Raw genomic sequence first — 72,089 nt, 5'->3', positions numbered from 1 at the left:
CATTTAATATTTGCTTAGAAAAGTTTAGCATCCTAGAAACGCAGGATCTCATGTCAGTTCTTCCACACTGGCCAAGAAAATTAAAAAGTTGTTCTTTAAAAATTCAAATGAGGCGCTGGGTTTGTAGCTCAGTAGCAGAGCATTTACCTAGCATGTGTGACACACTGGGTTCGATTCTCAGCACCACATATAAATAAATGAAATAAAGGTCAATTGACAAACATTTAAATAAATAAATAAAGATTCAGATAAATCCTTAAAAATTAACATTAAACTTAATGTTAAACAATACATGCAGAAGATCTTCTACTTTGTTTCCACTAAACATTATACACTGTGCATTTGCCAATTGTAAAAAACAAGTTGGAGGTATTACAATACCTGATTTCAAAACCACTTACAAAGCTGTTGTAATAAAAACACTCTGGAACAGAGTTGAGAACCCAGAAATTAACCCATATACATATAGCCTAATGTTTTTTGACAAAGCATTGAAAGAGTATAATGGAGAAAGAATAATGTCTTCAATAAATGGTAGTGGTAAAAGTGTATGTGCATATGCAGAAGAATGAACCTATGTCCCTTTCTCTCATTGTATACAAAAATCAACTCAAAATGAATCAAATATATAAATGTAAAATCAGAAACTACTAAATTACTACAAGAAAATACCATTCCTTAGAGAATAGGCCTGGAAGCTACATTTTCCCTCTCCATTACTACAGTAGAAAACTCATTTGAATGGTAAGCAAGTCTCTGTAACTAGTGTCCCATAAACTTATTCATCTTTCTCTATGGTTCCTCTCAGTCTTTCTTGATTGCCACATACTACTTTTTCTCATTTCTGTGTCCTTCTACACTTTGTTCCTTAAGCCTAGAATGTGTTTCTATTATCTCACTGGAATCATCTCAAAAACTGCTCCTCGTAAAAATCTTCTTTAATACCTTGGTACCTGTAATCCTTAGAAGTGATTATTCTTTCCTATCACACCCTCCAAAAACAAATGATTATCTCGTGTTTTTGCCACTAACATTCCATATACATATTTTATTATACTACTTGTAAAGCCAAAACACAAATATGTATCAACGGTTTTGTCCCTTTGCAAAACCATGGATCACTGCAAGAAGTAAAGCAGAGTTTGTGCTGACATATAGCCCTATGCATGAAGAGAGTGTGACAATTCATACATGAGAATAAACATTCAGCAGGAGAATTCTGCTCAGATTTATGCCATGATTCTTACACTTTTTAAATTTTTGTTTCAATTTGTGACAGTCTTTATTTTTTCTTAATCTTCTTGAATAAAAAATAGATTAATTTGATTTCAAATAAACTCTGTAAAATTACTTTGGCAATTAGACTACAGATTTTTATAGTACTGTCACACTTTCAGAGCTAGAAGATGAAATTCAGGGACTTTTAACCATAAACAATTGAGTGTGCCTCAAATTCCAGAATATACCACAAACATAAAGAGACCTGAACTTTTGCTTTATGTACTTAGAAATCTTATAGCTCTCACAAATGTGATAATTCATAAGCATACTAAATTGATTATTCACAATGGATTTTTGAGGTCAAAAACAGATTGCTCCTTTGTGTTGATGTGTTACCAAGTTTATAGATAAACCTGATACCACAGCAATCATGTGAAATTGTGTGAGACTTTTTTTTTTAAATCTTTCTCTTGAATTTTACACATTCTGTGTTTGGAAAACAGTCACAACTTTCTGTTAGTTAATCAGTTAGCAAGAAACTTTCAGAGAGCATTACAAAAATACAAAAAAATTAAATCATCCACTAATAAACATAAGGTATATATATTTTGAATAAAAACAAACTCCACAAAGATTGTTTATTATAGATGATAATGTTGCAATTTGCCTCTACATGGCACATAAATTTTCATTTATCAATATAAATTATATTTAAAAATAAAATTTGTTGTTATTTAGCATTTTGTTAATCATGTTTTTCCATAAAAATCAACATTATTATAAAAATAATACAATACAACTAGTGGGTACATTCTTTTACAATATAATTTTCAAACCCCCCGTAGATACTCATGGAAAATCGTTTTTTTCATATTTTAATTAGGTCACAAACTACAGTGTTATAGGCAGTAAATTAAATTAACCTCAAGTAAAGGAAACAATGCATTTTTAGTGGCAAATCTATTTTCAACTATGAATTATGCCTTTTGAATGTAGTTAAATTTCAAAGAATCACTTCATTTTATCTTATTAATTTAGATGGGATTATAAGGAATAAAGTAATAAATATGCTTATATGGTTTAGACTATTGGATTTGGAGAGTTGGATAGTCTCTCAGTTGTCAATAAACAATAAAGACAAAACTAAGGTTATTAATACCCATTAATAATTTTGAAAAAATTGGGCTGGGGATGTGGCTCAAGCAGTATCGCGCTCGCCTGGCATGCGTGTGGCCGGGGTTCGATCCTCAGCACCACATACAAACAAAGATGTTGTGTCCACGAAAACTAAAAAATAAATATTAAAAATTCTCTCTCTCTCTCTCTCTCTCTCTCTCTCTCTTTAAAACAATTTGAAAAAATTAAAACAAAGACTGTCTTTAAAACCATGGTAAAAAAACAATCAAGAAATACAGTTCATAAAAACATACTTAAACAATGTCATTATCCAAAACTAATATTATTTCAAGTAGGTGATTAATTCTTCTTTGCTAAAAAAATAATTATAAGAATTATTTTTCAATAGAACTACATTGCATTCACGTAAAATGAGGACAGTTTATTGAAGAATTCTTGCTTACTCTGAATTTAAATATTTTGTTTTCGATAATTATTCTTTAAATATGATACCTGGATTATTGGCAGGAAAAGCAAAAATAAACAAGTGTGACTGCGTCAAAGTAACTGGGGCTGCTACTACACAGCAAAGAAAAATTACCAACAAAATAAAAAGATGACCTATTTAAAAGGAGAATATATTTGTGATCTATATGTTTGATAAGGGGTTAATATCTAAAATACATAAGGGGCTCATACAGCTCAATTATAAATTTAATAAAGAAAGAAAATTACACATCTAAAAAATAGACAAAGAACCCAAAGAGTCATTTTTTCAAAGATGATACACAAATGGCCAGCAGGTATATGAGAAGGTACTCAACTTCAATAATCATTAGGGAAATGCAAACCAAAACCACAATGAAATAACATCTCATCTCATAAGAATGACTATTATAAAATGACTAGTGTGCCATCAAGGATGTATATAAAAAGGAACTTTTGCACACAGTTGGTGAAAATGTAAATTAGTGCAGTCTTTACAGAAAGCGGTATACAGTTTCTTCCAAAAATCCAAAGTAGAAGTACCATACGATCCCACCATCCTGCTTTGGGGTATATATCCAAAGGGCATGAAATCAGTATGTAAAAGAGATATTTGCATCTTCATGTTCACTGTAGTACTATTTTAATAGTCAAAATATGAAACCAAAAAGTGCCCATCAATGAAAATTTAGACTATAAAATGAATGAATAAATATATAGATTCCATATCATTTAGTCATTAAAAAAGAAGAAAACTAGGCTGGGGGTTGTGGCTCAGTGGTAGAGCGCTCACATAGCACATGTGAGGCCCTTTGTTCAATCCTCAGCACCACATAAAAATAAATAAATAAAGGTATTATGTCCATTTACAACTAAAAAATAAATATTTTTTTAAAAAAGAAGGAAACCATGCCATTTCTGATAATGTGGATGGATCTAGGGGGCATTTTGCTAAGTGAAATAAGCCAGACATAAGATAAATACTTTACAATTTTACTTATTTGTGGAATTAGAAAAACTTAAAGAAAAAAGCAAATGTAGAATGATGATTGGCAGAAGCTGAGATTAAGATGTGGGAAGAAATAGGAGATTCAGAACACAGGGTACACATTTTCAGTTATATAATCAGCAAATTGTGGTGATATAAAGTTTACGTGGGGTGGTGATAGATATGGTATTAAGTTAGATTGTGAAAGTCATTACACAGTGTACATATATATAAATAATCATGCCCTACACCTTGAATATATTGTGTGTTTACATGTTGATTAAATATTTTAAAATTTAAAATTAACAAAGAATAATGAGTAAATAAATAAGAGACCAGTGTATGAAGAACTCTTCCTTGGTTTATATTAAAAAACAATCACATTTTTAAGATTCATTAAGCACTACCTTAATGACAACAAAACATCATAAACAGATATCAATTTGGGGGTTTTAATGTATCAGTTAAAATAAAATTTAAACTAAACTGAAAAATAAAGTGCTACTTATACTGCAACTTCTAAACAAAAATTACATACTTTGTGTTTTGTTTATTGTATAACAGATTGAATATCTTTTCTGAACACAACATAATGACACTAGAAATCAGTAACAAACACTTGAAACTTATATAAATACGTGGAAATTAAACAATCTACTTTTGAACAGCCAATGTATAAACAAGAAATCAAGAGAGAAATTAATTTTTTTCCCCTTGAGACAAATAAAAATGAAGGCAAAACATTCCGAAACTTATGTGATACAGCAAGAGCAATACAAACAGGAAAATGCATAGCACTCAATACATGCATCAAATAAGTAGAAATGTCTCAAAATACTTACTTGTATCTCAAGTAACTAGAAAAACAAGAACAAATCAAAACCTGAATTAATGGGGAAAAAGGAAATAATAAAGATCAGAACAGAAAATAAAGAATTGGATAATTAAAAAGTACAAAAGGATATTGTGAATGGGGTGTTTTTCCTCATTTCCATTTCAGAAGTTTTGTCACTGATATACAGAAATGCCTTTGATTTATGCATGTTGATTTTATATCCTGCCACTTTGCTGAATTCATTTATTAGTTCTAGTAGTTTCTTTGTAGACCCTTTTGGGTCTTCTAGGTATAGAATCATGTCTTCTGTAAATAGTGATAATTTAAGTTCTTCTTTTCCTATTTTTATGCCTTTAATTTCTTTCGTCTGTCTAATTGCTCTGGCCAGTGTTTCAAGAACTATATTGAATAGAAGTGGTGATAGCGGGCATCCCTGTCTTGTTCCAGATTTTAGAGGGAATGCCTTCAATTTTTCTCCATTCAGAATGATGCTAGCCTGAGGCTTAGCATAGATTGCTTTTACAATATTGAGGTATGTTCCTGTTATCCCTAGTTTTTCTAGAGTTTTGAACATAAAGGGATGCTGTACTTTGTCGAATGCTTTTTCCACATCTATCGAGATGATCATATGGTTCTTATCTTTAAGTCTATTGATGTGGTGAATAACATTTGTTGATTTCCATATATTGAACCATCCTTGCATCCCAGGGATGAATCCTACTTGATCATGGTGCACAATTTTTTTTTAAATTTTTTATTGTTGGTTGTTCAAAACATTACATAGTTCTTGACATATCATATTTCACACTTTGATTCAAGTGGGTTATGAACTCCCATTTTTACCCCGTATACAGATTGCAGAATCATATCAGTTACACATCCATTGATTTACATGTTGCCATACTAGTGTCTGTTGTATTCTGCTGCCTTTCCTATCCTCTACTATCCCCCCTCCCCTCCCCTCCCCTCCCATCTTCTCTCTCTACCCCCTCTACTGTCATTCATTTCTCCCCCTTGTATTATTTTTTCTTTCCCCTCATTTCCTCTTGTATGTAATTTTGTATAACTCTGAGGGTCTCCTTCCATTTCCATGCAATTTCCCTTCTCTCTCCCTTTCCCTCCCACCTCTCATCCCTGTTTAATGTTAATCTTCTTCTCATGCTCTTTGTCCCTACTCTGTTCCCAGTTACTCTCCTTATATCAAAGAAGACATTTGGCATTTGTTTTTTAGGGATTGGCTAGCTTCACGTAGCATAATCTGCTCTAATGCCATCCATTTCCCTGTAAATTCTATGATTTTGTCATTTTTTAATGCAGAGTAATACTCCATTGTGTATAAATGCCACATTTTTTTAAATCCATTCTTCTATTGAAGGGCATCTAGGTTGGTTCCACAGTCTTGCAATTGTGAATTGAGCTGCTATGAACATCGATGTAGCAGTATCCCTGTAGCATGCTCTTTTTAGGTCTTTAGGGAATAGACCGAGAAGGGGAATAGCTGGGTCAAATGGTGGTTCCATTCCAAGAAATCTCCATACTGCTTTCAAATTGGCTGCACCAATTTGCAGTCCCACCAGCAATGTACAAGTGTACCCTTTTCCCCACATCCTCGCCAGCACTTGTTGTTGTTTGACTTCATAATGGCTGCCAATCTTACTGGAGTGAGATGGTAACTTAGGGTGGTTTTGATTTGCATTTCTCTGACTGCTAGAGGTGGTGAGCATTTTTTCATGTACTTGTTGATTGACTGTGTGTCCTCCTCTGAGAAGTGTCTGTTCAGGTCCTTGGCCCATTTGTTGATTGGGTTGTTTGTTCTCTTATTGTCTAATTTTTTGAGTTCTTTGTATACTCTGGATATTAGGGCTCTATCTGAAGTGTGAGGAGTAAAGATTTGTTCCCAGGATGTAGGCTCCCTATTTAACTCTCTTATTGTTTCTTTTGCTGAGAAAAAACTTTTTAGTTTGAGTAAGTCCCATTTGTTGATTCTAGTTATTAACTTTTGTGCTATGGGTGTCCTATTGAGGAATTTGGAGCCCGACCCCACAGTATGTAGATCGTAGCCAACTTTTTCTTCTATCAGACGGCGTGTCTCTGATTTGATATCAAGCTCCTTGATCCATTTTGAATTCACTTTTGTGCATGGCAAGAGGAGGGGATTCAGTTTCATTTTGTTGCATATGGATTTCCAGTTTTCCCAGCACCATTTGTTGAAGATGCTATCCTTCCTCCATTGCATGCTTTTAGCCCCTTTATCAAATATAAGATAGTTGTAGTTTTGTGGATTGGTTTCTGTGTCCTCTATTCTGTACCATTGGTCCACCCGCCTATTTTGGTACCAGTACCATGCTGTTTTTGTTACTATTGCTCTGTAGTATAGTTTGAAGTCTGGTATCGCTATACCGCCTGATTCACACTTCCTGCTTAGCATTGTTTTTGGTATTCTGGGTCTTTTATTTTTCCATATGAATTTCATGATTGCTTTCTCTATTTCTACAAGAAATGCCGTTGGGATTTTGATTGGCATTGCATTAAACCTATAGAGAACTTTTGGTAATATCGCCATTTTGATGATGTTAATTCTGCCTATCCATGAACAGGGTATATTTTTCCATCTTCTAAGATCTTCTTCTATTTCTCTCTTTAGGGTTCTGTAGTTTTCATTGTATAAGTCTTTCACCTCTTTTGTTAGGTTGATTCCCAAGTATTTTATTTTTTTTGAAGATATTGTGAATGGAGTGGTTGTCCTCATTTCCATTTCAGAGGATTTGTCGCTGATATACAGGAATGCCTTTGATTTATGCGTGTTGATTTTATATTCTGCCACATTGCTGAATTCATTTATTAGTTCTAGTAGTTTTTTTGTAGACCCTTTTGGGTCTGCTAGGTATAGAATCATGTCACCTGCAAATAGTGATATTTTAAGTTCTTCTTTTCCTATTTTTATGCCTTTAATTTCTTTCGTCTGTCTAATTGCTCTGGCCAGTGTTTCGAGAACTATGTTGAACAGAAATGGTGAGAGAGGGCATCCCTGTCTTTTCCAGATTTTAGAGGGAATGCCTTCAATTTATCTCCATTCAGAATCATGCTAGCCTGAGGCTTAGCATAGATTGCTTTTACAATATTGAGGTATGTTCCTGTTATCCCTAGATTTTCTAGAGTTTTGAACATAAAGGGATGCTGTACTTTGTCGAATGCTTTTTCCACATCTATCGAGATGATCATATGGTTCTTATGTTTAAGTCTATTGATGTGGTGAATAACATTTATTGATTTCCGTATATTGAACCAGCCTTGCATCCCAGGGATGAATCCTACTTGATCATGGTGCACAATTTTTTTTCATATGTTTTTGTATCCGATTCACCAGAATTTTATTGAGGATTTTTGCATCTAGGTTCATTAGAGATATTGGTCTGTAGTTTTCTTTCTTTGAAGTGTCTTTGTCTGGTTTAGGTATCAGGGTGATGTTGGCCTCGTAGAATGAATTTGGAAGTTCTCCCTCTTTTTCTATTTCCTGAAATAGCTTGAAAAGTATTGGTATTAGACCCTCTTTAAAGGTTTTGTAAAACTCTGCTGTATACCCATCCGGTCCTGGGCTTTTCTTAGTTGGTAGTCTTTTGATGGTTTCTTCTATTTCCTCAATTGATATTGGTCTGTTTAGGTTGTCTATATCCTCCTGAGTCAATCTGGGCAGCTCATATGACTTAAGAAATTTATCTATGCCTTCACTCTCTTCTAATTTATTGGAGTATAAGGATTCAAAATAATTTTTGATTATCTTCTGTATTTCTGAAGTGTCTGTTGTGATATTGCCTTTTTCATCCCGTATGCTAGTAATTTGAGTTCTCTCTCTTCTTCTCTTCGCTAGCATGGCTAAGGGTCTGTGGATTTTGTTTATTTTTTCAAAGAACCAACTTTTAGTTTTGTCAATTTTTTCAATTGTTTCTTTTGTTTCAATTTCATTAATTTCAGCTCTGATTTTAATTATTTCTTGCCTTCTACTTCTTTTGCTGTTGTTTTGCTCTTCTTTTTCTAGGATTTTGAGATGAAGTATGAGATCATTTATTTGTTTTTTTTTTTTTTTTTTTTAATTTTTTTTATTGGTTGTTCAAAACATTATAAAGCTCTTCACATATCATATTTCATACATTAGATTCAAGTTGGTTATGAACTCCCAATTTTTCCCCAAATACAGATTGCAGAATCACATCAGTTACACATCCACATTTTTACATAATGCCCTATTAGTAACTGTTGTATTCTGCTACCTTTCCTATCCTCTACCATCCCCCCTCCCTCCCCTCCCATCTTCTCTCTCTACCCCATCCACTGTAATTCATATCTCTCCTTGTTTATTTTCCCATTCCCCTCACAACCTCTTATATGTAATTTTGTATAACAATGAGGGTCTCCCTCCATTACCATGCAATTTCCCTTTTCTCTCCCTTTCCATCCCACCTCATGTATCTGTTTAATGTTAATCTTTTCTTCCTGCTCTTCCTCCCTGCTCTGTTCTTAGTTGCTCTCATTATATCAAAGAAGACATTTGGTATTTGTTTTTTAGGGATTGGCTAGCTTCACTAAGCATAATCTGCTCTAGTGCCATCCATTTCCCTGCAAATTCTATGATTTTGTCATTTTTTAGTGCTGCGTAATACTCCATGGTGTATAAATGCCACATTTTTTTTATCCATTCATCTATTGAAGGGCATCTGGGTTGGTTCCACAGTCTAGCAATTGTGAATTGTGCTGCTATGAACATCGATGTAGCAGTATCCCTGTAGTACGCTCTTTTAAGGTCTTCAGGGAAAAGTCCAAGAAGGGCAATAGCTGGGTCAAATGGTGGTTCCATTCCCAGCTTTCCCAGGAGTCTCCATACTATTTTCCAGATTGGCCGCACCAGTTTGCAGTCCCACCAGCAATGTACAAGAGTACCCTTTTCCCCACATCCTCTCCAGCACTTGTTGTTGTTTGACTTCATAATGGCTGCCAATCTTACTGGAGTGAGATGGTATCTTAGGGTGGTTTTGATTTGCATTTCTCTGACTGCTAGAGATGGTGAGCATTTTTTCATGTACTTGTTGATTGATTGTATGTCCTCCTCTGAGAAGTGTCTGTTCAGGTCTTTGGCCCATTTGTTGATTGGGTTATTTGTTTTCTTATTGTTTAATTTTTTGAGTTCTTTGTATACTCTGGATATTAGGGCTCTATCTGAAGTGTGAGGAGTAAAAATTTGTTCCCATGATGTAGGCTCCCTATTTACCTCTTTTATTGTTTCTCTTGCTGAGAGAAAACTTTTCAGTTTAAGTAAGTCCCATTTGTTGATTTTTGTTATCAACTTTTGTGCTATGGGTGTCCTATTAAGGAATTTGGAGCCCGACCCTACAATATGTAGATCGGAGCCAACTTTTTCTTCTATCAGACGCAGAGTCTCTGATTTGATATCTAGCTCCTTGATCCACTTTGAGTTAACTTTTGTGCATGGCGAGAGGAGGGGATTCAGTTTCATTTTGTTGCATATGGATTTCCAGTTTTCCCAGCACCATTTGTTGAAGATGCTATCCTCCCTCCATTGCATGCTTTTAGCTCCTTTATCAAATATAAGATAGTTGTAGCTTTGTGGATTAGTCTCTGTGTCCTCTATTCTGTACCATTGGTCCACCCTCCTGTTTTGGTACCAGTACCATGCTGTTTTTGTTACTATTGCTCTGTAATATTGTTTTAAGTCTGGTATCGCTATACCGCCTGATTCACACTTCCTGCTTAGAATTGCTTTTGCTATTCTGGGTCTTTTATTTTTCCATATGAATTTCATGATTGCTTTATCCATTTCTACAAGAAATGCCGTTGGGATTTTGATTGGCATTGCATTAAACCTATAGAGAACTTTTGGTAATATCGCCATTTTGATGATGTTAGTTCTGCCTATCCATGAACAGGGTATATTTTTCCATCTTCTAAGATCTTCTTCTACTTCTCTTTTTAGGGTTTTGTAGTTTTCATTATATGAGGCCAACATCACCCTGATTCCGAAACCAGACAAAGACACCTCAAAGAAAGAAAACTACAGACCAATATCTCTGATGAACATAGATGCAAAAATCCTCAATAAAATTCTGGCGAACCGGATACAAAGGCACATCAAAAAAATTGTGCACCAAGATCAAGTAGGATTCATCCCTGGGATGCAAGGATGGTTCAATATACGGAAATCAATAAATGTTATTCACCACATCAATAGACTTAAAAATAAGAACCATATGATCATCTCAATAGACGCAGAAAAAGCATTCGACAAAGTACAGCATCCCTTTATGTTCAAAACATTAGAAAAACTAGGGATAACAGGAACTTACCTCGACATTGTAAAAGCTATCTATGCTAAGCCTCAGGCTAGCATCATTCTCAATGGAGAAAAATTGAAGGCATTCCCTCTAAAATCTGGAACAAGACAGGGATGCCCTCTATCACCACTTCTATTCAATATAGTTCTCGAAACACTGGCCAGAGCAATTAGACAGACGAAAGAAATTAAAGGCATAAAAATAGGAAAGGAAGAACTTAAATTATCACTATTTGCAGATGACATGATTCTATACCTAGAAGACCCAAAAGGGTCTACAAAAAAACTACTAGAACTAATAAATGAATTCAGCAATGTGGCAGGATATAAAATCAACACGCATAAATCAAAGGCATTTCTGTATATCAGCGACAAAACTTCTGAAACGGAAATGAGGAAAAACACTCCATTCACAATATCCTCAAAAAAAATAAAATACTTGGGAATCAACCTAACAAGAGAGATCATTTATTTGTTGTTTTTTTTTTCTTTTTTTAAGGAATGAACTCCAAGCAATGAATTTTCCTCTTAGAACTGCTTTCAATGTGTCCCATAGATTCCGATATGTTGTGTCTGTGTTTTCATTTATCTCTAAGAATTTTTTAATTTCCTCCTTGATGTCTTCTATAACCCATTGATCATTCAGTAACCTATTGTTCATTCTCCAAGTGATGCATACTTTTTCCTTCCTTCTTTTATCGTTGATTTTCAGTTTCATTCCATTATGATCATATAAGATGCATGGTATTATCTCTACTCCTTTATATTGTCTAAGAGTTGCCCTGTGACATAATATATGATCTATTTTTGAGAAGGTTCCATGTGCTGCTGAGAAAAACCTGTAACTGCTTGATGTTGGGTGGTATATTCTATATATGTCAATTAAGTCTAGGTTATTAATTGTGCTATTGAGTTCTATAGTTTCCTTTTCAACTTTTGTTTGGAAGATCTGTTCAATGGCGAGAGAGGTGTGTTGAAGTCTCCCATGATTATTGTATGGTGGTCTATTAGACTCTTGAACTTGAGAAGAGTTTGTTTGATGAACATAGCTGCACCATTGTTTGGGGCATATATATTTATGATTGTTATGTCTTGTTGGTGTATGGTTCCCTTGAGCAGTATGTAGTGTCCTTCTTTGTCCCTTTTGATTAACTTTGGCTTGAAATCTATTTTATTTGATATGAGTATGGACACTCCTGCTTGTTTCCGAAGTCCATATGAGTGATATGATTTTTCCCAACCTTTCACCTTCAGCCTATGTATGTCTTTTCCTATCAAATGCGTCTCCTGTAGGCAGCATATTGTTGGGTCTTGTTTTGTGATCCATTCTACTAGCCTGTGTCTCTTAATTGGTGAGTTTAAGCCATTAACATTTAGGGTTATTATTGAGATATGGGTTGTTCTTTAGGCCATTATGTTACTAAACATGGTTTGTTTTCCTCTTTGATTATTTTCCCCCCTTTACTGTCCTACCTCTCACTGTTGGTTTTCATTGTTATTTTCCATTTCCTCTTCCTGTAATGTTTTGCCGAGGATGTTTTGAAGAGATGGTTTTCTAGCTGCAAATTCTTTTAACTTTTGTTTATCGTGGAAGGTTTTAATTTCATCTTCCATCCTGAAGCTTAATTTCGCTGGATACACAATTCTTGGTTGGAACCCATTTTCTTTCAGTGTTTGAAATATGTTATTCCAGGATCTTCTAGCTTTCAGAGTCTGTGTTGAAAGATCAGCTGTTATCCTGATTGGCTTACCCCTAAATGTAATCTGCTTCCTTTCTCTTGTAGCTTTTAAAATTCTCTCCTTATTCTGTATGTTGGGCATCTTCATTATAATGTGTCTAGGTGTGGATCTCTTATGATTTTGCACATTCAGAGTCCTGTAGGCTTTCAGGATTTGGGATTCTGTCTCATTCTTCAAGTCTGGGAAGTTTTCTCGTATTATTTCATTGAATAGATTGCTCATTCCTTTGGTTTGGAGCTCTGTACCTTCCTGTATCCCAATGACTCTTAAGTTTGGTCTCTTAATGTTATCCCATATTTCTTGGATGTTCTGCTCATGGTTTCTTAACAGTCTTGCTGAGCTGTCTATGTTCTTTTCAAGTTGAAATACTTTGTCTTCATTGTCTGATGTTCTATCTTCTAAGTGTTCTACTCTGCTGGTAGTATTCTCAATTGAGTTTTTAAGTTGGTTTATTGCTTCCTGCATTTCTAGGATTTTTGTTTGTTTGTTTTTTATAACCTCTATCTCCCTGTATAGTTGATCTTTTGCTGCCTGGATTTGTTTGTGTAATTCATTGTCGAAGTGATCTTTCATTGTCTGATTTTGCTGTCTAATGTCTTCCTTGAGACTCCAGATCATGTGAAGCATGTATATCCTGAATTCTTTATCTGACATTCCATCTGCTGCAGCTGTTACCTCTTCTAAAGTTGAGTTGACCTGAATTGCTTGTGGTCCTTTCTTTCCTTGTCTTTTCATATTGCTTGCGTTTCTTTCTGCTTGGTGAAACTGTTGTGTTTTTGAAAATTTTTTCCCCCTATATATTTATATTGCTCTTGTATAGTTGAAAAGTCTCCCTTGCAGGGTTGGGCGGCAGTCTGCCTACCTTGCAGGCGCGGGCGGCGGCTCTGCTCTGCCCCTCCTCCAATTGGTGTGACTTTTCAACCACACCCGCGGACCCCTGGGCCTGTTCCGGATGCGGGCGAAGGCTCTTCTCTGCTCCTACTCCAATTGGGGTGATGTGCCTACCACCCCGTCCGGCCGCTGGGCATGTTCCACCGGTCGGTCGTAGGTCTGCCTTCCTTACGGGAACGGCCGGTGGCTCTGCTCTGCCCCTACTCCAAATGGGGTTACGTGTCTGTCGCGCCGGCAGGCCACTGGGCCTGTTCCGCTGTTCGGTCGCAGATCTGCCTACCTTTCGGGCACGGGTGGCGGCTCTGCTCTGCCCCTACTCCAATTGGGGTGACGTGTGTACCACACTGGCAGACCGCTGGGCCTGATCCGCTGGTCTATCGCAGGTCTGCCTACCTTGCGGGCGTGGGTGGCGGCTCTGCTCTGCCCCTACTCCAATTGGGGTTACGTGACTACCACATGGGCGGGCCGCTGGGCCTGATCCGGGCGCAGGCGAAGGCTCTGCTCTACCCGTACTCCAGTTGGGGTGACATGTGTACCACACTGGCAGGCTGCTCGGCCTGATCCGTCGGTCTGTCGCAGGCATTCCTACCTTGCAAGCGCGGGCAGCGGCTCTGACCTGCCCCTCCTAGCACGCCCGCGGACCACTGGTCCTGTGCTGCTGGTCGGTCGCAGGTCTGCCTACCTTGTGGGCGCGGGTGGCAGCTCTGCTCTGCCCCTACTCCAATTAGGGTCATGCTGGCGTGCCGCTGGTCCTGTTCCGGGCACGGGCGGCGGCTCTGCTCTGCCCCTCTGGCTTGATGATAAAGTGAGAGAGACTCAGGTATTTGTGACTCAATTTCTTTACCAGGAGACCAACTGTTTCTGTCGCCGCTGGTATCGATGAAGTTCTCTCCTCCGCCGCTTTCTGATGACATCAGATCTCTGCCATGTTGGTATCCCATGCGAATGGCAGCATTTCGTTCCCTTTGCCGGGTGACCAAAGCAACGAGTGAGTCCTGACCGGCCCTCACAAGCCCCGTCTCAGTCCTGTTGCCACTGCCTATGAAGGCTCAGTTGGTATTTACCTCCACAGTATTCAGCAGGACCCAGACTGAGAAGCAGTTTCCGCAGATTCTTTAGCCCTGGGCCAGAGCAGTTCCGGGAGCCGGAATTTGGCCGCTCCATGCTCGGTGTATGTTCTGATAGGACCAGGCTCCAAGAAGCAGTTTCCGCGGGTTAATTAGCACTGAGCCTGAGTAAGTTGTCTGCGAGCCGCAGGCGAATGGCAGCCTGAAATTACCTGTTATATGGCTGAATGAGCTGCGATCAGTCGAAAACAGGGATGGTGACGTCAGCTCTCCAAGATGGTGGCCGCTGGCTTCCTCTGTTGTCTGACCGGTGTGGAGAACTGAATTGGACCGCTTCCTTCCCCCATCTCAAACCCAGAATTCAGCAATGAGTACGGTGATTGCACAGCTGGCAGAAGCTCGTGGAAACTGCAGCACTGTATCTTTGCGTTGCTATCTCCTCATTTCCCAGCGCGCGCCGCAGACTCTAGCCGCGGGGCGATTTGCTGAATAAGCAGAGTGACCCTCCGTGCGGACAAATCTCTCGCGTTTGAGGCCCCATAGCTGATCCTCGAGCGATGGAAATCCTTCCTCTAGGTTTTGGAGCACCCCAATTTTGCTGGAAATTCCTAACAAGATAGCTTTTAGCCTTTCTAACTCGTTATTCTCCCACACAGTGGTGCGGTACACGGGGGTAATGCACTCCCTTCGCCGTCATCTTCCTGTTTGCACAATTTTTTTGATGTGTTTTTGTATCCGATTAGCCAGAATTTTCTGATAGAGCCCTAATATCCAGAGTATACAAAGAACTCAAAAAAATTAAACAATAAGATAACAAATAACCCAATCAACAAATGGGCCAAGGACCTGAACAGACACTTCTCAGAAGAGGACATACAATCAATCAACAAGTACATGAAAAAATGCTCACCATCTCTAGCAGTCAGAGAAATGCAAATCAAAACCACCCTAAGATACCATCTCACTCCAGTTAGATTGGCAGCCATTATGAAGTCAAACAACAACAAGTGCTGGCGAGGATGTGGGGAAAAGGGTACACTTGTACATTGCTGGTGGGACTGCAAATTGGTGCAGCCAATTTGGAAAGCAGTATGGAGATTTCTTGGAAAGCTGGGAATGGAGCCACCATTTGACCCAGCTATTCCCCTTCTCGGTCTATTCCCTAAAGACCTTAAAGAGCATGCTATAGGGATACTGCTACAATGATGTTCATAGCAGCACAATTCACAATAGCTAGACTGTGGAACCAACCTAGATGCCCTTCAATAGATGAATGGATAAAAAAAATGTGGCATTTATACACAATGGCATATTACTCTGCACAAAAAAATGACAAAATCATGGAATTTGCAGGGAAATGGATGGCACTAGAGCAGATTATGCTAAGTGAAGCTAGCCAATCCCTAAAAAACAAATGCCAAATGTCATCTTTGATATAATGAGAGCAACTAAGAACAGAATAGGGAGGAAGAGCATGAGAAGAAAATCACCATTAAAGAGGGACAAGAGAGGGGAGGGAAAGAGAGAGAGAAGGGAAATTGCATGGTAAAGGAAGGAGACCCTCATTGTTATACAAAATTACATATAAGAGGAAGTGTGGGGAAAGGGGGAAAAAAGAGAGAGAAATGAATTACAGTAGAGGGGGTAGAGAGAGAAGATGGGAGGGGAGGGGAGGGAGGGGGGATAGTAGGGGATAGGAAAGGTAGCAGAATACAACAGTTACTAATATGGCATTATGTAAAAATGTGGATGTGTAACCGATGTGATTCTGCAATCTGTATTTGGGGTAAAAATGGGAGTTCATAACCCACTTGAATCAAATGTATGAAATATGATATGTCAAGAGCTTTGTAATGTTTTGAACAACTAATAATAATAAAAAAGTTAATTGCAGACATTATAAAAAAATAAAAAATAAAAAGTACAAAAGACCAATGAAACAAAGAGCTGTCTTTGGAAGGAAATTCTTAGCAAGAGTGACTCAGAAAGCGAGAAGATGAAAATAAAGAAATTCTGAAATGAAAAGCAAGACATTTAAACTAAAATAACAGAAATATAAATGATCATATGATATTAGTATGAACAATTTTATTCATGCAAATTTGATAACTAAGAAAAAAATGACAGGCCTGGGGCTGTAGCTCAGTGGCAAAGTGCTTGCCAAGCATGAATGAGGCACTGGGTTCAATCCTCGGCACCACATAAAAATTGACAAAATAAAGGCATTCTGTCCATCTATAACTATAAAAGAAATTTAAAAAGAACATATGACAAACACCTGGAAACATATCTTACTAAGATTGAATCATGAAGAAACAGCAAACCTCAACTGATTAATAATAAAAAGTGAGACTGCATCATTAACGCATACTTTCCCATTAAAGAAAATTAGAACTCAAATGACTTCACTGCTGAATCCTTTGAAAAACTTAAAACAAATGAATACAAATTTGCCTTAAATTATTTCAAAACATAGGAGGAAAGAATCTACCAGATGTATTTAATTAGGCCAGGATTACCCTATTCCTCAAAACAGATAAGGGTACAATTGATAAAGAAAAAATATAGCCAAATATTTTTAATGAGCATAAACTCAAAATTTTTCAAAAAAGTACCAGTAAAATGAAGGCAAGATCACATTAAAAATATTATTCACAATGGTGGAGTGGAATCTTCTCAGTGGTATAAAGATGGCTCAATATGTGAAAATCAATAAACATGGTACACCGCATCATGAAAAATAACATAGTCTTTCGAATAGCTGCAGAAAAGTCATCTGATAAAATTTAAGATCCCTCCATGATAAAAGTGCTGAACAAATAATCCATAGATAGAACATACCTCAATATACATAAAGACCATTTATAATAAACCAATAGCTATCGTCAAACGGAATTGAGAAGAGCTGAAAGCTTTCTAAGGTCTGAAATAAGCAATCAGGCAGGAAAAAGAAATAAAGAATATTCAAATTGGAAAATGTGTCAAATTTTTACTGTTTAGAAATTATATCATTTTATATAGAGAAACCAAAAAATTCTACCAAAAATATTAGTAATAATAAATAAATTCAGAAAATTGGCAGTATATACAATTAACATATAAGACTTATCTGAAAAATAAATTAAAATAGCCTTCTCTTTCATGATATCTACAAAAATGAAGTACATAAGAATAAATTGAACTGAAGAGGTAAAATACCTTTATAATAAAAATTATAAGACACTGATGAAAGAAATTGAAAAAGACCACCAAAACTGGAAAGATATCCTGGGTATGTGGATTGGAAGAATCAATATTAAAATGTTTATACTACCCAAAGCATTTTGGAGATTCAATGCATTCCCTATCAAAATGCCAATGATATTCTTCCCAGAACTAGAAAATACATTTCTAAAATTTATATGGAAAACAGAAAAAAATAGCCACAGCAATTTTGAGCAAAAATAACAAAGCAAGAAGAATTATACTACTTGACTTCAAAATATACTACAAAGCTTTAGTAATCAAAACAACAGGAGCCAGGTATGGTGGTTGGTGCATGCTTGCAATTCCAAGGACTCGAGGTTAGGAGAATTGCATGTTCAAAGCCAGCCTCAGTAAGGTAGAAAGACCTTTGTAACTTGGTGAAACCCTATTTCAAAATAAAAAGTACTGGAGATATAGCTCAGTGATAAAATACCTCTGGGTTCAATCTCCACTATTGCTAAATAAATAAATAAAAACTAATAATGATAGGGCATAAAAATAAACACATAGACCAATGTAACAGAACATAGTCTAGAATTACTCACCTCTACAGACAAATGATTTTTGAAGAAGGTGCAAAGATCACATATTGATGAAAAATATTCTTTTCACTAAGTAGTTCTGGAGATATTGAATATCCACATACCAAAGAATGAAAATAGATAGTGATTTTTCACTAATTACAAAATCAACTCAAAAGATCTAATAATAGTTAAATAGCAAACATGAAACTAGAAATCTAGTAGAAGAAACCATAGGAGAAATTCTTTAGAATATTGGAATGGGCAGAAATTTTTTGGATAAGACTTCAAAAGCATAGAAACAAAAGCAAAATTAGCCAAATGGGATTAATAAAGTTAAAAACCTTCTGAAAAGCAAAGGAAACACTCAACAGAGTGAAAAGAAAACCTACAGATGGGAGAAAATATTCATAAAGCATATAATTGTCAATATATTCATTTACTGAATACATGGGAAACTAAAAGTTCAATAGGTAAAAAAAAATAATCCAATTAAAACTGGCAAAACAGATCTAAGTAGATATTTCTAAAAGGAAGATGGCAAACAAATACATGAAAAAATGCTCAATATCACTAATCATTAATAAAATGCAAATCAACAGCACAATGAGATATCATCTTACCCCAGTAAGAATGGCTAATATCAAATATTAAAGATAACAAGTGTTGCCAAAGATGTAGAAAAAATGGAACACATGCACACTTTGGGTGGGAATATAAATTAGTATATCCATTAGAGAAAACATAACATTATAGAGATTCCTCAAAATTAAAAGCAGAATTACTATATGATCTAGGAATCACACCACTGGGTTTATAGCCAAAGGGAATGAATACAGTATGTCAAAGAAATATCTATACTTCTATGTTCATTGAAGCACTAGTCACAATTGTCAAGAAATGGAAACAACTTGCATGTCTACCAATAGAGAAATAGACAAAGAAAGTGTTGCACGAGGGCTGGAGGTGTAGCTCAGTAGTAGAGCACTTCACTGGGATGTGTGAGGCCCTGAGTTCAATCTCCAGTACCACATACACAAAAAAGTGTGAAACATTTTCACAGTGAAATACTATTTATCCATAAAAACTAATGAAACCATGCCATTTTTAGCATCATGGATGGAACTGGAGATCTTTATGTTAAGTATTATAAATTAGGCACAGAAAGACAAGTACCACATAATCTCATTCATATGTAAAACCCTAAAATTTTTTGACCTCATATGTGCTCAGAGTGGAATGGCAGTTACCAGAGGTTAAGGAAAGCATGGGGGAAGGATGGGAAAATGTTGAACAATGACTAATAATTACAGTTAGAAGCAAGATGTTGCGAGAATAGATAATAATATACTATATAATTCCAAAAACTGGAAGAAATGATTTTCAAAGTTCTTATTACATATGAATGTTAAATTTTAAGGAAATAAATATGTTTAATCCGATTTAAACATTATGCTGCATATATATATATATATATATATATATATATATATATATATATATTTAGCATTGTTTGGTACTTCATTAATATTTTCATCTTTTATGTTTTATGTATCAGTTAAAATTTTAAAAAAGAATGTGTTCATAGATTTTCAGGTGAGTCATTCTGAATTAGATAGAATTATAGCCTAAATGTACAGTGAATAGCTACTAGATTATAAGTAAATTAATAAGTGGAATATCTGAGTGCAAAATCAACCATAATCAAGATTTGTTTAAATTGATATTCTCTTATTTTATTATGGTCATTACTACCTGCTAGTATGTTAATGTATATATGCATTTATATTAAGTGTGCAGACACGTTTTCATAAATTGTAATATCCTTTGTAAGTTTTTTCATAGCATGAATGTTCTCACCAATGTGTAATGTTGAGAAATGAGAAAACATCTTGATGAAACTATAAACTATATCTCAACAGATGAATAATAACTAGTTCTTTCCCTTTGATACCTCATGTTCTGTCTATAGACATGCACTTCTGAGCTATGCACAAAATTACAGATCTTAGAAATATTACTATACTGTGGCTTAATTTGATAAAATCAAATGTATTAACTTTAGTGTTAATTGGTATGCAACAATAACAACAACAACAAAAATCTCAAAAACTACAGTGGTGGTTTAGTTACAGTAATCTACTTCAGATTATCTGATTGTACATCAAAACAGCATCAGTTTTTTTTTTATTGCAACTAAAATGGCATATCACTTATTACTCCAGATAACCAAATGTATGTTTGAATTTGTTGTTATTTTCTAAATAAACATTTAATGTGTTTGAAAGGTAATCATTTTGGTTTGAATCATTTGGTTTGAACCAGAGTGATCTAATTTTTAATATAAAAATGCTCTGATCTTAATATGCTTAGAAACTTAAGAATATTGAAGAGAACTTCTGATCTTCTCTTGAACACTTCATTGTATTTATATCATTTCCTATCTCACAATTTCCCCACAGTTTGAAAATAAGACATGGTTTTCATTTTCTTTTTTTTTTTCAAATATTTATTTTCTAGTTGTAGTTGGACACAACACCTTTATTTCACTTATTTATCTTTATGTGGTGCTGAGGATCAAACCCAGTGTCTCGGACATGCAAGGCGAACACTCCACTGCTGAGCCACAACCCCAGCCACAAGACATGGTGTCCTAAGATTAAAATCATCACTGACTTTCTATGAACTACATTGAAAATTATCATAGCTAATTGATAGCCAGGAGCAACTCAATATTGATATTATTTGGATATGGAATGTACCCCAAAAGGCTCAAGTGTTGAAAGCTTGATCCCAAATGCATGAATATTCAGAAGTGTGGTTTTTGGGATATTTCAAGATTATGAGGACAATGACCTCATTAGTGGATTAATTCATCCACAACTGAATGGACTATTGGTAGGTTGTGAAAACCGTAGTCAGTAGGGCATAGTTGTAGGAAGTAGGCCACTGGAAGTGTGCCATGGAAGGCATTTCTTGTCCCTGGACCATTGGACCATTGTCTCACCCTTTATATTTCCTGGCTGTTATGGCCTGAGTATTTTTCCACTGCCATGCCTTTCTACCGTGGTATTCTGCATCACCAACACAATGAAACCAGACTACCATATACTGAAACCTACAAAACCATGAGTCAAAGTAAATCTTCCTTTCTTAGAATTGTTTTTCTAAGGCATTTGTTACAATAACAAAGAAACTGACAATCATAATTGATTTCTTTTCTCTCATTTCTGAGATCAGTTGTAAATAAACTATACCCTAGGTAGGGGCTTGCAGATCATTACACAAGGATGCCAGTCACTAGAGATGATTTGTAATTCATGTAAGACAAGTTTAGTCTGTAACCATTCTGAAGCATGGTAAATTGTTTCAAATGATTTCAGGTCATATGATTAAAGCCCTGATATCTCTTCACTTTAATATGTAGCCAGTTACCACTACCTACTCACAACACTCCTATGGAGACAACTTCTGTAAAATTAAATGATAATTATATCCATTTAGCCTCAGGGACCAATTTCAGTACTTGCAATGTGCACAAAATTCTTCCACTTAAGAGACAAGACATTATTTTCATTACTATGTTTGAACGAATACTAATCCAATGTGTTTCTATGTAAAGAGGAAGAAAGAGAGTTCTCCCTAGTGCAATGTTTCAGAAATGCTATTTATCATACTCACTTCTAAGAATCTCAATGCACACACCATAATTTGAGAATCCCTGAAAGAAAGGATAGAATTGGTGCTGTGGTGTTGGTTAACCTGGTCTTAAAGAAATTTGTCCACAGAAAATCATTTCTCATGGAGTCCATATTAACATCCAAAGTGAACATGATGAAAATTAAGAACTACTTGGATAGGAATTCTCAGAAGAAAATATTAAATACTGATAGATTAAAACTTATGAATATTAAAATGCACATATAAGGTAAAAACTATGTATTAGGAAACCTAAATTACATAACAATCCATTATGTATTTAAAATTTTAAAAAGATTTTAGATGGCTGAAATCCATATATGAATATTAAATATGATCTAATGATTTATCTCATGCTTGCTCACAACAAAAATTAAAAATCAAATTAATAGATTTCAACAAATACCTTTTGATAGAATTAAAAGATACTATGATTTATAAAAATTTAGAACCATCAAAACTTAAATTCACTAAAAATCAAAATCAAAGCAGGTTTTTATTGAATATGTATTGCTTTTGTATCACTTGAATGCCAAAAATTATAAATGGAACCACTGTAAATCAGGTATTGTCTGTATTTACCATCATCATTTCTATTCAACATTGTATGGGAGGTACTAGCCAATGCTATTAATCTACAAAAATAAATGAGATTTATTGAGATAGTGAAAAATTAATGAATCTTGTCATTAATCTCAGAAGAAGTGATTGGATACATAACTAATCCACAAGCTCCCACTAGGAAACATATCTCACATGAGAAGTGTGTAAAGCAATTTTACTGTATGCAAGACTAGGGCACAATTTGCATTCCAAGAAACTATTAAGAAATAGAGCATAAAATTAAAAAAATCATTTATAATATTATTTAAAATTCAGGCATTTAGGAAGAAATATAAAGTTGTGCAAGGAGTTTATACTAAAAATGACACATGGTAATAAGTATTAAAGAAATATAAGGAGATAGTATATTCACAGAATAAAAAATGTAATGTTATATGTGAAATCTTCCCAAATTAATTCACAGATTTGATAAAATTCAAATCAAACCCTTGATTCGTTTTAAACTGATAAATCTGTTTTGCAAATATATATGAAAATTCAGTGTTTGAGAATATCCAAGATGATACTGCAGAAAATAATAAGCCTAGAAAAATTACATTATCAAATTTCAGAATTTATGGTGAATAAATACAATTTTTTTGCTGGTGCAATGGAAAAAAGTGAATTAATAAACTGTGGAGTCTACAAATTAAATCATATGATGTGGTTTAGATAAGTTATTCTCCAACAGCTCTTATGTGAGACAATGCAGGAGAGTTTAGAGGTAAAATGATGAGATTATAAGAGTTTTAACCTAATTTGTGTATTCATTCCCTCATAGAGATTAACTGTATGGTAACTTTAGTCAGATAGGGTGTGGCTAGAGGAAGAAAGTCACTGAAGATGTGCCTTTGGGGTTGATATTTTGTCCTTAGTATGCAGTAGGCAGAGTTCTCTATCTCCCCCATCCCCTCGTCTTCTCTAAAATTGTTCTTGTCAAGTTTTTTGGTCCTAGCAATGAAAAAGCTGACTAAAACATCATACACACTTGTTCACATGATTTTCATCAAAGGCTTAATCACAATTAACTGAGAGAAAAATAAATATCCCATGGTAAATTATATATCCATATAGAAGAAGTTAAATATCCTATTAATTGAAAGTTAATCGTAATATTTTATTTGTAAATATAGTTTCTTCTTATATTTAAGATTTTCTATCAGCTAATAACATTTTGGAGTTTTTAGTATTGAGTCCTAAAGAAAAAAGCTACAGGACAAGAGCGTCAATTAAGAATATCTTTTTTTTTAAAGAGAGAGAGAGAAATTTTTAATATTTATTTATTTATTTATTTTTAGTTTTCGGTGGACACACATCATTGCTGTATGTGGTGCTGAGGATCGAACCAGGGCCGCATGCATGCTAGGCGAGCGCGCTACCGCTTGAGCCACATCCCCAGCCCAAGAATATCTTGATATACTTAGAATAAAGAAAGAATTCTTAATTAATATATCAAAATTACTAATTACAAAAGGTAGAAATTCCTAATCATAAGACATTGTTGAAAAAATAAGAAGTGGTCACCGATGAAATAGCTCATACTGTTAAACGAAAAGGTGATGTTTTGAAAGGATTCTAGAAAAGAAAATGGAATAAAATATATACCCCATATTGAAAATAATTTTTATATTTTCAAATTTCCCTGCTCTAGACTTTGAAACATTTTAGAAAGAACATGAAGTACCACTTGCTGGAACATACTTTTACTCCACTGTTAAGTATAAGGAGTTGAGAGTTTTTCTATACCATTTTTCACAGAAGTTCAAATGCTTTTCCATTTGTAAAGAACCTATTATGTTTCTGCAAATACACACTTGAAATATAAAGTTGATATTAAAATGAGTCATCATTATTTTAACAAATTCAGATAAGAACAAAGGAAATATTTTTTAAAAAATAATTTAAATATACATTATGGCAGATTATTTTATAAAGCAATTCTGATACATATAAAGAGAAAACAAAACTTGAGATACTAATATTTAACATTACTGAGGAAAAGTAATATTTATTAGACAAAATAACATTTGTCAGTTAAGTTAAATATTCAGTGTAATGAGCCATACTACATTATTTACACTTTAGGAGAATGCAATTCATTATATTAATTATAAGGTTTTTGTTATTTCAGTGAAATGAATTGAACATAGGATATGTTGTACGTGCTTTTTTTGGGTGCTAAAGATGCATAGGCAAATTAGCAGAGATAAATGCCTCAAGTAACATATGTCAGTATTTCTTAAAGAAATTTTGTTCCTAACAAGTAGGAATAAAAACATCACAGTCAAAGCCTGAGTCTGAAATGACGTCAGGCATCTAAAATCTTACTTGGATTTATTCCATTCAATTTAATCAAGTTAACAGCAATGAACAAGATGAATTGTGAATATGCCAATTTCAAAGAGACAAGTATCACATGTTTTCCCGCATATGTTGAATATAGAAAAAATATAAATTAAAAATTTTAAAAAGATTACATGAAAGCAAAAGGGAGCGTCTTATGGAAAGGGAAAATGACCAGAGGGAGGGGGAGGGTGGGTAAGAAAGAGTAGTAGGGATGGTGGATACAAATGAAGAATGTTATATGCATGTGAGGAAATGCCATAATGAAATGTATTAATTTGTATATTTATGTGGTATTAACCAATAAAAACAAATAAATAAAATATGTTATGAAACCACCTCCCTTCAAGAGGACTTTATGATTCAACCTCTTTTAATTATTAATGTAAATCCTCAGCTTTTTTTACAATAAATTTGTATGGTATTAAAAAAAACAAGATAAACATGGAGACTGATATTAGACCCCATCACTAGTGTAGTTGTTCTCAAATTATTTTAAAAGACTTCAAAATCCCTTAGGTTCACTGCTTAAATTAGTATTTCTGGACCCATCCAGGAGTCTGAATTTTGTTTGCATTTGGGGGGGGGGGCATACTGGGGATTGAACTCAGAAGCACTTGACCACTGAGCCACATCCCCAGCCCTATTTTGCATTTTATTTAGAGACAGGATCTCACTGAGTTGCTTAGTGCCTCATTTTTGCTGAAGCTGGCCTACAACCCAAGATCCTTCTGCCTCAGCCTCCTGAGCTGCTGGGGTTACAGGTGTGTGCCACTGCACTTATTTTAAGATTACATGTGACTCTCATACAGACAGATCCAGGATCATTCTTTAAGAAATACTGACATATGTGAAGGAAACAAATGTTCAAAGACTGACCAAAAGTTGTGTTATTTTTTCCTTTATCCATTTCACTTCTAACTTGCAGGAAAATATGAGTAATTCAAATTTACTATGGCATTATTTCCATTTGTGCTTTAAAACACAAAGAGAGCAAAGAAGTTTTTTATCTCAAAGTATCACAGGCATTAATGGTAATATATTCACAAAAATAGAGCAGAGGAAAGTAAAATGTATTTTGGTAGATTATGCACTCATCTGGGGCATAGTTTTTATTATAAAACTTAAAATTATTGCCCTTTTAGGGAAATACAAATTGAAACCAACAAGATGAATTACCTTTAACATATGAAAATGGTTATTATTAAAATAATTAAGACTATAATTGTTTAAGAAGTTTTGGAAAATGGAACCTCTGTACACTGTTAGTTAGAATGCAAACTGGTATTGCCATTATGTAAAATGGTATGGAACTTCCTCAGAAAATTAAAATAAAACTACCAAAAAATCTAGCAATCCCACTCACTACTGGTTATATATCCAATAGAATTAAAATCAATATGTCAAAGGAATACAAACACTTCAATAATCATTGCAGCATTGTTCACATTACCCAACATATGAAAACAAAAATAGTCTTTAAAAATAAGAGGTAAAGGCAATGTGGTCAATATACATCATATATAACTATTCATCATATATAACTAAGGAGCTCCTGTTATTTGTGACATGATTGAATCTGGAGGACATTATGTTAAGTGCAGTGAGCAAGACCTAATGTTATTTATATGTTGAATATAAAAAAGTGGAACTCAGAGTGTACAATGGTAGTTACCAGAAATTGAAGTGGGGGGAAAAAGGAACTTTGAAATGTTTTGTAACAAGATGAAGAGTCTCAGCTACACAATAAAAATAGTTTTGAAATATATTACATAGCAAGACAACTATTGCCAATAACATTCTGTATTTCAACAACCATATAAGTTCATTTCAACAACAAAAAAAAAGACAAATTAGGTGATGGTTATGTTAATTAGCTCAATTTTTTCATTCCATGTACAAATATCACAAATATATTTTATGCTATATATTTTATTTAATATATTTTAATGTATATTTCAATGCATATATGTGTATATATACATCATATTATAGTCCATGTATGTATACAATTTATTTGTTACATAAAATAATTTTAATTTAAAATAAATAGAAAATGTTTTTAAAATAGCCCTGCATAGGGCTGAGGCTGTAGCTCAGTGGTAGAGCACCTGCCTCACACATGTAAGGCACTGGGTTCAATCCTCAGCACCACATAAAAATAAATAAATAAAAATATTATGTCCATCTGCAACTAAAAAATATTTTTAAAAATATCCCTGGATGCCTCACAAACATTAGAATAGTTACTATTTATAAGAGAATGTAATTGTTGTTGAAAAGAAATTGGAATCCTTGTTCATTATGGAAAGAAATGTAAACTGGTAAAACCACTGTGGAAAACAGTGCCATTATCATATTATTTACAATTTCTTAGTACATAAGCAAAATAATAAAAGCAGAAAGTGGAAAAGATGTTTGAATACACTTTTGAACACACTTGTTCACACAACCATTACCATCACTATATACAATTGTCATGACAGGGAAGCAACTTAAGTATCCATTTATGGACGGGTGGAGAAACAAAATTTTGTAGACATTCAATGGAATATTCAACCTCAAAAATGAAGGAAATTTTGACACATAGTATAACATAGATGAACATTGAAAACATATTCAGTTAATTAATTCAGTCACAAAAAATCCACAAAAAGAGAAATAATGTGTAATTTCATTGATGGGAGATACCTAAAGTAGTTAGAATAATACAGGCAAAACATAGAATGGTGGTTTCCATGGGTGGAGGGAAAGAGAGGAATAGGGAGTTATTTAATGAGCATAGACTTCAGTTTTGTAAGATGAAAAAAATCTAAATATTGTGTACACAACAACATGAATGTACTTAAAACTACTAATATGTAAATTTAAAAATGGTTAGAATGGTAAGTTTTATGCTATATTTATTTTAGCACATTAAAAAATTTTTAACACTCCTGATATAAAATACCAAAAAGGTGGATCAGAATAATCTAAATATATATTAGCAACTCCCTGAGTGAATTAAGGCAACAGTCCTTCAGCCAGAAATATAGGTAAGAAGACTATGAGAATATCTTATAGGCAACCCAGGAAGCTGGCATCCAGGTGAAAATCAAAATTCTTGATTTTTATAAAAGAAAAAAAATAAGAAAAAGAATAGACAAGAGCAGTGCCAGATGCATGTCAGCTCAACTGAGGAGCAGCTCCCCTCCAAGAAACCAAAAGAAGTTTTCCCACAAAGTTTAAGAAAAATAGATATGACTTTCCAACAAATTCCAACCTGAGCAGAAAATAAGCTCAGATATAGTGAGCTGTTCATCATGGGATAAAGTTCTAGTACTTTCCTGTACAGATAGTTGAAGTTGGTAAGTGGTAACCGTTTAAAAATACTCTTTATTTTGATTTCCTTAGTGGGAGACTAGGAATCCCTGCAGTTCCCCTTTGTTTTTCATATTTCACTTTTTATTTTTTCTCTTCTTTTGTTTCTTGTTCTTGGTATAATTGCTTTTTTGATTACCCATGATCCAATAGCAACTTAGGATCTAATTTTCACTGATATATGTGGGTACCCATGCCATGAGTCAATCTGAGCTTAGAATTGAAGATGTAACACAGACAGACTAGAGAGAAATTTAGGGCAGATACAGGAACTTGGCTGATGGTCTATCAATCTGCAGAGCAGAGAAGAGCTAAGGGAAAGCTATTTTGAAATTGGTGGACTGATCTTTGGGAATATGCATGACAGAGAGTTAAATGGGGACAGATCATGATTGGGTAGAAAATGGGGAAATTCTCTGACATCACCACATGCTCAGAATGGATGCAACATAGAGTAATGTGTCTCACGTCACACACTTCCCCCATAGGACATGGACTGAGGTTTCTGGAGTGAGGGACACAATGCAGTCTAGATTTATCTATAGGCAAAGAAGATGAGATGGCTGGCCATCAGCCTTGCCAGACTTATACTCCCACTCACAGTCAAAATAACAAAGCCAATTTAAGGGTGAAGTTTGCTTTTACTCAGACAATGCTCTCCTAACCAAAGGAGGCTAAGCAAAGAGTAGGTGGAACTTAACTCCACTGAGATTAACTTGTTTGGGTCAGAGTTGAAAACAAACAGCATATTTGAGTCACACAAACTTCCTCATCATTAGGAGAAGAAAACCAGGAGAAAAGGGCCCCCATTTCAAACACCTCAGCAAGAAGAAAACCAAATCTCTATGTGACAGTGGTTGTATTAACTACTTGACTTGAAGTGACTCCCAGTGTCTTCCCACATTCTGCGTTTTGTCAGAGTTCTAATTTTGCATATTTTTGTCAAATAATAGGATCCTCTCTAGATATGTCTTCTACTCCCTCCTATCCCTGTTTCTATCTCCTCTCCTTCATCATTTTTGTCTCCTGTTATTGTTTAGATGGAAGGTATTCCCCAAAAGCTCATTTTGAGGTAATGCAAGAAAGTTTAGAGGTGATTGGTTTATGAGAGCCAAAACCTAATATGTTCACTAATCTGATGATAGGTATTAACTGGGTGGTTGCTGTAGGCAGGTAGTGTGTGACTGGAGGAGGAGATGGTTCCTTGCCAATATGACTTTAGGATTTATATTGTGTCCATGAGGGAGCATTCTCTCTCTCTCTCTCTCTCTCTGTGTGTGTGTGTGTGTTTCCTGATCATGCCTTGATCATGCTTTCCTCCACCATACTCTATTGCCATGATTTTCTGCCTCACTTTGAGCCCCAAAGAATGGAGTTGGCCATCTATAGACTGAGAAATCTGAAACTGTGAGACCCACATATACTTTTCTTCCTTTGAAATTGTTCTTGTCAAACGCCATGATGTTCTGCCTCACTTCAAGCCCTAAGGAATGGAGCTGATCTTCTATGGACTGAAACCTCTGAAATCATGATCCTTAAAATAAATTTTTCCTCCTCTAATTGTTTCTGTCAGGTCTTTTGGTCACAGCAACAAAAAAGCTAACTAAAACATCTTCTCATTGTAACTTAGGTCTCCCTTCCTACCACTCTAATTTCTTTTTTCTCTTTTCCCATCTATTTTCTTTATTTTTACCCTTTCTTTCAATTCAGTTTGGCATACAAGTATTAATGCTTAATTTTTTCAGCCTACTCTATATTAATTCTCATTCACACTTACCTTTGGTTAATAGAGTCGCAGAAAAAATTAGTAATAATTATTATAGCATATGTTGATATATTGTTTGCTCTTAAATTGTTATTGTTTCTGGTGGTAACTCTCTCACTCAAAGTGGTACTGGTGGTTGAAATTACCATTTTGATTATGCTGATTTGATGTGTTTAAGCTAAGATAAACCTCCAAGCCCAAGGCTTATTATAAAGAGATAACTAATTTAGCTTTGTTGAATGAAATATTCTGCAGATGTCTGTTAGGTACCTTTGTTTTATGATATTTTTAAAGTCTGAAGTATGTCTTTTCTCAGTTGTTGGGGCTTTATAAAGTTTTGGAGGTGTGTACCACAGTGCACAGCTCAATAGCTATTTTGTTCGACAATAATGAATCTGCTGAAAAATTAATCAGGAATACATATACATTCACAGTTGCCTCAAAAATATAAAATACCTTGGACTATATCTAAACCAAAGAGGTGAAAGATTTTTACAATGAAAATTATAGAAAACTAAAGGAAACAATCAACAAAACATCAGAAGATGGAAAGACCTTCCATGTTTGTGTAGAGTCAAAAATAATATTATTAAAACGGCCAAATCACCAAAAGCAATGTACAGATTCAATGCAATTCCCATCAAATCACTAATGATATTCTTCACAGAACTAGAAACAGAGTACTAAAAATCAAATGAAAAAATGAAAGAACCAGAGAAACCAAAGCAATTCTGTGCAAAAGTAGCTGTATGAAGGCATCACAATACCTAATTTGAAATTATGCTTCAGAGCTATAGTAACAAAATGAGCATGGTACTGGCATAAAAACATACACTTCAACAAATGGAATAGAATAGGAGACAAAGCCACACAATTACCATCATCTGGTCCTTGACAAACATACTAAAAATATGCACTGTAGAAAAGACAGCCTTTTTCAAGAATGTGGGAAAAAAGGCACACTCACACATTGCTGGTGGGACTGCAAGCTGTATGAAGAATTCTTGGAAAACTGGGAATGGAACCACCATTTGAACCAGCTATCCCTCTCCTCGGACTATACCCACAGGACTTAAAAACAGCATACTACAGGGACACAGCCACATCAATGATTACAGTAGCACAATTCACAATAGCTAAACTATGGAACCAACATGATGCCCTTTAGTAAATGAATGGATAAAGAAAATGTGGTATATATACACAATGGAATATACTCAGCAACAAAAGGGAATAAAATCATGGCAGGTAAACGGATGGAGCTGGAGAATATATTGCTAAGTGAAATTAGCTAATCCCCCAAAACAAATACCAAATGATTTCTCTGATTTAAGGATGCTAATTCATAATATGCTGAGGGTGGGTGGGATGATTAAATGAGCTCTAGATAGGGCAAAGGGGAAAAGAGAAGGGAGGGGAAGGGAAAGGGCATAGGGGTAAGAAAGACAGTGGAATGCAATTGTCATCATTACCCCTAAGTACATGTATGAAGACAAAGGATGTGACTCTACTTTGTGTACAACTAGAGATATGAAAAATTGTGCTCTATATGTATAATATGAATTATAATGCATTCTGTTGTCATATATAACAAATTAAAAATTAAAAAGTAAGAAGGTCATCACTAGATGCAGCCTCTTGACCTTGAACTTTCAGAACCATGAGCCAAATAAAGCTCTTTTATTAAAGAAAAAAAAGACAACCTTTTTAACAAACGGTGCTGGGAAAAATGAAAATACATATTATATCTCACCATGCAAAAAAGTTAACTCAAAATGGAAAAGAGACCTTGGATTAGACCAGAAACTATGCAACTCCTAGAAGTAAGTATAAGGTCAACACTCTAATATGCATGTGCATGTAATGAGTTCTTCTATAGGACTCCTAAAGTTAAAGAAATAATACCCCAAATTAACAAATAGGATGGCATCAAGTTAAGAATCTTCCAAATAGCAAAGGAGAAAATTCAGGACATGAAAGAATAAGCTACAGAACGAAAATATTTGACAGAATCATTCCTCAGAAGGAGAAATATGAATGAACAACAAATATATTAAAAGTTGTTCAACAACTTTAGGCATCAGGGAAATGCAAATATTGAAAACCACAATGAGATTTCATCTCATTTCAGTAGAATGACAATCATTAAAAATACAAATCGCAATAAATATTGGTAAGAATGTGGGAAACATAGTGGGGTAGGGAGGGGGAGCATGAGAGGGAATAGATGAACTCTAGTTAGGGAAGAGGAGAGGGAGGGAAAGAGAGGGGGCAGGGGATTAGCAAGGATGGTGGAATGTGATAGACATCATTATCCAAAGTACAGGTATGAAGACAAGAATTGGGTGTCAACATACTTTATATACAACCAGAGATATGAAAAACTGTGGTATATATGTGTAATAAGAATTGTAATGCAAAAAAACAATTAATGTATAAAAACATGAATGGGCGTGAATATATTTTATATACAAATATATGAAAAATTGTGCTCTATATGTATAATAATAATTGTAATGTATTCCACCGTTGTGTATTTAAAAAAATAAAATCAATTAAATTAAAAAAAAGAATGTGGAGAACAAAAACTTATACCCAGTTTAGGGATTATAACTTAGTACAACTACTATGTAAATCACTACACAGTATCCTCAAATAACTAGGGATAGAATATTCTTATGATCCTGGTATACTGCTACTAGGCATGTACCCAAAGAAAGTAAAGTCATCATACTATAGTGATACATACATACCCATGTTTATAGCAGCACAATTCATAATAGACAAACTATGGAACCAGCTTAGATGTCCATGAATATATGAATATATATATATATATATATATATATATATATATATATATATATATATATACACACACACACCCATACACACACAATGAAATATTATTCAGACATAAAGAACATGTTTATTTTATTTGTAAGAATATGGATGAAACTAGAGAAAATAATGTTAGGTGAAATAAGCCAGATTCAAAAAGTTCAGCGTCAAATGTTTTCTCTCATGTGGAAGCTGGAGAAAAGAAAGAGTGGAAAATGGGCTCTAATAAAAAGGGAAACCAGTAAAGACGAGGAAGGGAATGAAATTGTTATGTTATATTATATTATGTTGTGTCCTGCATATACAAATATATAACATTGAATCCCACTATTAATATAGATCCTTAAGAAGTAAATAAAGATGTTAATGAGACCTTTACATTGTTATTACTTCTGGATCCAAACTTCCAGCTTACTTGATGATGCTCAGTCTTTTTTAAAACTAATTTAAAACTTTGTTTTGTAAAGATAAAATAGTGAAGTAAAAAAAATGATCATTTATCATTCCCTGGGAGTATCCATAAGTCAAATGTTTTTGCTTAGGGCAATATTTATAAAGAAAGACCTAAGGGAAAAAATAGGGAGCTCCTTTCTACATAAAGTAGGAGAGTATCTCAGAATTTGCTCTAGCTTGTGACAAATACATACAGAAGAAATTAAATTATAGGATGTCCTATTTTAAGAAATTCCATTTTTATTTTATCTGTTCTTAATTTTGACACAAATTAATTCAAGTTCAATTTGTCACATTCTGAAAGTATCCTTTAACATACTTTGAAATAAGGGATTCTATCACATCACTTAACTTTTATTTGAAGACTAAAGTACTTGTCTCATAAGTGAAGGAAATGGCAACATGGTAGAAATCACTGTCAACTGGAAACCAATCTGTATAAAGATGATACAGTGAGGGAATACATAATTCCATTTTTCAAAATGTGCTTTATATACTAATGTCAAGAAATTCATCTATTGTGCAAAATGGTATCAGTTTTAGTCATACAAGATATAATTAGAAACAAAACACACATACAACTCTATTTTTCTAGGTAAGTAATAAAAGAAAAACAAAAATAAGCCATTTCTGAGGTGTAGGGGGATGTTTTTTGATAAATTTACTAGAAGCCTAGAAGAAACTGAAGTTTCTGCCCTCTGACTGGAACATTCAAGTTTATCATTTGTGTGTAACATAAAAGGGCAATTTAGGCGTTAAAATTTAATCAACATAAAACATTAATGCCTTAGGTTGAAACAGAGAATGGCACAATAATGGCATTAGAAAGGGTGAAAATAGCACCATCACTCTCATTGAAATTATCAATGTGTTTGCTTCGGTGAACTGTACCTCCAAAATGGAAAAACAAGAAGTCATTTATAAGGAAGGTATCATCAATATTTAGCTTTCTCTTTTCCCAACTCTAGAATGACCTATATTCTATAAAGGATGCAAAAACACATCTAAACAAAATGCAGATTTATTTATTCCTTTAAAGAACAGAAACACTTGACAGAATTTCTTTATGTTCTTTGGGTTAATGTGATTGCATTAGGTAAATGTAAAATTGATCATTAACAAATGAATGATAAAAATACTGCTTGGGGGCGTCACTAAGTAGTATTTAATGTTCACTAAATAAATAGTCCATTTGTCTATTCACCTGAGTTATTAATTACCTACTATGTGCCAGGAATATAGTAACTCATGTGTAAGTCAAAATGTAGAGCTATTAAAAATAGATAAATTTTGGAATAAGAATCAGAACCAGCTTGTGTGACACTGCACACCTCTTCAACTTTCCCAAATACCATTTTTATGGTGATTACTTGAACACCTGTATTTCCAGCCCTAACTTTTCTTATGAACTTCAGGTTCATTTTTTAAGTGACAGCCATACATTTCCATCTGGAAATACCGGAGACACCTCAAATTTCACAAAGCCATATTGTAACAGCCCTGAATGTATACATGCCCATGCATCCCAGATACAATGTATTTTCAATATTGTTTCAATATTTTCAATATTGTTTCTCCTTTTCCACTCTTATTTTACTTTTGAGACTCAGCCTAAGCTGGGAGTCCTTTATAACCACACCAGGCAGAATTAATTATAAATTCTGTTCATAGACTCGGTGCCCTTAGTAAATACCTATAATTCTATATTTACTTTTCTTACAATTGGTTAATTTTTATAATGAATAAAGTAGCTATCTTTACTCCTTGCTGCACTATAAACCTATAAGGCAGACATTCTTTATTACTGTCTTTTTTAATAGATTAATTTGAAAAAAAAACTCATACAAAATAGTACTTTCATAGGGAAATTCTCTTACTGTACATCTGAATTGAGGCTTGAGCATCTCTCTTTCAAAATGTGTATAAGTAGCTCCAAAGACTGAAAATATCGGAATTAAGCAACTATCTGGAGGGATAGTACAAATATTCTATATCTTGTGTAGTACTAATAATAAACTCTTGATGTTTAATTGAATATAAAATCTTACATTTGGTTAAATATCTCATGTTTTATGTCAGTAATTTCTGGCGATAAGAACAATTTCATGAGTATTGCATCACATCATTAATTTTGAGTTTAAGCCTATACACATTCAAGTAACCCTGAGTGTTAGAAAACAAGAATATTTACTGACATAGAGAAATGATTATTTGGGCTGGGGTTGTGGCTCAGTGGTAGAGTACTCGCCTAGCATGTGTGAGGCCCTGGGTTCAATCCTCAGCACCACATAAAAAAATAAATAAACATAAAAGTATTGTGTTCAACTACAACTAAAAAATAACTATTTAAAAAAAGATGATTAGTTTAATGAAAATCATTAAACTAAAAAAAAAAAAGAAGTCTATAATACAACCTGTAAAAAATACTCTTATTTCAGTGGCAACTACAAAGTTAGGCACACAATGTACAAAAGATATGCACTACCATGTTCACAGTAGCAATCTCTTACTAGAGGAAATTTATATTTTTATTTGTATGTCCAACTTTCCACAATGCACATAAACTTCTTTTGCAATAATCAATCAAAAAATATATACACCCCCCGTAGAATTGGTAAGGATGTAGATAGGAAGAAAATTCATATCAATGCAATCAGTATACATCAGGAAGTATGCTAGACACTGAAGATTGAAAGATTAGTAATATAAGGTCAGATTTAGAGAAGCTAAGTAACACAAACACAGTGATTAAATAAACAAACAATAGAGCTACAGTTCACATCCAGGTGTTTATGATTCTAAAATAATATTTTTTTCCATTTCATTTTGGTATCCAGATGCAATATGATCCCTGGGGGAAATATTTTATTAATAAATGTTTCTGTTCATACAATGAAGTTTTATTGGCCCATAAGGACAAATGAAATTGTGTCATTTGCAAGAAAATAGATGGAACCAGAGATATGAAAAAATTGTACTCTATATGTGTAATAAGAATTGTAATGCATCCCACTGTCATGTATTTAAAACAATAAAATCAATTAAATATTTAAAAAATAGATGGAATCAGAAAGTGTCATATTAAATGAAATAAGCCAGACTCAGAAAGTCAAGGGCTACATGATTTCTATCATATGCAGAAGCTAGAGAGAAAGGGATTGCAGGAAAACTGAAGAAGAGGGAACTGTGGCAAGGGACGGTCCTGAGAAAAGAAATCGATCAAATTATGCTATGTACCTGAACAAATATGCTACAATGAAATCCACTATTCTATATCATTATTATGTACCAATAAAATTTTAAGTTTCTGCTATCATATTATTCTATGCTGTGAATTACCATGATCAATATCATGCATGGGTCCTTTTTTAAGGATTTTCTTCATCTGTCAACTTACTCCTACATTATCTAATGTTATGGTCAATTAATCTGATAAAATAATTTTTTTCCAAGGAATTGATGTTTTAGTAATTTTTCTGGCTATCCCACTGCCATATATGGCAACTACTGTAGTAGATGTTAGAATAATTCAGTTCACATTCAAATGGAAAAGGAGAGTTAGATACCCATATAGTCAACTGCATTAGAATCTAATAGGAACTATAATAAAAATAACAGAAGATCCACTATGCATGAAGAAGTTGAGAACTTCATTCTCAATGGGAAGTCACAGAGAATTTAATAGAAGAAAAACAAAGAAAAGGTATGTGAAATAAGGAGCAATGTCTGTATAAAGTTAAACATGTTAAAGAACCCTGATTCCTAAGGATCAGACTATTTCATAGCAACCTCCTGCAAAAACATTGCCCTTTCACTGATACCAACACAAGTGGAAGATGTCTCTGGATTTATAGCAGTAAGTGGAGGGAAATACTTTTAGATAGTCATTTTCAACAGATTTTAAAATCACATCCCTTAAAAGCAAACACTTGTAGCATAGCCAGCCTCTGTTTCATATTAGTCTACATTGTTCTCACTGAACTGCATCCCTGAGCAGCTCACACAACACGATTAGCATAGCTGGGTTACCTCATATTTGTCGAAATTAAGGAGTTGCCAGTAAAACATTCAGAAGGACTTTGCAAATTACTTTCTAAAATAACTCTAAATTAGCAATTAATAAAAAATTGAGAACTTATTCAACTCTGAATACAGGCAGATAAAATCAAACTCTGTATAATTCAATTATGTTCATTACTGATGCAAAAGTATATTTAACAGATGAATTTTTGCCAAAGGAGTCTCTTAAATTTATTTCAGTGGTTATTTTTGGCTAGCAATTCTTCTCCATATTTTTTTTAAAGCCAGAAATAAAGTCCTTCAAAAGAGTAGAGGGGAAGAACACAAACTTTTGAGTCAAAAGTATGCCTGGGGAAAGAATATATGAACAGGTAGACACAAACAATTAACAATTTTATGAATGTTTATAAGTAACTAGGTGTTTCAGGCAGCTCTGTCAGCTAGATTGTACATACAGATTTGTATTCCCTTCTGTATTTTAAGTGAATTTAATTTATTGGCTTCCTGGAGTGCTGGCATGGTATTTAAAAAATATATTTCACACTCACAGTTTACACTATTCAGTATACTTTTATAGAGTACTTTGTCCTAGGACTGGAAAATATTTCAAAATAACTAGACATTTGAAAAATATAAATACACTCATAGTTAGGCTATTTAGTTATTAAAAAGCCAAACCCTGTGATATACCCCCAGATATAAGATATACCCTAAGATATAAGAATATTTATAGTGAGCCAGTGATGCTGCTCATTCAATATCAAGCTAAGACTAGAGATTTGACTTCTACATCTGCTTTAAAATCCCACCCCAAACAGAAAGTGTTATTTCCTATGAAAACATTCTCTCAGTGTCCCACAACAAATATAAAATTACTGTAAAAATCCCCTACTACATATAGAAAAAGACAACAAGTACTTTGGTTAGTTCTTGGGTAAAACTTGAGATATTTAGCCAATATATAATTTAGGTTAAAAAATAATCTACAAATTTAGGTCTTTCAAATTAGTTTCTGAAAAAAAAATTTAAGGAAATCTTCAAATCTAACTATTTGCAGGTTAAAAGTCTGATTTATAGTATAAAAAATTCTAGCTATATAAACTTTATCTATTTTATTTCATCTTCAGGTTTCACATATGAGTTAAGTATATGAATGGATAAAGCACCATGGCCTGAGCTAAAAATGAATTAGGGCAAATTTCAAGAAAAATAGGGGGAATCAACCAAATCCTATATTATTCAAGAGTAAATATCTACTTATTAAAATCTTGAATTTTAGTCTCCAGAGGCAGAAACATTCATTAAGTAATAACTGATTACCTTTGGTTTTCTAGTCATTAGTGGAGATATGAGGGAATATAAGATGCCAGTGACAGTCCCTGTTGTCCAGACATTTACAACTGAGTTTGATTTACATGTATGAACTCATTTTACTGCTTTGTAACAAATATTACATGAATCTGTTAAAATAATCTCTATAAACAAAAGGTGACTTTTTAGATTTGTAAACTCTTTTTATTAAGGATTGCTACTGAACTGCATGTAGCATACAGACACAAAGGAAGCGCAAATGCAAAAATATTTAAGGAAAAGGAGACATGACACAATACCAATCCAAGGTCAGCACAACTTGGCCAGTGTGGAGGAAGGCCCAATCTTCTTTTTACTTCCCATGTTCTCACATATGGAGAAACCAACATATTTTTATAGCAGTGCACTATTTGTATTTTTCTGAACTTCATAGTTCTTTTTTTCAACATAAGCTATTTAAATGCCAGCATCCTTTCTTGAAATTTTAATGTTATTTATAATTACATGTTATTACACTGAAAATTATAACATTACTACTTTTTATATCAACATATTTATTCCACACTTAGGTAAGAGTTATTGAAATTCACAAATAAATTCTCAATTTAGACTTTACAAATTGGGAATTTTTTCAGAATAAACTGAATGGGCTCATTTTTCTTCTTTGCATTTTTTTTCTTGTAAATAAAATTAGGAAATTTCAAGTATGCTCAAATATAACATTTGATATTAAAAATAACAATGGAAAAAATATTGTCTATACCTTGAATCCTTATACATTCTGGCCAGTCTGCCATACATTCTATATTTACACTCAGAATCCCTGCTTTGAATGAAGGCGTGAAATTTTGTGCATGTTCCAAAACCATAACAATTCTAATATATTCACAAGTCTTGACGGTTTTAAGGAAAGACATGGAAAAATGCACATTCTTTTATCTATTTAAGGACAGAACATATAAACTTAAATAAAGCTAAGAAGAGAAAACATTGATTCAATTTTCAGATTAACCTTTAGCATTCAAATAAGCAGAACACTAATATTCTCAAAGTGTCCTAACCAATTGGGATTTTGAAACAAACATAAGATACAATAACAACTTTTTCAATATGGGAAAAACTTAAAAAAACTGTTTTAGGGGTGGGTATGTAGTTGCTTGCCTATATGTGAGACCTTGAGTCTGACCCCCAGCACCACTAAAAAAAACGCACTTACCTACAACATACAAACATACACTCTGACCGCATTTTACAAATGAAAATTTCCCCAAAGTAGGTGATCTAGAACTTGGAATGCATTTTCCAATTGGAACAATGCTATAAAACTACAGCTAATGCCTGGTATAGTGTGGCACATGACTGCCATCCCAGCAGCTTGTGAGGCTTACACAGGAGGATTGCGAGTTCAAAGCCAGCTATCAGCAAAAGTGAGGCACTAAACAACTTAGTGAGGCCATTTCTCTAAATAAAATACAAAATAGGGCTAGGGATGTGGCTCAGTGGTCGAATGTCCCTGAGTTCAATCCCCTAGTACCAAAAAACAAAAACAAAAACTATAGCTAACTCTCTGGAACAAATGTAAATTTCTGTTTATTAGAAAATATTCTTAATATGCCATATATGTGCTATGAAAAATAACCAAAACAATACTATTTTAATACCAGTAATAAAAGAAGTTAAAAAAAAAAGAAATATAATTGCATAATTGTGAAACCACCATTGGATCTCCTTAATGCAGAGAGAATATGTGAATCACTCAAAGACAGAATGTTAACTAAGGATTAGACAAAACTTTTTTTTTATGAAAAGTCAAGATCATCATGTTAGGAATATGCAGAAAAGTCTTAAAGGTCAACCTTTTTTTTTTTTTTTTGGTTTGGTACCAGGGATAGAATCCATGGCACTTGCCCACAGAGCCACATCCCAAGCCCTTTTTATTTTTATTTAGAGACAGGGCCTCCCTAAGTTGCTTAAGGCTCACTAAGTTACTGAGGCTGGCTTTGCACTTGTTATTCTCCTGTCTCAGCCTCCCAAGCCACTGGGATCACAGGTGTGCACCATAGCAACTGGCTTTAAAGTTTTGATTCTCTCTCCCCCTCGCTTTTGCCTCCTCTCCTTCTCCCTCTCAAAAAATAAATATCTTTAGCTATTGAAGATATCTTCAATAACTTTAGCCATCAAGGATTAGTAAGTCAAAAACTACCCTTGAGATTCAACTTCATCCTAATTATAATGGCTACTGTCAAAAAGGAAAAAATAACAAATGCTAAAGAGGATGTAGACAAATCCTTATACTTTCTCCCTCTCCCTCTCCCTCTCCCTCTCCTCATAGTTGAAGTTGAGCCAATTACACCTGTAGGACAAAAGAAAGAACTAAAACAACTGCAGCATGAAGAAGGAAGGTTACACTGAAATGATATGTAAATTTATGCACTTTGCAAATGAGGCCTTAACTCCAGAGGGCTGCATAGTGCCCATGGAGGCCTGAAGGGAGAGGTCCCCAGCCACAAAAAAGCTTCATCTCAGGCCAGTTGTAGCAATGAGTGTAGAGGGCATTGGGGAACTCCTCCACAGCACCAAAGTAATTCAACCAAAGGTCATCATGGTTGAGCCAGCCTCTGCCACAGGTGAGTTTGAGCTTCCTCCCTGTGGGTCCCAGAAAGGAGTCTAGACTGGCTGAGGCCCTCTCTTCCAGAAACTTCTGAGCACATATGTCATAGAAGAGCAGGGAGCCAAGGCCTGTGCCCACAGTGACTATGTGCTGGTAGACACTCAGTGAGCGCACACCTGTTCCACACTCATAGGGATTCAAGGGCCAAATATTTTGGTGGCCTCTGCGCAGATCCAAGAAGGATACATGAGAATAAGAGCCCACCACATACAGGGAAAAGTCATTGCAGTAGGTTAGGCACGTGCTTTCGTGGCCATAGGGCAGCCTGAAGGACAGCAGCCTGGATAGGGTGTTTCCAGCGTTCCACAGGTGGAAGTAGCCATCCACGCACGCGGCTCCCAGTTCCTGGTTCATGCCACTGAAGGCCAGGGCCCGCACTCTGTGGTTACCTATGTTGCTGTTGGCCTTGGGGATAGCCTCTATGTGCTTTGGATAGATGTGGGTATACACAGGGAACTTCCCATCGTTTTGCCGGGCAATGCTGCCATTTCTGTCAGGATCCACCTGCCACAGGGCCATGGTGCCATCGCGGGAGCCACTCACAGCGACAGTATCACTCAGGCTATGGAGAAGATCCAGTCTTTGTGAGCATGTTGGTCACCCAGGCACAAGGGATCTAGGGTGGGTAGCTGGTAGACCGCCAGGCTGTTGGGATTTTCACCCCCCATAGCCAAAAGCATCTTAGAGGGATTTAGTTCAATGGCATGGATGCCAGTGGTTGGCTGATCCCTGGACAGAATGGGCACCCTGTCCCGCAGCAAGGGGATGCGATTGATTTGGCCCGACTGCACGTCCAGCACAAAGAGCATGTTACACTTGGTGCCACACACCACCTGCCTGGAGTTTAGCCACTGAGAGGTGAAAACCTTGTTGAGGGTGCCCAGTGCCAGCTGGCGCTCAGTCAGTATCTCGGGCAGCCTCAGCACTGTATAGCTGTGCAGCTTACCCTCGAAGCCCAGGAGCCGGGCGCTGCTCCAAGTGCCCACCGCTGCTCCAAGTGCCTACCGCACGGCCCCTCAAATAATGGACCAGCGAGCCAGAAGTTGCTAGCCGCTTTTGATTGTTGGGCTGCAGTGGCCCCTCTCTGTGCCCTGGCTTCACCAAAACCTGAGAGGAAGAGCTCCCCTCACCAACCTTGAGTGCAGGTGCTTCCTGCTTCTTGCTGTCTGTTCCCCGTGAGTCCGTTGTGGCCGTCAGGCAGGCGGCGGCAGCGTCGAGGCTGTGCGTGGCACTCCTACTGGCCATAGCAGTGGCTGGCAGGGCGTCGGGGGCTTGGGTGGAGGCGTCTGCGCTTCAGCTGGGAGCTCGGGATTTTAAGGGCCAGGAGATGGCGGCTACCACCAGGCACCAAGTCTGAGGTTGTCCACAGCAAAACAACAACAACAAACAAACAACAACAACAACAAAAAAAAAAACCGGTGGGGCCAGGCAAATAACTCCTGGTCAGAGGGAGCAGAGCACCCTCGGAGTGTGGGGGAGAGGGTTAGGGCTGGTGGTGGACCTGGCCGAGGGTGGGAAATGTGGTCGCCCTCTGGGAGGCGCCAGCCAAGTAGGAGAGAAGGGAGGAAGTGCTTGAGAAGCTGAAGTTGGGTGAGGAGAGAGTGGGGGAGGGAGGGAGGAGGGGGATATTGGATAGCACATGCTGGGTTTGCAGGTGGAGGCTGTGGGTGAAGGGGTAAGTGGGTGTGGAGCAGAGGCCTGAGTAGATTGCTGGAGGGTATAGCTCCTGAATTCTCAGTATAGAATACATGGTGTTTCATCGCCCATTTTAGGGCAACCAACTAGCCCTAAAATTCTTACTTGAATAAAATCTGAAACTTAAAATATAGTCAAGTACAGGATTAGATGAGCCTTGACCATGATCGGTGGGAAGAAACAAATATACACTTGGTGTAATACTGTGAGAACCTTGAACTGAGATTGACATTGAAATTGGTACCAAAGGGAGTGTTTGCCAGTGGCAGGGATACTACCCATCTTCCTGCTAGTTCCTTTCTGTCCCTCCTTCCTCAGCCCTTCTGGTGTGGTATCTTAAACAATTTCAAACAAATATTCCCCATCCTCAAATTAAGGTTTATGAGTTCCTGCACTAGAAATCTCTGAGGAGTGCATTCCAAATGAAGATCATTTCCCCTCATATTCTCCCTATGATCTTCACAGTCCCTTGGTTGGTCACAGTTTCAGAACCTGGTGCTCTGTGCTCATGGGGGAGGTGTTTGCTTTTGTCCAATCCTAAGGAGGTGGAGTGGAACAGTGCCTCAGTGGATGGGCACCACCCTTTCTATTCCTGGCAGGATAAGTTAAACATTCCCATTGACAATTCTATAAACTCAAGGCACCTGACCAGAACACCCCTCCACTAGGCCTTGGAAAAGGGATTTGAGGAATGAACATGATTTTCACATGCACAAAAGGACCTAAAGCACTTTGCAGAAGAAGGCGATCATAGGTATAAAACCATAAGACTGTAGAGATGTGGAATGCAGATTTTCACTCTTGGAAGTCTCAGTAGACTTCATATGTTACCTCAGAGTAGCCAATCCAGTAGCAGGACTGTTCCTAGTATGCACAGACACACAGATTTTAATTACACACTGATTGATAGATTGTATTGTACAGAGAGGTTGGTGGCTGACATCAACTCTGCACAAGCCCCAATCTTCCCCCTTAAAAACCAGTTTGCTGAGCAAGTACATACAGGCATAAATTTAATTTTCTGACTCATCTGAGAAGACTGTAGGATCTACTTCCATGCTGCTTTCTCTACCCCTACCATCCCTAAACCTTTAGTTGATATTTTTCTCCTCCTTTCCCAGCCCTTTTTGTAATTTCACTCACATACACAATTTCCAAGTACAAGCCATGGGGCCTCCTGGCCATTCCATTTCAGTTACTGCATACCCCATTCTCCTTTACACTTTTCTGCACCACAGTTATGATTCTTCCCAATATCATTTATTATTATACTAACAAATATTGTTATAGGACTGTTTCAAATATTATCTTTTTTAATCCACTATTAATATGATCCACATTTTGTAGATGAGGAAATTGCAGCTTGGAAAATTATGATTTTTTTCCAAAGACAATGAATTATTAAGTGAACCAAAATAGTGTAAATCCATATTTGATGCACTTATATTTTGGAGAAATGAGTAAAATTTCTGCTAGTCATATAGTGTTCATAAGCCACACTTCCTCTCAGCATCCCAAATATAGGAATGGGATATCTGTAGAAGTTGCTTGCCAGGAGTAGAAACGCTAAGAGCAGCTGGGAGACGTTGTGTCCATCTATGAACAGTGGTAATTCCTACTGAAAGGGACACCTCAGAGTTCTTCAACAACAGCAGCTAAACAAACTAGTGATCAGTGTTGATCATTATGATGTTATCCTGTAGTACAAAAAACAATGGGGAAATCAATAGTAAACAAAAACTAAGAAACATATCTACCTTCTTTTCCCTGGGACGAAGTAAGCATCAAATGTCTAAGAAGGTTCCACAGAGAAGAGAAGAAACCCTTAAAGTTATGGATGCTAGAAATTCTACCAGCCATTTGTGTGCGGTTTGGACTCCAACACCATTTGGCTTTGAAAAATAAAGTTGTGTGTTGTATCTTCCCTCCTCAGGACACACAAAATCAAAGAGAGGACATCTATGTTCTAGGGGATGATAGTATAATGACCACTTTTCACACACTTAATCCCCTCAAGGTCATAATGAAATGCCCTTATGTCCATAGTGGTGAACATAACTGTTTAAAATATTATGGAGATATAAAAATGGAGTCTTTCAGCTCTGATCAGCATAAAATAGTCTCAATTGCTTTTATGTCCTCTGACTCTCAAAATTTAAAGTATTCTGGAGACAGGTTAATTAACAAGTAAAGGGAATCTATGAAAGCAGGAAAAAAAAAAGATGTGAATGGACTTGAGACCTCAGAATTTGAACAAAGACAGGAGTGGGGTTCCCTTGATTTTCTTATTGTGTCTTACAGATCCTAGACAGAAAGCTGAAGAAGTCTCCAACCCAGAAACCTCAATAAGCACAAATGGTAACATCTATAAGAAAAGTCTGTTGTCCAAACACAAAAGGTCTGAAAAAGGGAGGCCTAATAATACAAAACGTTTTTTGGCAATACATACCCTACTCCAGAAAACAGAACCAGGAGAAAAACTTCCCTGCCTCACTTTGCCACACACTATTTCAGTGGGGCCAAGTGGGCAACTGATCTTCCATCATCTCTGAGGCAAAGCTGGTATTATACACTGATTCTCTGGTAGGAATAATGTCAATGTGTTTCAATGGTAAGTTAAGCCTCTACCAAGACCTCACCAATGAGATTTAATGAGAGGATTTGAGAATGAGCTAATTACTACTATGTTTCACCCTCATCCTCTTCACTAGTGTCAGATTGGCTCAGTGAGGAGCTGAGCTTCCATTCCTACCCTACATCAATGAGACTGAGCAAGGGTATAGGAAGCAAAACTAGTTCTGTTCCTCAAGAAATAGTGGGATACAAACAGAAATTAAAGAACACAAGTAGCACAATTCTAAATAAATCCACACTAACATATGTGAAAAAATTCTGTAAACTAAAACCAAAGAAACTATCCAAAACAGAGAAATGGTATAATAACAATAGGGGAAAACCAGAGGAATAACAGTGAATTTATTATCTGAAACAACAGAGACCAGAAGGAAGTGCTGGAAAAAAGATGCATCCATCAACCATAGTCTTAACAGTTCTGAGATTGCTCAAAGTTTAAGTCCAAAGTCTTCTCTGAGGCTCAAGACAATCTCCCATTGTGAGCTCCTATAATATTAAAAGCAATTTACAAGCATCCAATATATGAAGGCACACAGTAAGTATTTTCATTCACAAAATTAGGGGCATATAAAGAAGGGATAGGACCAAAACAAGACTGAAATCCAGCTGGGCTGGATTCCTGTAGCTCCATGTCTAGCATCTGGGCCCATCACAACATGATATTCTCTCCAAAGGGCTTTGTAGTTTTGCCCCTGTGGACTTGTAGGTTGCAGCCAAGTGGCCCTTCTATCGGCTTGTCTCTTTTTTGATTCCTGCAGGTTTACTTGGACAATGTCCCATGTTACTGGTATTTCTTAATTTGGGAGGTCTACATTACAGCTTTGGTTTCTTCCTCACATCTCCATATTTTGATTTTTCAGGCTATGCCTGCAGGGACTCAGACTCTATTGCACTTTTCTTGGACTCCCAGGCCTGCCTTTGAAATCTTGGTGGAAACCTCCATGACCCCCTAACTCCAACATCGTGTAATCCTACAGAACCAGCATCATGTGGTTGATGCCAAGGTCTGCTGCCATCCTGAGCATTAGCCAAGACTCCAGGGACCCTTGCTGCAGGAGCCTCTGAGTGTCTGGGTGACCTACCAGGGTAGAAAATCTTCCAAGGCCCCCTTCTGCAAGAAGGGTGCCCCATGACTCTTCTCAAGAGAATTTTCACCTTGAGCTTGAGAGGGTGTGGTCTTGTCAGTTCCTGAGATGCCCCCAAGCTATCTTCCTTGGTGACTCTAGGCAAAGTCTTTAGCATTTCTTTAGTGGTGGTAATGTCTTTAACAACTGGGACCTCTTAGCTCCAGTTTTAGTTTTGCCTTTTAAGTTCAAATTTTTCAAATATTTCTGCTCTGCTTTTTCTCCTGAATATCACAATAAATTTGGCTAAAAGACATTAGCAATATCCTTGCAACACCTATCCTGCCTAGAAATTTCTTCTGAGAGATTAAGGAGTCCTTCACTTTTAAAATCAGCCTCCTAGGGCTGGATTTGTGGTTCAGTGGTAGAGTGCTCATTTAGCACGTGTGTGGCCCTAGGTTCGGTCTTCAGCACCACATATAAATAAATAAAATAAAGATATTGTGTCCAACTACAACTAAAAAATAAAAATAAAAAAACCCAGCCTCATAGAAAGTTTCAGGACATGAGCAAAATGCAGACAACTTCTAAGCCAGAACATAACATAAATGGCCTTTACTCCAAATTCAATTTTGTGTTTAGTATGTTTTAGTAAATAAGAACTAAGGTAAAATAAATAAATAATTTAATTAGTAGATGGAGATTTCCAAAGTGGATTTAAAAGAAAGTATTATCAAAAAGTACTTTCTACAAGTACATCTTCAAATATGATAAAACTAGGCTGAACATAAAATGATAGAAAAATATACAATGTAACTCTTGATCATAAATAGCAGATGTGATTATATTGATATCAGATGAAATAGACTTCAGAGTGAAGAAAATTTCTAGAGTCAAGTAGTATCATTATATAGGGCTAGAATAGGACACATAATACTCCTAAATGTATATGTGAGAAACCAGAAAAACTGAAAATACATTAAAAATGGTAAAATTATAGACCGATCAACACCCCACTAATTGATGTAAATATTATATAAAAATGTGTATAGATATAAAATTCAGAAACCCATCAAAGAACTAGACCTCATTAACCTATATAATACATCTCATTCAACAAGAGCAGAATATATATTTTATTCAACAGACCAAAGAATTGGGGTGTAGTGGCACATGTGTGTAATCCCAGCAACTTGAGAGGCTGGGTCAGAGGATCTCAAGTTTGAGGCCAACCTCAGTAACTTAGCGAGGCCCTCATCAAATTAGTAAGACTCTGATTCAAAGCAAAATAAAAAATAACTCATTAACTAACTAAATAAATAGGGTTGGGATGTAGCTCAGTGGTAAAGCGCACCTAGGAGTTAAATCTACAGTACACCACCCCCAAAAGAAACAAAACAAAAATCTCAAGTGACCAAAGAATATTCACAAATATAGATCATACACTGGGACTTAAAACAACCTCAACATAGATTAAGTACTAAATTCATAGAGTATATTATCTGACCATAAAGGAATCAAACAGGAAAATAATGACAGAAGCAAAGCAGAGAAATTTCCAAACACTAAATAACAAATTTCTAAATAATGCATAGGTAAAAGAGGAAAGCCTTAAAAGCAAAAATATAATGCATAAAGGAAAGTGAGAATGAAAATAGAAAATATCAAAATGTATAACACACAAGTAAACCAGTGCTGAAAGGGAACTGTATAGCAAAACATGCTTACATTAGAAACAAGGGACGGTCAAAATCTAGGTTCTCATTTCAAGAAAGTAGGAAAGTAAGAGCGAAATAACCCCAAGGCAAGCAGGAGAAAAGAATAAACATTAAAAGTAGAAATTAATTAAATCAAAAACAGGAAACTGGAAATAATGAAAAAAAGAGTAGATTTTCTTCAAAAATATTCAGTCATACTGATAAACCCCTAGTAAAAACAGTAGAAATGAGAACAAAATTGAAACATCACTATAGACTATGCAAACTTCAAAGGAATAATAAAGGAATATTTTGATTAACTTTTACACATATGATTTCAACAACTTAGAAGAAATGGACTGATTTCTCAAAAATGTAAGTGTCTACAATTTATCCAATTATAAATAGAAAATTTAGATTTTTTTGTAACTATTAAGGAAATTGAATTAATATTTTAGAATTTCCCATAAATATGATATCCTTACACAGAGAGTTTTACTGCAGAATTTTATCAAACTTTTAAAGACTTAAAACTAATTTTATAAATCTTTTCCAGAAAAATGAAAAGGAGGTGCCTTAGTCTGCTCAGGATGCCATGACAAACACTATAGTTTAGGTAGTTTAAACAACAGAAATTTATTTTCTCACAATTCTGGAGACTGGAAATTAAGACAATGTAGGTTTATTTTAGACTTTTCTTGACTCATAGATAGTTGCCTCTGACAGTGTGCTCACATGACCTCTTTTTTTTTGTATATAAGGGTGGAAAGAAAGATATTTTTCCTCTTCATATAAGGCCACCAATCCAATCAGATTAGGAACCTACCATTATGACCTCATTTAGCCTTAATTACCTCCTAGAAGGCTCCATCTCTGAATGCAGTCACATTGGGGTTAAGGGCTTCAACACATGATTTTGGGGAAGACATAACAGTCCTTAGTAGAAGGCATCAACATAACAAATCTAATCCAGCAATCCATAAAAAAGTACACCAAGACCAAGTTGCATTTATATTCCAAGTGTTGAAGATTTTGAATCTACATTCAAGAATGAAGCACTGTGAACTACCATGTCAACAGTAGAAAAAAGAAAAATCACATGAATATAAATCACCAGACATAAAAATATTATCTGGCAAAGTCCACCCTCCATGATGATAAAAATTCTCAGCCACTTGGGAATAGAAAAGAATTCCCTCTACTCCAAAGAGAACATATATAAAATTTAAGCAAATCTCCTATCTGAGGGTGAGAAATAGATGCTTTACCTCTAAGATTAAAAATAAGATGAGGATTTCTGCTTTTACCACTTTTATTTAACTATAACTGGATTTCTACTCAGTCTAATAAGACAATAAAGAAGAAAGAAATAAAATTACTTCCGATAGTATAGAAATTAGATTTTTCTAATACCAGATAGAATGATTGCTTATGTAGAAAATCTCAAGAAGTCTATAAAGATAGTTGCTAGAATAAGTGAATTCATAGAATTCAAGGTCAATGTGTAGAAATCAATTTTATTTGCATACACTAGTAGTACAGAAATAAATTAAAAAGCAAAATATTTAAAATCACATGAATTAAATGAAATATTTACATATGACCTTACCAAAATATATAGAGAATCCAAATGTTAAAAATTTATAAAAGAATAATGAATGAATACAATTAAGACCTAAATAAATGCCACATTTATATACTGTAAGGTGAAACTCAGTTATGATTTAAATAATCCTGAGATTGATCTATAGCTTTAATGTAATTTCTCTCAGAATTCCAGCAAAATATGTTTTGAGATATAGATAAGCTTGAACAAAATTTATATGGAAAGGCACAGGCCTGAGAAAAATTAAAGAAATCTTGAATAATATGGGAGTAATCACTCTACCCATTATAATTTTTTACCCATCTACAGTAATTAAGACAGAATAATATTAGTGGTGTGATAGATATACTGATGAATGGAACAGAACAGATAATGAAGGTACAAAATCAGTTTAATATAGGAAGGAAAATTTTCAAAAACTGTGCTCGAGAAACTGTATGAGCAAAAAGTGAACCTCAATATAAACCTCAAATTATCTCTAAGTGGATCACTCAAATTTAAAACATAAAATCATAAAAATTTTAGGAAAAAGAAGAAAATCTTTGAGATAGAAGGCTAGGTAGAGTCTTTAGACTTGACATAGAAAGCATGATTCACAAAAGGAAAAACTGATCAATTGAACTTCACCAAAACTATGAGTTTGTGTTCTATAAAGGACCCTGTTAATGGGAAAAGAAGCCAATGTTTAGAGACTGCACACTGCATGATTCCATTTATATAGCATTTGTTTGTGTGTGAGTGTGTATTGCTATAAGCTATAGACAGAAAATACAAGAAAACATATATCAACAGACGAATATCATCTTGAATATATAAAAAACTCTTAACATTTTCAAAAGAGTAAATTACAAAATAATACAATTAGAAAGGTGGAAAAATATGTGAATAGACATTTAATTGAAGAGAATATACAGATGGTGACTTAATAATTTGAAAAGATGTTCAGATAATTAACTATTAGGAAAGCAAATATTAAAATTCCAATAAGATATCATTACACTCCTATCAGAATGGTTAAAATTTAAAAAAAAAAAGGATAATCCCAAAATTCTGGCCAGGATCTGAACAAACTGAGTCATTGTTTTTATTGATGGTAAGAATGTAAAATGGCATAGCCACTCAGAAAAACTGGCAATTTATCAGGAAAGTAAACATGTGTCTATCAGACAATGATACACTTGCACTCCTAAACATCTAGTCTAGAGAAATTAGTACATACATCCACACAAAATCCTGTACATGAATATTTTTTAAAAAAGTTATTTTGTAGTTGTAAATGGATAGAAAGCCTTTATTTTATTTGTTTATTTTATGTGGTGCTGAGAATTGAACCCAGGGCCTTGCACATGCTAGGCAAGCGCTCTGCACACTGAGCTACAGCCCCAGCCCCACATGAATATTTTTAACAGCTTTATTTGTAATGGTGAAAATGTGGAAACAAACCAGATGTCCTTCCACAGATGACCGGTTAAAGGCTGTTATATTTATATGTGGACTACTACTCAGCAGTTAAAGAGAACAGAATATTTACACATACTGCAACTAAGATAAATATGGAGGGAACTATGTTGCGTGAAATAAAAAGCCAATGTTTAGAGACTGCACACTGTATGATTCCATTTATATAGCATTTTTTTGTGTGTGAGTGTGTATTGCTATGTATAGAACCCAGGACTTAGCACATGTTAGCAAGCTCTCTATTATTGAACTATATTCCCAGCCTGTATTTATATAAAATTATTGAAATGACAGATTTCTAGAACTGGAGAACAAATTTGTTGCAGGGAACAAAAAGGGGAGTGGGTGTAGGAGGGAAATGTGTGTGTCTATAAAAAGGCAATACAGATATCACTGGAGTGAGGGAAATATTATATATCTTTATTTTATTAATGACAATATCTGGTCATGATCCTTTATTATATATTTTTTAAAACTGGATAAAATGCACATTGGATCTCTATATGAATCTACAATTATTTAAATTTTTTAAAAAATAATTTTAAAACCAATAAGAAACCATATAACAGACCTAAGTATTAAATAATAGTCAAGAAAGAAAAAATTTCAAATGAAATTGCAAGTACCCATTTGTCAATAGACTCTCTGCTTCTTGTTTTGAAGTTTTACCTTTTGACTTGGCTATAAGAACACGTGAGTATTCTAAATTACAGTTTAGAAAGATGCCTCTTTCTCTCCTTGACATTCCTCACTTTGCCATATACAACTCACAGGCACCTAAGTAGAAACAGCCTATTTACCTTTACAGGAGGCTGCAAGCTAACTTTAATAAGGCACTGGTATTCCTTAAACAGTATTCCTTAAACAGTGAGTAGTCCATATTTATAACAAGCCATGCAGGCTAGTGCACTGAACTTAATATGCAGTTGCCTCTTTAATAGGACCCAATGAGGGGTTTAGACAGAAGTTTAAATTTTCACAGAACTCACAAGGAGAGACAACTCTTCTACAAAAACATATAAATTCCAAGCAAACATACTTGATTTATTTCAGTTAACATGATACACATTACTATACTAAAGTATTTTATACATTCTTGAACACACAAAAAATAAATTTATTGAATTAATGAAATAAATTGCATTATAAATACGTCCTTTCAATTTATGGTTCAAGATACATCTTTGACCTTAAAAAATGTTGATTTGTTTTAAAATCTTCATTATCGTTTTAAAATTCAGCTAATATCTGGTGATATAGCCACTTAAAAGATTTGGTTTTATATTCAGTTTTAAATTTTTTAGTTACTTTTCCCATATCTGAATTAAGTGGCTATCATAGCACAAAAAAGATACTTGATGGAGTTATATAGATCTAATTAGAAGTTGCTGATTATTGTTTGAATTGTGTTAATCATTATACACATTTTAATCCCAGTCACCAATTATGCATAAATTTAAAAAATAAAAGTACAGCCCTTAAATTTTCAACTTCTTTGAACCCCATCAATCATTCCTGCTAATTAATGCAGCAGCACTACAATTTGTATTTTCACAAATGAATTGGTATCTACTGAAGCTCTTCATTTGAAAGATTTTTTTTAATGGGTTAGAAATACTGTTTCCAAAGCTTTTATTTTTTAAAAATATGTCAATATGACAATTTTATTTTTCCAAGGTATACACTTTAGTTGCATTCAGGAGTAAAATCACATAAAGATAAAAAATGGAAATATTTATTTTCAAAATCTTCTTTACATAACAAGATTTTTTTTTTCAAAATGAGTAACTTTCTTTTCACTCATCAGTAAATTACCAACATTGTCATGAAGGAAAAATTGTGGGTTTTATTATTACTTTTTGGTTACTTTTAAAATTTGTTGCCATTAAAGAAAAGGTCAGCAAATTTAGAACAATTGTTTTTCTGTAAAACTTATTGTAAATATCTTAATATATAAAGGTCTTCATCAATGACCTGCACTTTTATATAATGTTCAATATATGAAAATAGGCTGAAAGTTAAATTGTCCAACCTTCTGACCGATGGCTTCTTCTCTAACATAGTACCTGACATTTATGTGGATGTAGTGAGTGTTTTAGTCAGCTTTTTCATGGTTATGTCTAAAAGACATGCCAGGAACAGTTTTAAAGGAGGAAAAACTTACTTGAGGGCTCACGGTTTTAGAGGTCTTAGTCCATAGAAGGCCGGCTCCATTCCCAGGTCTAGAGGTGAGGGAGAACATCATGGTGGAAGAGTGAGGATGGCAGAAGGAAGCAGCTCACATGATCAGGGGAAGATGTAGAGACTCTACTCTCCAGTTACAAAGTATATACCCCATAGCCATGCCCCCAATGAACCACTGTGTCCATCCTCACCCCACCTGCCTCCAGTGACCACCCAGTTAATCCCATCAGGGATGATTCACTGATTAGGTTAAGGCTAGAACTCAAACATTTTCCCTCCAAACCTTCTTGCAGTTTCTTGTATGTGAGCTTTTGGGGGACAAATCCAAACCTTAAAAGTGAGGTTTATTAGCTGTAGATTAAATATTTGTGAATCTTCTTTTTTCAAATGTGAAAAAAATGTTAAACATAGGCACTAATCAGCAGTAACTTGATTCCTTAGAGGCAAAGTCCAAGATAGAAATTTCTACACAAGTGAATTAAAGTTGCTAGATAAAAATATAAGGTGTCCAGTTAAATTTGAATTTCAGATAAACAGTGATTAATTTTATAGTATAACTGTATCCAAAATATTATACCGGACACATTGATCTTAAAAATCATTTCTAGTTTGCTGGGAACTCAAATTTAAATGGATGTGTATTGTTTTTATTTGCTAAATAGGAAAATTCAACATGTGATTTGTTTAGAAAGGGTTCTTTGGTAAGACTTATAAAAAAGAATAAGGGAAGTAAGGTGGGGCAAGGAAAGAAACAGTGCACTAACTTGGGTTCATCAAGCTTGACTCTGTTTCCTTGGGGAGATAGAGTGTATGATACCACAAATATTGTCCTGCCCAGAGGCAAGTACCTGTCAGCCTCTTATACAATTTCCATTCCCCTCTCTGCCTTAGGGAGGGCTTGGCATTCCAGTCACTCTCTATGAGGTGCTTCCCTTAAGCCCAGAACAATTTTCAGGAGAAGTATGCAGCTGTGATCTATTGACACGTTAACAGCGACTATACTCTGGACAACTGAGGGATAGGTGAACCAGCTAGTAAAGGAGATCTGGGCAGGGCACCAATAGTGTGTAATAGAAGAGGACTCTGGAAACATGTCAAACTGAACAGAATTACCTTCACAACACATTCAAACTACTTGCCTTTCCTGGTCAAATATATGTAAGAGTCTACAACCAACTCTGCTTTTTGGGAGTCCCACTAGAGAGAACTGATTGATATCTTTTCTATCCTGATTCTGTGGATGCTGTCTTTACTGTAGGTAAGTATAATTCAAGTTAATGCATATAATTAAGATAAAGCAAAAAATGGAATAAAATCTAAAAAAGTAGATATACAATTATATTCAATCTAAGTGACAGGGATAATTCTATTCATTTAGAATTGTGTACCATATAAAACATAAAAATCAACATTAATAATAATCACTAGACAAACGTCTGGGGAGATATTTTAACACAGATGCCCAACAAAGGGTTGATATCTGTAATATATCAATAAATCTTATATAGTGACAAGAAAAAATTCACTCTAATAGAAAAAAGGTATAGAGTATATAAATAGTTCACCAACAATCATATGAACAATACTCTTATTTACCCACAGAGAAATACAAATTAAATTTTAAAAACATACCAGTTTATCCATAAGACTTACAAAATACATAAAATGATAACATCTGTTGCTGAAAAAGATACAAGAATAAGAGAACTCTCAGACATTGCTGATGGAAATGTAAGGTGTTATATAACTATTTTGGTCCATCTGCTCAAGTTAAAAATACATTTTAAAATTCTTTTTCTTATTTTTATTTGTTATTTTAGTTCTAAATGACAGTAGAATTTATTTTGATATGTTTATACAAACATGGAATATATCTTATTCTAATTAGGATCCCAGACTTGTGGATGTACATGATGTTGAGATTCACTGTGGTGTATTTTTATATAATCTTCAACTCAGCAATCTGACATCTAGGAATTTACCCGATAAAATAAAACCACCAGTGTAGAAAACACTGTGTGCAAGAATACTTATTGCAGAACTATTCAAAGGGAAAAATACCTAGAATTAAAGTGAATGTCTCCAAATGGAGACAGATTGTATAAGTTATAGTAAAGTCTCAACATATAATATCAAACAACTATTTAAGTATATATTTGAGCTGTGGTAGTTGTTTCAGTTATATTTCTGGTATGTGTTGCTGAGTGAGAAATGCAAAGTTTGTATAATTATAATACCAGTTTTAGAAACACACTGACCAAAGTCCTATGTGTATATACACATATGTAAGAAGACTGATTGAAAAAACTTTATTTTCTTTTTTCACTTCTTCTTCTTATAATACTGTCAGGTGAGAGTTTGATGGCTGGAATTGTTGCAGCCATCTCACCAAAATGAGGAAAAAAAGAAAGAGATGTTCACATGGCATTCTAATGCCATTGAACTGATGAAGCAATTCTAAAAATGCCTTATTCACCCCCTTGATGAGTGAGATAATTTAATTATTTCTTTCCTAAGACACTATTAAGTGGGTGTTCTCCCATTTGCAGCCATGAACATTAGTAATTGATACTGATCTATACCAGGAATATGTTTGTCAGTTGTGCAGAAAAGAACTGAATTGGGGGGGGGAGAGAGAAAGAGGTGAGGTGAGCAAAATGTGACATAATATAAATCCCACAAAATTCTGCATATATAATTTGATTAAATTTATTTTTATTTAAATTTTTTCATGTGTTATATGTATATAAATGTAATTTTAAACTAAAATTCAGTAATATACAAATTAAATGCCTAATATTTTCTTTGATAGGTCAGTGAATTATCTCAATATTTTTGAGATGTGGTCTCATGAACTATCATTTATTGAGTTATTATTAATAATGCAAATAGTGTGCCAAAGTCCTTAATATAAATTATTTGACTAAATATCACAAGCCTGGAGAAATGTATTTTTTCTCCCCTTAAATATACTAGGAAACAGAGGTATAGGAAGTTTAAAACAACTCAGCAAATTCACAGAGCTACAGCAGAAGAACTGAGATTGAAATGTGGGTTGGCTTACTTCCAAAGGCCATACACAGGATAAAATATGCATTTGTACTGTATTTTTGCTTATAAAAACAAGTGATATGGTGAGGTATTGGTTTATTTCTTTGAAGAATAAAAAGAACTGCTTTTGTTTTTAAGGGAGAACATAGGAATAAAATGCTAAATGTACACCTCAGCTAAAAATCTTGAACCAGCTGCTGAAAAGTATTAGGATAAACTTAAGATATATTGAATTCTTTATCTAGGTGGCTGGTTCTCCTTGCTGAGAGTTTTCTTGGAAATGTAAAGTATTTCACATTTTTTTTAATGTAAAATAAAGCAAAATGCATAGTTTCAAATGTGGAAGAATCAAGAGAAAATATGTAATATTTTCAATATTAATTTGCTTCCTCTTTCCCTAACTCCTAGCTCATAATTATAGGACCAAAACATATCAAGACATACTTTATTCCTGGTTGTTGACTCCTAAATTATGATGAAAAAAAGGAGAATGGGGAATGTGTATGGTGCCTGTCTTCCCAAAGCATGGCTGATGGCAAACTGACTGGCATGTATCACTTTTCCTGCTAGAAGAAATTTTTGGGTCATGCTTTATGTCCTATGGCTCTGTATTCCTTGTCCCAGTTTATGAATGAGTAGAGCCACAGGAGAAATATAAGTCAATCCATGAAAAATAGGCGACTGTATCCTAGGTCAACAACTGAACTAGGACCATGAGATTCTCTGTTTCAGTAAATTTATGTAATAAATGACACTTGGAACTTAATATGCATTTGCTATAACCACTCAAGAATAGAATCTCGAAAACTAATTTTGGGGAAAAGTGGCACATGGAGTTAAATTAATCAACTGTAAATTATCACAATAAATGTACTAAGATGAACCAAGATTATTGCTTATAGGTGCATAAAAATATTCTTAGTTGCTATACTTTTCCTAAAATCTGAAGATAATTATTTACAACTTTTGTAATCTATTATACCATATTTTAGAGAAATATACTTGTATTTAGTGTGTGTTGTAGTTCAGTCCTTTTAAATTTCATGTGACTGCATGTATGTTTGTTCATCAATCCTTGTCTAAATGTCCTGTAAACACTGTATTCCACTGAAAACTGAGAGAAAAAGTTAGAAGTATTTTATATTTATTTTTTAGTTGTAGTTGGACACAATATCTTTAATTAATTTATTTATTTTTCTGTGGTGCTGAGCATCAAACCCAGGGTCTCACCTGTGCTAGGCTAGCGTTCTACCACTGGGCTACAACCCCAGCCCCCAAAATTAACTTCTCAATTGAAGATAACCTAATTATCTTCATAGCTGAATGATATGGAGAAATGAATTGGAAATAAGAAGCAGGAATCTCTCTCTCTCCACCTCCACAAACATATAAAGTAATGTCATATATATGTGTGAATAAAGAAGCACTGATAGGGATTGCATGCAATTATGTAAGGTATAATAAAGAAACAAAACACTACATACTCTATATCTTTCAATAGGATATTGCCTACATATGAAAGCATAAAAATAGGGAGTTATAGGGTATCTGAGGTCAGAAGCATTATCCTATTTATTTATTAAAGAAAAAAAGGGCTGGGGCTGTGGCTCAAAGGCAGAGCGCTCACCTAGCACATGTGAGGTACTGGGTTCAATCCTCAGCACCACATGAATTAAAATAAAAACATTGTGTTCACCTATAACTAAAAAAAAAAAAAATATCACCACACTAAGCACAAATGCTCTTAACATGTAAGACCAGATTTTTAAATAATTATTTTTTAAAGGAAAGCTATGTTGTAGGATAATGTTTAAATCATGATATGTCAGCGTAATGTCTAAACAATTCAGTATTGAGGTATTTATTTCTTCCAATTAAGTACTATACTAATCAGCCTCAGCAGCTTAAAAAGGCCCTAAGCAACTCAGTAAAACCTTGTCTATAAATTTTTTAAAAAATACAAAAAAGGGCTAGGGGTATGGCCTAGAGGTTAAGCCCCCCTGGGTTCAATCCCCAATACAAAAAAACAAAAACAAAACAAAACAAAATACTAGGCTAAGTCCTTAGGTAGACCTTTCAAAGCAAATATACAAAGCAATATAATTATCTGGATCTGAAAAAAATTTCATAATTTTTCTAAAACAAAATGATTATATATAAATATAGTTCTCTAGGAAAAAGTATAAATTGGAATAAAAGCATTATTTTTTAAATTTGGAAAAAAAAGGTATTTTGAAGGTAATTCAAATGAACTATGAATACAAAAATTACATTTACACTCCACAAATAGTCCTTGGGCTTCAAGGCCTGAAAATTTCTTTGTGTGTTAAGAGTTCATTTTGTATCTATCTAATTCATCCAACACATTACTTGGTCCAGATGGACCCTCTGAGTTTCAAAAGTTTGTTAAAAATCCATAAACTCAGGAAAGCAAGTTCTTACTTAGGCTTATTGCTAGATGTTGACTATACTTAAGCAATGTAAAACCCCCACTGGAATCCCCAAGATTAACAATATTGGATACTATTTTTTTTAGTCCTCCTTGGACTACCACACACACACACACACACAGGGTTGCTTAACCCCTAATCCAAATACCCAGCCAGTCTTTAATTTTTTAATTTTATTTAGAGACAGGATCTTTCTGTGTTTATTCAGGCTTACTAAATTGCTGAGGCTGGCTTTGAACTTGTGATCCTCCTACTTCAAAATCAGCTGCTGGGATTATAGACATGCACCACTGCACCTGGCCTGGGCATCTTTTTAACAGCAGTAGTTTATCAATAATTGCCCTCCCACAAAGGCCTAAGGAGAATATTGTATGTTGACCAGAATATTCCAGTTTGAGTAGTTGAATTCGCAATTTTATATGTTGTCAATTTATTTGAAATTCTAAGTTTGAGAGATACCTGTAATAAGAAATAACAATATTAACAATAGATATTATTATTATTTGTAGCTCCGTGTAAGCCACATATATAAAACTTTTGCAATGATCCTACTCTACAGATACGATGACTGAGATATTGTTAACTGCTATTAAGTTTCAGAGTGAACACTACATTCATTCTGTCTCAATTTCTGCTAGTGCACAGTCTTAGCTTGGACTACCACACACACACACACACACACACACACACACACACACACACACAAACACACACACAAATACCTCTGATTGAATAGCTTAAGCAACAGAAATTTCGCATTTTTCTGCAGGTTGGAAGGCTGAGATCAGTGTGCCAGCAAAATCAGATTTGAGGGAAGGGGCTTTTTTCTGGCAACAAGAAGGTGGCCTATCTGGATCCTCACATGGTAGAGAGAAGAAACTAATTTCCCTTACTCTTTCAATCAGAGCACTAATCCTATCACAGTGTTTCATTCTCATGGCCTCACTTATTCCTAATTACCTCCCAAATCCCATCTCCTAATACTATCACATTGAGAGGGTTTCAGCATAGTGATTTGGGGTGTGTAAGGGGGAAACATTCAATCATAATTTTATAACATGCACCCAAATTTTTTTGTGTTAGATTTTTCTAAAACATATTATGAATAATAATTCACAAAACACTTTGCTAAAAATAAAGTAGATGTTGCAAAGTGAAATGTCTTTGGTTGATATGTGCACACTGTATTTCCTGCAGAGAAATTCTAATCACATGTTACCTGACTATACTCTCTGAGGTGTTTTGTATATATGACGTCCATTTTACTTTAGTCAATGTTTTCCAAAACTTGTAATATTAAACACTTATCCACATAACATACTATGCATATTATCACCTTCTGTTAGTCATGTTTTGTGTTCTTAACACATATCCTGTGTGGGATTTTGACTATAGATTCTGAGAGTTTGGATAAAATAATTCTATTATAAGGGCCAGAAAAAAATGAACACAAGGAAGAAGAAAGCTGAATTGAATGACATTTGTGATTCTCTCAGTGAATAAAAAAAAATCTAAGGCAGGTGACAGGGAGTATGTATTTATGTATTATTCTTAAATACATATATGCTCTTATCCCAGGAATACTTTACTATTGTGCTATATCACCAGCCATTTTTTACTTTTTTATTTTGAGACAAGTTTTCTCTAAATTGCCAAGGATGGCCTTGAATTTGTGATTCTCCTATTTGAGCATCTCAAGTTATTGGGATTACAGGTATGTGCCACCATGTCTGGATAAATTTTATATTTTTAATATTCACCATCTCGCATACATGAATAACAATTGAGATGGTAATAAGAGCTATAATTATTATATTAAGGACAAAGGCATAATAATTGAAATACAGCTCATTCATCATTAGTGGCTTTGAAATATCTAGAAAACAGATTCTTATACACAATTGAACAGACTCTATTCTAACACTGTAGCACATGACAGCTTTTATGTCTGTTGTTAAAGAACTTTGTTGAAGGCACTCACTCTTTAAAACAAACATACATGCAAAAATCAATTGTAAAAGACTCATTTGACTGATGCTTCTACACAAAGTTTCAGAGTAGAAGTGATGAATTTTAAAAAAAGACACATGAAAGCCTTCAGAGTGTGAAATAAATTTCCACCACCCCATTTTTAAATGTCATGACAGATCTAGAAACAATTAAGTGAATATAACTAATTAAAACCAAATTACTAAATCGATAGTGTAATTTAGCCCAAACTAAAACTCACTCTAGCAGGGTTGAAATACTTAGATTTGACAAGTTGAGCACTGGATCTCAATTAGACAATATGCTGCCAATGGCCAGGAATCTTGCAGAAAAATATTTATTTTTAGATTTGAGATTAATAATGAAGTATAAGAGAATAATTGCAGAACATATGAAGTTTTTCAAGGTTCAGAATAATCCATAATCATAGCTAGCCACATTCCATAACTTGAGAAAGAAAAAAAAAACTCTTAAGATGGCACCCATATGTAGGAGAGAACACCAAATTGTTAAATTTAAATGAATTAAATCATATGTATAAGCTTTATTTTTTATTTATTTGTATACTGTCTAATATCTATGCAAAATCATTCCTGATGAAAGTACAGTAGATCTGGGGATATGAAGTCTATGTGAAAAATAGGAGATAGCACTAAAATTCTGAGGAATTTACAAGCATGCCAAAGGAGAAAACAGAATATAGGAAAGTCTTTTCTAGACAATAGTAGAGTGAAAATATGGAGAGAAGTTATGCATATATTCTTTCTTATGAACTTAGATGGTAAACTTGTGCTACATTTATGTTAACGGTGAGTTCAAAAGGCAAATTGATTTAATCTATTTGATAACATGAATATAGACCCTAAAAATATGGATGAATGTAGTAGGATGATTTGAACCATAGTTTATCCTCTGAGGGATAAACACTAACTTTCTAGGAGGTATAATTTGATCCATAATTTTCTTTTTTTTTTTCTGTACATGAGAAAAGTATATAAGTACTGAGCCAGCTCATGTGCTGCTGAATTATCAATGTTAGCATGCCTTGAATTTAGTCTGGAGGGTAACCACATATGTGGTATAATTACATCGGCTTCTCTAACAAATTCACATATATTTGATATTCTTTTAATGAGGAAATGTATCTATTCAAAAATTAGGGGAGAATCACAGCACAGAGCTATTGTTATGGTTTGGATGTGAGGTATCCCTCAAAAGCTCATGTGTGAGACAATATGCAAGAAGGTTCAGAGAAGAAATGATCTGGCTGTGAGAGCCTTAATCCAATCAGTGATGTAGTCACCTGATGGGATTAACTGGGTGGTGGCTGAAGATAGATGGGATGTGGCTAGAGGAGGTAGGGCATTAGGGGGCATGGCTTTGGGGTATATGTTTGCATTTGGCAAATGGAATCACTTTCTCTGATATCTGATCTTCATGCTTCCTTTGGCCACACTCTTCTGCCAAGATTTCCTGCCTCACCTTGAGCCCCAAGAAATGGAGACAGCCTCTTCTTGACTGAGTCCTCTGAAACCATGAGCCCCTAAATAAACCTTTCCTTGTCTACAGTTGTTCTGGTCAGGCCTTTCAGTCACAGAAGAAAAAAAAAACTGACTAAAACAGACTGTTGGCAACAGGTCCACCCTGGCCCCTGGAGCCCTACCTCCACTAGTTTGTTCTGCATGCCAGTGTGGCCAGCTCACAAGGCCATGGCGAACTTGCGGTTTTTCTGTTCCTGCTTGTCCGTCTGAGACATATGTATCCCACGGGAATGCCTTGACCTTTTCTGGTCTGATGGACTTATTGTTAAGGGAGGTTTCAGTACCTGACAATAATAGATGTTGAAACTAAATTTCTCCCCCCTCCCTCCTGCTTTTGGGTAGTTTTCCACTTCTGCTGCTTGGGGTATAAAAAAAGGTGTGTTAGCAATAAAGATTATTGACTCCTGGATGAAGAACCTTGGTGTCCTGTGTGTCTTTTAACCTCGCCGTCCCTCGCCGGACTCGGCTCCCTTGGCCGGACGCGGCAATTGGAGGCTCCCACCGAGATCCGGAAAGCAGGGGTAAGCGGACGGGGCTCACCTTCTAAGAAAGAAGGGGGAGGATTGGTTTAAAGATATTTTAAAGAGACAGGGTACGTACCATGGGTAACTCAACAGCGAAGGTTCGTCTGGCCAACGAACTGAAAGAGCTGTTAAATACACAAGGAACAGGAATAAAAACTAAGACTGCAACCGAATTCGTTGAAATTATTGCCCAGGCTTGTCCTTGGTTTCTGACAGGAGGATTTCTTAATAATAGTGACTGGGACCTGGTGAGGCATGACCTTCAGAAATTATTGAGGGACCGGGGCTCGGACAGTGTCCCAGTTGCCACCTTTTCCTTATGGAGGTTGGTAAAGGATGCTTTATTAACAGATAAAGTAAAAATCAAGGATCAGCTTGCTGAATGTGAACAGGCCCTTAATCAGGTGCAGGAAGAGCAAATGGCAGAATCCTTAAAGGATGAGGGTCCTCTTGAGGACTCGGGCTCGGGGGGTAGGAAACGCCTCCAGATTTCTAAGCCCAAAAAGGATCCTGAGGACATCAGTTCTCTCTCTGAGGAAGAGGAGGGATTAGAAAGGGAGATAGAGGAATTAGAACATCGCCTTAAAAGGGCAAATGTGAGGGTGCCTAGGGCCCCCTCAGTTGCCGCACCTCCTCCCTATAATCCTGATTGGAATGAGGACGCCCCTACTAGACGGGCGGGGGTCCACTGGGGTTCTAGAGCGGCTCAGGTTTTTCCAATGATTGAAAACGCCGATGCTGATGGACAGCCGGCCAGAGCCCATGTCCCCCTAGCCTTCAAGGACATAAAACAGCTTAAGGAGGCGGTCATTAATTATGGACCTCATGCCCCTTTCACATTGACCCTCTTCGAGTCTTTCTCAGCCAGTCAACTGATACCTAATGATTGGCAGCAACTTTGCAGGGCTGTGTTATCTGGAGGGGATTTCTTATTGTGGAAAAGTGAATATCATGAAAGGTGCCACGAGCTGGCTCAGATTAACCTGAATGCGGGCCATCAACGGCGAAATGCTGAAATGTTGACAGGAACTGGGCAGTATGCCACCATAGGCCAACAAATTAATTACGACCCAGGTGTTTATGTTCAAATAGCCTCAGCTGCAGTTCATGCCTGGAAAGCCCTGCCCGTTTCTAAGACTGAAGCAAAAATTTCCAAGATCTCTCAAGGACCCTCTGAACCTTATTCAGACTTTATAGCCCGCCTAATGCAGGCTGCTGGAAAAATATTCCCTAATCTAGAACAGGCTATGCCACTTATTAGACAACTGGCATATGAAAACGCTAACACTTACTGCCAAAATGCTATTAAGTCCTCCCGGGCCAAAAGTATAGATGACATGATTCGAGCATGCAAAGATATAGATGGGCCTCATATTACTGGTCAGGTTTTGGCTGCTGCCCTTAAGACTGGAATGCAAAAAGCTGATAACAGGGGAACCCGCTCTAAGGGGTGTTTTAAATGTGGGAAAGAGGGACATATAAAGAGAAACTGCCCGGAAAGGAGCGAGGGTGCTGGCAGAGGGATGCCTGGACTTTGTCCTAGATGTCATAAAGGAAATCATTGGAGCAGTGAGTGCAGGTCAAAATTTGACATCCAGGGTAACCCAATACCGTCGGGAAACGGGAGCAGGGGCCCGCCCCGGGCCCCGGAAGCCAAAGTGTACGGGGCAGTGCAGGGACAGAACAGTGCCCCAGGGAGTGGGCGTCTCCGCCGCCTCCCACTGACCAACCCCTTTCTATCTGGGAACTCCCCAGGGGAACACCAGGAAGCGCAGGACTGGACCTCAGTTCCACCTCCCGAGCGGTATTAACTCCCCAAATGGGACCTCAAATGCTGCCTACTGGGGTTTTTGGACCCCTGCCAGAGAGGACGGTGGGACTAGTGTTGGGACGAGGTAGCGCAACTCAGTGGGGCTTGAAGATTCTTACGGGGGTTGTTGATGCTGATTATCAGGGAGAAATAAAAATAGTAGTAGAAGCTACCCAAGGAATTGTTATTCTTCCCCCGGGGAGCGTATAGCTCAATTGCTGCTGCTACCCTTAGCTTCCATTCCTGGGCACACCCTCCGTGGGTCCCGGGGCGACGGCAGCTTTGGCTCCACTGGAACTCCCCAGGCCTTTTGGGTAGCTCATTTGGATTCGCATCCCAACCTGACCATTGAGATACAGGACAAGGCTTTCAAGGGAATACTAGATACGGGGGCGGATGTCTCTGTCATTTCTGAAAAACAATGGCCACCTGCCTGGCCCCTCCAGAGTCCCTCGGCCATATTACAGGGGATAGGACAGACCCGACCAAAAAGAAGTGCTTCCTTTTTAAAATGGAGAGATGGTGAAGGACATAGTGGCCATTTCCAGCCCTATGTAGTGACTGGACTCCCCACGAACCTTTGGGGGAGGGACTTGCTTCATCAAATGGGGGCTATTCTCACTACCCAGACTTTGAAAGAAAATAATAACTTTGTTAATGATGTAATGCTAGACATGGGATGGATCCCTGGAAGGGGACTAGGAAAGAGACATGAGGGCAAAATATCACCCATGGATCCAGCAGAACAGGTTACCCGGCTGGGAAGAGACCGGAGAGGACTGGGAAATTTATCCTAGGGGCCACTGAAGTGCAGCCACCTCCACTGTCCATTACTTGGTTATCAGATGACCCTGTGTGGGTAGAACAGTGGCCCCTAACTAAGGACAAATTACAGGCTGCTTCCCTATTAGTTCAAGACCAGCTTAAGTTAGGACATGTGGTGTCCTCTACCTCCCCTTGGAATACCCCTATTTTTGTTATACAAAAGGGGTCTGGGAAGTGGAGACTTCTTCAGGACCTACGAGCTATTAATAAAACTATGCAACCCATGGGACCCTTACAGCCAGGGCTACCCTTTCCTACTGCGATCCCAAAGGATTGGCATCTTATTGTCATAGATTTAAAAGATTGTTTCTTCTCTATCCCCTTAGACCCAGGAGACCGAAAGTGTTTCGCTTTTTCCTTGCCTTCCACAAACTTTAGGGAACCTTACCAACGGTATGAATGGACTGTCCTACCTCAAGGGATGACTAATAGTCCTACAATGTGCCAATATTTTGTAGCTGAGGTTTTGCGACCCTTTCGACAGCAGTTCCCACAGCTCTACCTCATTCATTATATGGATGACATCTTACTGGCAGGGCCCAAGAAAGAAAGGCTTCTTCAATCTTATGAAGTCCTCCAATCCCTTCTAAAAGGGGCAGGGCTGGTCATAGCACCCAAAAAGGTGCAGTTTCAACACCCTTACAATTATTTGGGATACATCATTAATAACATAGGAATCTTTCCCCAGAGACCCCAGTTCCAGATAAATCAGCTCAAAACTTTACATCAGTGGCAGACATTCCTCCGAGAAATACAGTGGCTGCACCCGTCCTTTCATATTCCAACTGGAGAGCTCAAACCCCTGTATGACCTCTTGCGAGGAGATCCTTCTCCTACATCGTGTAGAGTACCTACACCAGAAGCCTTACGAGCACTGAGGCTAATAGAAGAGGCTCTGCAGGACATGCAGATTACGCAGATAGATTATTCTCTGCCCTTGTCATTTATAGTTCTACCTTCTAAAATTACTCCCACAGGAGTGTTCTGGCAAACGGGTCCCATTTATTGGGTCCACTTGCCGGCTTCTAACCCCCGGGTATTGACTCCCTTTTATGAGCTAGTTATTAACTTAATTTGGAAGGCTAAATATTTGGGTGATGCATTGTTTGGAAAAACCTTTGACATACTTATTCAACCTTACACTCAAGATATGATACACAAGTTACAACAAGAACATGACCTTTGGTGTCTTTTCCTGTGCAGCTTCAAGGGTCAGATTGATAATCACTTCCCTAAACATAGACTTTTGGAGGGCTTTAAAAGGTGTCCCATTATCTTCCCAAAGATTATGAAAAGGGAACCTATTCCAAAGGCCCAAACTGTATATACAGATGGGGCCAAAAATGGATTTGCCGTCGTTTTTGATGGATCTCAAATTCTCCGACAACCTGTGTCAGGTCAGTCGGCCCAAAAGGCAGAAGTTGAAGCTTTAATCATAGCTCTCAAAGTCTGTAGTTCTATTCCTCTTAATGTATATACTGACAGCTTGTATGTAGCCAATCTGGCTCTAGTCATAGAAACAGCATCATATATTGGAAAGCAATCCACCATCACAGAACAACTACAGGTAGTCCAGCTTCTCATTTGGGCTAGACGAGATCCTTTATACATTGGCCACATCCGAAGCCATTCAGGGCTCCCTGGACCTTTGTCAGAGGGCAACGCAAAAGCAGACGCTGCTACTCATGCTGTTGGCCTTTCCTGTGTGACGACAGAATATGATAAGGCCTTACAATTCCATAACAAATTTCATTTAAATGCACAGTCTTTACGCTTCCACACAGGATGTTCACGAGACCAAGCTTTACAGATTGTCTCATTATGTCCAACCTGTGCACCATTTATTCATTCTCCTTCCCTTGGGGTTAATCCAAGAGGACTACAACCTAATGATGTCTGGCAAACTGATGTTACACACTTCCCTAGCTTTGGTAAGCTCTCCTTTATACATGTTTCCACTGACACATATTCTGGCTTCATTTTTGCCACCTTACATACTGGAGAGAAGGCTAAGGACGTAATCAGTCATCTTCTAAAAGCCTTTTCCTCCATGGGCACCCCACGATGCCTCAAAACCGATAATGGTCCCGCATATGTAAGCCAGGCGGTTCAACGGTTTTGCACCCAATGGGAAATTAATCATAAGACTGGAATCCCTTATAATCCACAGGGACAAGCTATCGTGGAACGAGCCCATCAACATTTAAAAACTTATTTACAAAAAACAAAAGAGGGGGAGATATACCGGAATTGTCAGGGACCACAAGCACTTCTAAGCATAACCTTATTTACTTTAAATTTTTTACTCACTGACACTGGAGGGCGCACGGCTGCACAACGCCACTTTTCCCCTCCCACTGTACAAGATGCTCAAATAAGGTGGAAAGATTTATCCACTGGAAAGTGGCAACCCCTGGCTCCACTCTTAGCTAGAGTGAGGGGAGCTGTATGTGTTTTTCCCCCAGGAACTGAGAAGCCCATTTGGATCCCGGAGCGCTGCACCAAACCGGTGAATGAAAATTCAAGACAAAATGAAGTTCCCAAGATGGCTGATCCTGCCGCTGTTGTTCTCACCCCTTCAAGTGAGTGCCGAGACACACCTCATGAGCTGGACCCCTCTTGTGGCATTCCTTCTGGACAGGTTTGCTGAAGGAGGGCTTGACCCCCCACCTGGGAATATTCATGAATATCTTTTTGGAGCCCCTTGTGAGTGTAAGGGAGGGCCCCGGCACTCGGCCCCCTCTGGTTATATCCAGAGCATTGATTGTGGGACTAAAGTAGCCTACATGGTGGCTGAACTCAATGAAAACATCGGAGGATTTAAGCAACCAAAATGGGTGTGTGTTAATAAGCCCGGACTTGTTGTCCCTAATCCGACTGAGACTCTTGGAAGCTGTCCCGCCACTTGTCATTACACCCCGGCAATGCACATCTCCTGTTATACATCGGCCTCAATTTGTGTTAATAATCAAGGAAAACAGTATTTTGAGGCCATCCTAACTAACACCCGTGGAGAATGGGGGACCACTTATAATTATATTCCTTTTCTTGGTGACCGGGGAGGGGAAGGCATCACGACTCGGTTAACGGAGGCGGGATGTGAGGGCGTCGTGGGTAAACCTTCCTGCTGGCCCATGCAGGCCCCCATCGGAGTCTCTGATGGAGGGGGACCCACTGATGCTATCAAACACCTTCAGGTGATTAAGCTTTTAAAGCCGGAGATCCCTAAGCCTACATACCACCCCTTGATATTGCCCAAATCCCAGTTTCCTGATTTAGATGCCAATACATTAGATATCCTAGAAACTACCTTTTCTTTACTTAACAGTTCCAATCCTACATCATCCTAGATGATGTGCAAACCCTGTCGGGAACCATTAAAGACTTACAAGACCAGATAGACTCTCTAGCAGAAGTAGTTCTTCAGAACAGGAGGGGTTTAGACTTGCTTACTGCCAATCAAGGGGGAATTTGTTTAGCCCTTGGGGAGAGGTGCTGTTTTTATGCTAACAAATCTGGCATAGTTCGCACAAAAATTAAACAACTCCAAGAAGACCTAGAAAAAAGGAGGAGGGAATTATTTGAGAACCCTCTCTGGACTGGACTTAATGGATTTTTGCCTTATCTTCTTCCCTTATTGGGACCATTGTTAGGCCTCCTTCTAGTAGTGGCAATAGGACCCTGCATTGTAAATAAGATAGTACAATTCATTAAGGATCAAATTAATATCTTAGCCTCTAAGCCGATACAGGTTCACTATCAACGTTTGAAGATGGATGATCGCCTCTCTGAGATATACTTCAGACCTATCCGAAGATGAGTGTCCTCCTTAAAAGAAGAACTCCTGCCATATCTTTTCTCTATGCATACCTCTCCCTCTTGCCTTCCTGTACTAGGATCTTTGCTGTCTAATCTCTCGGTCCAATCACATCTGCCATTCGGCGGTGACGGTCATGGGTCCCGTAGGTGGAGACGGTTAAGCGTTTACCGCAATAATGTCTTGATAGGTCATAACACCTTGAGCTGATCTTGTAGTACCCAGTGACGGGCAACTTTCACGCTTGCTGTGCGACCTAAGCCAGGGAATCGGGGCCTTCCCAGAGACGGGTAAGCATCGCAAGGGCTGTGAACGACCTAAGACAGGGGCTACTTGATTCCCACTGGCATGCAAAAAACAAAAGAGGGGGACTTGTTGGCAACAGGTCCACCCTGGCCCCTGGAGCCCTACCTCCACTAGTTTGTTCTGCATGCCAGTGTGGCCAGCTCACAAGGCCATGGCGAACTTGCGGTTTTTCTGTTCCTGCTTATCCGTCTGAGACATATGTATCCCACGGGAATGCCTTGACCTTTTCTGGTCTGATGGACTTATTGTTAAGGGAGGTTTCAGTACCTGACAATAATAGATGTTGAAACTAAATTTCTCCCCCCTCCCTCCTGCTTTTGGGTAGTTTTCCACTTCTGCTGCTTGGGGTATAAAAAAAGGTGTGTTAGCAATAAAGATTATTGACTCCTGGATGAAGAACCTTGGTGTCCTGTGTGTCTTTTAACCTCGCCGTCCCTCGCCGGACTCGGCTCCCTTGGCCGGACGCGGCAACAGACATCAATGATGGACAATAGATCCCTCTTTGAAAATTCTATTGGAATGATTGGAAAAAGTATGAAAAAGGTTAGGTATACAATAAGATAAAATGAGTACAAACTATAAAATAAACCATCTGATGTTGGTAAAGGACTAATGTTGATAATGAATCCTCTCAAGTATAGCAAGATTCAAAAATATCTTTTGAAAACTTAAAAAACAAACAAATCATAATCAATGCAGTAAAACTTATTATATTGAGTATGTTTAAAAATCAATGATTCAGAGATGACATTAGCCAAAGAGTGAACTAGGAAATGTTATGCCTCTTTTTTTCTCCATGGAAACATTAAGACAGGAGGACAAATAATACAGACTGTCAAAAGAAAATTATAGGCATTCTACAAAAAATGTCTAAAATCTATAGCAATGAAGTGTATTCCCAGAAGAAAAAGCAGAATTCAAATGGCAGGATATTTCCTAATGATTTTACTCACAATTGCTCTGATATCCCAATGTTTCATAGTCTTGGTGTAGAGGAGGCAGCAGTCATTTCCAGTTTCTTCCCTCAAACCAGAGGAAGCGAAACAGTGTAATTTGGGGCTGCCTGAGTGACTGGCCTGATTTACCTAAATTGGAGTTCAGGCAGGGAAAAGCACTTTGGTGTTCTTTAGAAAGGTTGCTAGAAAACTAAAATCCAGATGCCTGGAGTGAGAGATTAATGGTGAAAACATTCAAATGTACATGGTAATTTGAATGTTTTCACCATTATATAGCAGCCCTGTTCCCAATTCTCCTCTTCTAACTTGGAAGAAGCAAAATAGACTTTATTTTCAATATTCAAAATTTTCTGGAAGCTGCCTAAAAACTGGTCTAACTCAGATGTAGTCTGGAAAAGAGAGAAAGCAGCATGCACAAACTTAAAAATTGTAGGGGAACTACAGACACACAAAAAGAAATTATGGATAGATGCATAAAACAGACAAACTAAGGAAACAAGGAGAAGCTGAATAATACTCTGGGAAGTTAAGATATTCCAAAGCAGCTCTCTATATGAGAGAATCACTAAGCTTTTACACAAGCCAAGGCCAGATGCTACTAAAAAAAATCTGAGAATACTTTAAATGTTTGCTGATCCCAAGCATGCTCAATAAATTGCCCAGATAATAAGTAGAATATTTTCTAAGCAGATGTACTTTGTAAACACAGAGATTAGTGGCTGGTCATCAACTGACCAATTTTGACAACAACTGAAATCTAAAGGCATACAAATAAAAAGGAAAACATTGCACATTTAAGTAAAAAAAATTACAGAAACCAACTCTTAGGTGGAAAGGACATCATATATATTAGATAAAATCTTTGAAACAACTGTCTTAAATGCATAAAAAATGTACAAAGAGCTGAAGGAATTTAAGAAAATCATGCATGAACAAAATGAAATTTTCAACAATGAAATGTT

General features: G+C 36.1%; 1 protein-coding gene across 1 annotated transcript; it reads right to left on the bottom strand.

Annotated features, from left to right (window-relative positions):
• Positions 1 to 41,298: 41,298 nt before the first annotated feature.
• LOC124110035 (DDB1- and CUL4-associated factor 12-like protein 2) lies at positions 41,299 to 42,765 on the bottom strand. The gene is given in 3 exon segments (XM_046469093.1): positions 41,299 to 42,083; positions 42,086 to 42,500; positions 42,502 to 42,765. Coding segments are annotated over 3 exon segments (1,464 nt in total).
• Between the last annotated feature and the right edge of the window lie 29,324 nt (positions 42,766 to 72,089).

This window comes from Marmota monax, unplaced genomic scaffold (assembly GCF_021218885.2).
Source record: "Marmota monax isolate L192 unplaced genomic scaffold, Marmota_monax_Labrador192_F-V1.1 WCK01_AAM20220418_F8-fsc00054, whole genome shotgun sequence".
Taxonomy (NCBI): domain Eukaryota; kingdom Metazoa; phylum Chordata; class Mammalia; order Rodentia; family Sciuridae; genus Marmota; species Marmota monax.
This window is presented reverse-complemented; position numbering and strand designations above follow the sequence as displayed.